The sequence below is a fragment of the Muntiacus reevesi genome, chromosome 17 (genome assembly GCF_963930625.1).
Source record: "Muntiacus reevesi chromosome 17, mMunRee1.1, whole genome shotgun sequence".
In the NCBI taxonomy this organism is placed as follows: domain Eukaryota; kingdom Metazoa; phylum Chordata; class Mammalia; order Artiodactyla; family Cervidae; genus Muntiacus; species Muntiacus reevesi.
Window position 1 is genome coordinate 47,746,638 of NC_089265.1, and position 53,824 is coordinate 47,800,461.

Consider the following 53,824-nt stretch of genomic DNA (forward strand, 5'->3'; position numbering starts at 1 on the left):
TTTTTTTAATTTATTTTTTTATTTTTCAGTGGGTTTTGTCATACATTGATATGAATCAGCCATAGAGCTACACGAATTCCCCATCCCGGTCTCCCATCCCACCTCCTTCTCCACCCGATTATGTATGTTGAGTAAGTTCTAAACGTAAATGTGGTCTACATTATCAGTCTTTTCTTTCATTGTCTATAGTTCATGCTTTTTTGTCTTAAGGTGTAGGCCTTTTCACCATCACCTCTGCTTCAAGACCACTCTACCTGATCCCAGCCAGCCTCTGCTTGGCCCAACTTGGATCTCTAGCTTTTTGTGAAAGGATTGTTAAATTCTTTGCAGTCGGTATGGTTGTTTTTTTCTAACTGATTTGGAAGAGCTTCTTTTATGTTCTAGAAAGCAATGTTCTTATGAGTAGTTATAAATATTATAAATATTTGCTCCCAGTATGTCTTGTATTTTTACTGTCTGATATCTTAATTTTAACATAGTCAAGTTTATCAATGTTAGGTTGTCTGGTTTACACATATTACTTGTTAAGAAGTCCTTTCCTGTTCCAAGTTCTAGACATTTTATGGTTTTATATTTTTGCTTCCATATTTAAATCTTTCATCCATGTGGAACTGATTTGTGTATACAGCAGTCAACATATATGGAAATCACATTTACTTGTCCACTACGTGCTTTCACATATTCACATAGAGGCATACATTAGAGATATTGCAGGTACCACTGCAATAAAGCTAATATCGCAATAAAGTGAGTCACACAAATATTTTGGTTTCCTAGGGCATATGAATGTTATGTTTACATTATACTGTCATCTATCTTTATCTATCATCTGTCTTTAAAAATGTGCATACCTTAAAATCAGTGTTTACCGAACACCACAGCAAAATAACAATAATAACGAAAAAGTCTGAACTACTGCAAGAATTACCAAAATGACACAAAGACATGAAGTGAGTAAAGACTGTTGGAAAAGTGATGCTGACAGACTTGCTAGACACAAGGGTTGTCACAAAACTTCAATTTGTAAAAAAAAAAAAAAAAAAAAAGCACTCTTTGCAAAGTGCAATAAAAGGACATATGCCTGTATAATATTAATATTTCACATATAGTACAGAGGACCTCATAAAAACCACTGAACTGCGTATCAATCCTCTTTCATAGATGAGGAAACAAACTCAATGCTTTGCCCAAGATCACAAATAATAATTCAGGAGAAATATCTAAGTGCCAGTTCAGCGCTCGTCATACTAATCACTGGTGCTGGAATTTTCTTCAATTCTTATTTGATTATATAACAAAACCAAAGACCAAGTTTAATTAGTACAAGGCCTAGCATACTCAGAGTTCAACTAATCATAATGACTTTCTAGAAGCATATAAAAGGCTAATTCCAGGGTCCAAATACATTGTTCTCAATTAATTAAGATTCCCATATATATGGTTATGCCATGTTAGATGGAAACAAGCAAGCAAATACAGTTTCATAGCAATTGTCAGATTTTAATATTCAAGAAAAATTAAGTCCATCATACACATTAAAAATATAGGAAATTTCATGCAGACATGAAGCTTCCAATTCAGCCTTTGTGGCAACTTTTAGAGTGAGTTACATATAAATACAGTACATTTTACAGTTCCCAAACTTAATAATTTTATACTGTGATTTATACAGCTTCTCTTCATATTTTACATATCTCATCTTGCTCACTTGATTAACATACCCTAGCCTGTACTGCTTCAGATTATGGAAATAAAAAAAAGAAACAAAAGCAAGCACAATGACCTATCTCCTCCCACTTTATGAAAATAAATGAAAAATCTGAGTATAGTTATTTAAGAAAAATGTTTTAAACTTTAAGGCTTACACATTTTGGTAGCTATTTCTACACATAATACAAAATTAAATCCTCCAGTGACACCTCTATTATTGACTGATACCACAATTTTCAAGTTTAGAATGTATTAACTACAAAAGCTGTAAGAGAAAAAAAGGGATGCAAATTTGTGTAGTATATTTTAAAAACAGCGTTCATAATATGGAGAAATCAAGAAACAAATGGAATACTGATTTCATAATTAACTAAAAGCTGTAATTTAGAAGTACAAATAACATTATTAAAGGATAAAACCTGATAGCAAAAATTGTAAGGAATAATGCCAACCCATTGGTGTCAACCTGTTTTTCCCTTTATGAGAAAACCAAAATCGTTTATTTTGATACAAGCTGTAAAAAAGTGAATACTTATCAGTGAATAAAAAGCATTTCTAAAGTACAAACAGCATGCATTCCTTTCAATGGCTTTTTAGAAATATTTATGCTCCTTTTAAGTTTCTTTAAAAGAAAATAAGTTCGTTTTTCCCTTGCAATTAATTTCAAGTTCATCCATGTGGTAGGTAAGAATTCCCACTAAATGAACATCTGCCAAGTACTCAGGAACACAAAATAAAGAGAAATAGTTTTTCAGAAACATTCAGTAGGTTACATACAGTGTCTATAACTTGACAAATCAACTTAATGGAATCCTTTATTGCATCATGGACATAAAGGCCACAGGCACTCCTGTAGTGTATGCAGAAAAGATCCTACTGGTAAGATGCCAAATCACACCAGGACTCCCCTCACCTAACTGACAATAAAGGTGTAAAGATTTATAAATAAGTTTTCCTATGAAAACATGACATTTATGTTACCAGCACATTACTGAGATTAAGTCTATTTAATTAAAATTGCCACAGAGGTCACTTAATGTCATCACAACCAACTATGAAAATATTCAATATTACTCCCTTTTCTCCAAGAAAAGGTTAAAACACATTAAATTAGTCATCTATTTATCAAGCTACTGGAAAACAGGGTAATAAACATTAAAAAATACAAAGGAAAACTCCCTCCAAAAAAGATCTGCTAGAGGTAGAAATTTAAAGCAGCATTATACTGTTTTAGCTATAGCTATCAGGGAACAAAATGGATACTAATCTGGAATTATACTAATGACTGCTGCTTACAATAGTAAATACACAGACCATGGGCAGTAATTTATCCCTAAATTTCATAATGAAAATTTCTCCACATTAATACTATCATGACAGTTTTTACTAGTATATAATTGTTTTAACGGAAAAAAAAAGTGCTTGCTTTTGTAATTCAGGTAATCTAAAGGAAAGACATTTTTGTAAACATCTAACTGACAAACTGTATTCATTTATAGTTTGAAATCATAATTTCAAATGGACAGATTTTATTCTTATTTTCCCAGTTTCCTAGCAGTACCTTTAATAAATACTTTTGTGCCTCACTTAGAATGCTGAGATCTCATATATTTCAGAGTGATCCATGATGAGTATGCTTTCAAAGTGTTCAACTTAGTGTGACCAAAAGGCTAATTTGATCCTATAAATTCAACATTTTGTAACTATAAGTCCAGCTGAGCTAGAAAATAAAATAATTGAATGATAAAAGGATATGCATTTTCTGTATAGATTCCTTAGGTTCAAAGTAAACAAAATCCCAATTCCAGATGTTGAAAGTGACGGAGGATCCTTAGACTCTTAACATGTATGATGCATACAAAACAACAAAAAGGGAGATTTTTATGGATTGCAATACTATAAGTTATTCATATGGCAGACTTAACGTACAGCTTCATGAAGACACTGGAAATAAAGTTTTTTCTACTGAAAGATAATTCTGGGCTTCAAGGAAAAAGTATACTTGAAGACATTTCCTCCATTTTTACTTGTGTAGTACAAATATGCATGGCATAGTATATTTCTGAAAAAGCGATAGACATATTAAGAAAATAGACACTATTTCTAAATTTTGTTAGGAATAAGAAGGCACCACTGATTTGAGGTTGTGTCCTGTCATTATGATAGTTGATTTTGAGTTGTTTATTTCAGCATTTAATATTAAACTTTTTTCTTGATGATAATCACTTGAGACTGTTATTGTGGTTTACGCACCACAAACAAAACACATTCATAGTAGTATTTCATCATGGATAGATCATTCACAGTATACGTTGACAAGACAGATTCTTTTTCCACCTGAAATGCAAACAGTAATTATAATGATGATGAAAACGACAACGACAGTGCTATTTTAAACATATTCTGTGTATTATTCATTTATTACACATAAGTACCCTCTAAGATTGGCACTATAAGTAATCTCAGTTTACAAACAGGTCACACTTACAGTAAGTAGTTAAACTGGAATTCACGCTCAAGAAGTCTTAATTCCAGAGCCTGAACTCAAAATTACTATATTGCTTCTTTTATCTTTAAGAACAAACCTGTTGTTTATCTTTTAAATAAATCAAATGCTTCTAAATAAACTAAAACAATAGTCAAAGTATCATGAAACGTTATAATCACATAAGGGAAGACCACACAGTACAAAAGTACATATAGTAAACAATATCCCTGCTACACCTGACCTCCCATCCCATCTACCTGTGATCTGTCTACAAATGCCAGTATTATGATAAAAGTCAGCTACCACTTATTGAAAGGTGATTACACTAGGTGTGACAGTTTTCCACTTACACACACATTATCCCAAATCCCTATAATTCTAAAAGCTAAGAAGTATTAATTTCACTTCATGGGTTAGAAAACAAAAGAGGTTAAGTAAAGCCAGTAACTGCCATGATATCACCATTCCTGTTTGAGTGCTCTGAAAGTTGACAATACTCATTCCATCCTTACCTCTAACTGGAATCCATACTGCAGAACAACATTTTTTATATCCTCATAGCTCAATTCTATGGAAAGTTCATTCGCCAAATTTTCAAAGTGGTACAGCAGAGGACCTATAATTTAAAGACATCATGACACTACTTTAATATAAACATGCACTACTAGCTGTTTAAACTGAACTCCAAGTTGAGTAATAAGTTGGGCAGAGGATGAAACATAAAAGGGAGAAGTAAAGAACTGTTACATTTGCCAAAGACAAGTATCCGTAAAACTTTGCCATTTGAGTGCTGGTCCTACATTCACAGGGATTGAGTCCCTCTTGTTTTATCAGCCTTGCACCGTGATTCTCCACATCATGGGCTTTACAGCGGTAACTCTGTAAGTTCCTGAAGGAGTGGCTGACTCACAGAATACCAAGTCCCCAAAATGCAAGGGTATACTGTAACTATAATTCCATAAGTATATGCAAAACTGCAGTTACAAACTATTTCATGAAAACAGAAAAGGGTCTTCAAGCCAGATGGCAGGAAAAAGTGTGGGGGTAAGGGGGGTTGGAGAGTTAGAGGCATGGCTTCCTAGAAGGAAAAGGTGATACTAGAGCAGACTTTTTTTTTTTTTTTGGCTGCGCTGCATGGCTTGTGGGATCTTAGTTCCTCAACTAGGGATCGAACCCAGACCACCACAGTACAAATGTTCCAAGTCCTAATCACTGGACCACCTAGAGCTGGCTGTTTAAAAGCACAGTTAATATTCCAGCTCTAACACCAACTAATTCTTCCCCATCTGTAGCATGACTTCAATGTGATATAACACACCAGGCATACAGAAGGTGCTAGGTTAACCACAGCTATTACAACTTTTTAAAATGACATTCCCCCTTTACTATTGTCTCACTCTAGATATGCAAGGAACTGATATCTGGCTCAAACCAGATATTACATTCTTTTAAATCTCACATTTTGCCCAATCTATCCACTTCATCCAGGTAACATTATCATTCCATAGTTATACTAAGGGACTAGACAATCTTCTCTTTACTTTCATTGGTTTAATTATAAATCCTGAGACCAACTCACCACCCCCACCCTACCCCACTCCTCTTACCATGTGTTAATAAGCACAAGAGATAAAAGCAACAAACAAGACAAAATTGCTATTCCCAAACTGCTCACCACTCCGTGGAACACACTTACTTAGGGTTAAAAGGTTTTCCTTTTTTTTTTTTTTTACTGTACATAAACCACTAGAATAAAATAACTATAATTTATATATTAGTGTTCTTTTCTCAAGACAGTAATGATTCCCCACCAAACTACTCCACCAAACTTAAGTTCCTGTTAAGTTTTATTAGTACTAGTAAAAATGGAACGTGCTACCATTTACTGAGCACCTGTTGTATCCAAGATCATCCCAAAGCTTTTGAAACATTCTTTGATTAAAGAATGCAGAGCCTCATTGCCAAGTATCTCCACTACTAAAGCATATGCTGTTTCTCGATTATTTGAAGAACCTCCAACAATACTGTTTTATTACATTTACATAAACACATTCCTATGCTTCTTATAGACTCAGACCATATTTTACTTCTACTCATGGTGTGTTTCATTACAAGCTACATGAACAAAGGAACATGTCTTACGTTTCTTTTTAATCCACTATAATGCCCAGCATAGCACTGAATGTAGTTAATCATCTGTAATTTTATCACCTGAAGACAGCCATTACAGTTGCTTTGTATTTTTCAGTCTCCTATTACAAATGGTATTTCAACAAACATATCTGTATATTTCAGAGAGATATTACAAAGACATGCCTTGAAGTGGAGTTTCTAGGTCAAAGATAGTAAACATTTTTACTAACTTGATTCAGACTGCCAAAATGCTTCCCAATAGAGACATAGTACTTTTCACTCACAATTGCAATTAAGTACTTGTTTTAACACCCTACTTAACAAGGGGTGGGAATGCAATGGTACAGTCACACTGGAAAACTGGTTGGCTGTTTGTTGTGAAGTTATACATGCATGTTCCACATATGACCCAGCAATTCCACCAGTAGGAATGAAAGCTTGTGGCTACACAAAGATTTGTACATGAGGGTTTATAGTAACTTTATTCATAACTGTAATAATTTGGGAACAACCCAAATGTCTATCAACCAGTCAAAGAATAAACAGAATGAAATACTACTCAGCTAAAAAGAAAAAAGTCACTGGTACATGCAACGAAATGAATTTCAAAAGCATTATGCTAAGTGAAGGATGCCAGACACAAAAAGCAACTTACTGTATGATTCTATTTATACAGTTTTCTGGCAAAGGGAGAACTATAATAACATAAAACAGCACTACCTGCCAGATACCGAAGATGAGAGAACTGACTACAAAGAGTCAGAAGAGGCCATTTTTGGGGAGTGATAGAAATATTCCCTATCTTGATAGATGTAATGGCTGCATGATTATCCAGCTTCCAAAATACTTCAAGTTAAACATTTTAAAAAAGTGAATTTATTATATGTCAACTATACCCCTCCTCAAAAAATCTAAAAAAGAAAAAACACACTATTTTTATTAAACTAAGTATTTGCTAATTTGGCAAGAGGAAAATAATAGGCCATACACAATTTCATCTGCATTTCCTTGAGGCTGAGCAGTTTTTCACATTTATTATGCTCATTCTTTACTATTTTTAAATTTTTATTTGTTAAATTTACTTTATGGCCATGCCACAAGTCATGCAAGATGACAGTTCACCAACCAGGAACTGAACCTGCGCCCGCTGCAGAGGAAGAACAAAGTCTTAACCACTGAACCACCAAGGAAGTCCCCAGCTCATTCTTTAAAGGAATATTTATCAAGCACCAAGCAAATACTTGGCACTGAATATATAAAGATGAATAAAACACTTTCACACTCCTGAAGGAGTTCTTTATTTTCTCAATTCTCATTGTCTCTTCACATTTTTAAAATTTTTTATTGAAGGATAATTGCTTTATAGAATTTTGCCATTTTCTGTCAAACCTCAGCATGAATCAGCCACAGGTATACATACATGCCCTCCCATTGAACCTCTCCCCATCTCCCTCCCCATCCCACCCCTCTAGGTTGATACAGCGTCCCTGTTTAAGTTTCCTGAGCCATACAGCAAATTCCCCTTGGCTGTCTATTTGACATATGACAAGAGAAGACCCTACACATGGACATCACCAGATGGTCAATACCGAAATCAGACTGATTATATTCTTTGCAGTCAAAAATGGAGAAGCTCATACAGTCAGCAAAAACAAGACCGGGAGCTGACTGTGGCTCAGGTCATGAACTCCTTACTGCCAAATTCAGACTTAAACTGAAGAAAGTAGGGAAAACCACTAGACCATTCAGGTATGACCTAAATTAAATCCCTTATGATTATACAGTGGAAGTAAGAAATAGATTTAAGGGACTAGATCTGATAGAGTGCCTGATGAACGATGGACAGAGGTTCATGACATTGTACAGGAGACAGGAATCAAGACCATCCCCATGGAAAACAAATGCAAAAAAAGCAAAATGGCTGTCTGAGGAGGCCTTACAAATAGCTGTAAAAAGAAGGGAAGTGAAAAGCAAAGGAGAAAAGATATGATATTCCCATTTGAATGCAGAGTTCCAAAGAATAATAAGGAGAGATAAGAAAGCCTTCCTCAGTGATCAATGCAAAGAAATAGAGAAAAACAAAAAAATGGGAACGACTAGAGATCTCTTCAAGAAAATTAGAGATACCAAGGGAACATTTCATGCAAAGATGGGCACCATAAAGGACAGAAATGGTAGGGACCTAACAGAAGCAGAAGATATTAAGAAGAGGTGACAAGAATACAGAAGAACTGTACAAAAAAGATCGTCATGACCCAGATAATCATGATGGTGTGATCACTCACCTAAAGCCAGACATCCTGGAATGTGAAGTCAAGTAGGCTTTAGAAAGCATTACTACAAACAAAGCTAGTGGAGGTGATGAAATTCCAGTTGAGCTATTTCAAATCCTGAAAGATGATGCTGTGAAAGTGCTGCACTCAATACGCCAGCAAAATTGGAAAACTCAGCAGTGGCCACAGGACTGGAAAAGGTCAGTTTTCATTCCAATTCCAAAGAAAGGCAATCCCAAAGAATGCTCAAACTACCGCACAATTGCACTTATCTCACACACTAGTAAAGTAATGCTTAAAATTCTCCAAGCCAGGCTTCAGCAATACGTGAACCGAGAACTTCCAGATGTTCAAGCTGGTTTTAGAAAAGGCAGAGGAACCACAGATCAAATTGCCAACATCTGCTGGATCATCGAAAAAGCAAGAGTTCCAGAAAAACATCTATTTCTGCTTTTTTGACTTTGCCAGAGCCTTTGACTGTGTGGATCACAATAAACTGTGGAAAATTCTGAAAGAGATGGGAATACCAGACCACCTGACCTGCCTCTTGAGAAACCTGTATGCAGGTCAGGAAGCAAGAGTTAGAACTGGACATGGAACAACAGACTGGTTCCAAATAGGAAAAGAAGTATGTCAAGGCTGTATATTGTCACCCTGCTTATTTAACTTATATGCAGAGTACATCATGAGAAATGCTGGGCTGAAGGAAGCACAAGCTGGAATCAAGATTGCCAGGAGGAACATCAATAACCTCAGATATGCAGATGACACCACCCTTATGGCAGAAAGTGAAGAGGAACTAAAAAGCCTCTTGATGAAAGTAGAAGAGGAGAGTGAAAAAGTTGGCTTAAAGCTCAACATTCAGAAAACAAGTTCATGGCATCTGGTCCCATCACTTCATGGCAAATAGATGGGGAAACAGTGCAAACAATGGCTGACTATTTTTTGGGGGGGGGGGGGGCTCCAAAATCACTGCAGATGGTGACTGCAGCCATGAAATTAAAAGACGCTTACTCCTTGGAAGGAAAGTTATGACCAACCTAGATAGCATATTAAAAAGCAGAGACATTATTTTGCCAACAAAGGTCTGTCTAGTCAAGGCTATGGTTTTTCCAGTAGTCATGTACGGATGTGAGAGTTGGGACTGTGAAGAAAGCTGAGCACCGAAGAATTGATGCTTTTGAACTGTGGTGTTGGAGAAGACTCTTGAGAGTCCCTTGGACTGCAAGGAGATCCAACCAGTCCATCCTAAAGGAGATCAGACCTGGGTGTTCATTGGAAGGACTGACGCTGAAGCTCCAACTCCAGTACGTTAGCCACCTCATGCAAACAGTTGACTCATTGGAAAAGACCCTGATGCTAGGAGGGATTGGGGCCAGGAGGAAAAAGGGGACGACAGAGGATGAGATGGCTGGATGGCATCACTGACTTGATGGACATGAGTTTGAGTAAACTCCGGGAGTTTGTGATGGACAGGGAGGCCTGGCGTGCTGCGATTCATGGGGTCGCAAAGAGTTGGACACGAATGAGCAACTGAACTGAACTAAGTTTCCATGTTTCTCTTTCCATACATCTCACCCTCTCCATGTCCATAAGTCTATTCTCTATGTCTTTTCTCCATTGCTGCCCTGTAAATAAACTCTTCAGAACTATTTTTCTAGATTCTGTATATGTGCATTAGAATACGATATTTATCTTTCTCTTTCTGACTCACTTCACTCTGTATGATAGGTTCTAGGTTCATCCACCTCATCAGAACTGACTCAAATGTGTTCTTTTTTATGGCTGAGTAATATTCCATTGTGCATATGTACCACAACTTCTTTATTCATTCATCTGTCAATGGGCATCTAGGTTGCTTCCATGTTCTAGCTATTGTAAATAGTGCTTCAATGAACAATGGGATGCATGTGTCTTTTTCAACCCTGGTTTCCTCAGGATATACTCCTAGGAGTGGGATTGCTGGGTCATATGGCAGTTTTACTCCTAGTTTTTTAAGGAATCTCCATACTGTCTTCCATAGTGGCTGTATCTGTTTACATCACCACCAACAGTGCAAGAGCGTTCCCTTTTCTCCACACCCTCTCCAGAATTTATTATTTGTGGAATTTGTGATGATGGCCATTCTGACTAGTGTGAGGTGATACCTCATTGTAGTTTTGATTTGCATTTCTCTAAGAATGAGTGATGTTGAGCATCTTTTCATGTGTTTGTTAGCCATCTGTATGTCTTCTTTGGAGAAATGTTGTTTAGGTCTTTTCCCCACTTTTTCACTGGGTTGTTTGTTTTCCTGGTATTGAGTTGTATGAGCTGCTTGTATATTTTAGAAATTAATCCTTTGTCAGTTATTTCATTTGCTATTATTTTCTCCCATTTCTAGGTTTGTCTTTTCACCTTTCTTATAGTTTCCTTTCCTGTGCAAAAGCTGTTAAGTTTAATCAGGTCCCACTTGTTTACTTTTGTTTTTATTTCCATTACCCTAGGAGGTGGATCATAGAGGATTTTGCTTTGGTTAATGTCATCGAGTGTTCTGTCTCTGTTTTTCTCTAAGAGTTTTATAGTTTCTGGTCTTACATTTAGGTCTTTAATCCATTTTGTCTTCACATTTTTTAATGGAAATACCAGAAGCAAAGAAATGTTTTTTTCCTTGATTGTAAGTATAATGTACGCTCAATAACAGAAAGCTAACATAACTTGAATAACATAAAATAAAATCAAACCCATGTCTAATCCTAATAAACACAGACAACCACTTGAAAACTGAATGTATCTCCCTGCAGTATCTCCTTTCCTTGATGCATCAGAATGAGATGTTACATGTACAGTTTTGCATCTGATAGCCCAGGGAAACAAACACTATAGCCAAGAACCAGCAGGAACAAGAGAAAGCAGAGGCTGACCTGCACACAGCGGAGGTGTCACAATTATCGCACCGAATACACTCCGTGTTTTCAGAGAAGTAAAAGACCATCAAGAAAATACATGCAGAGAACAGTACATTCTTAAATGACAAAGCCGACCAAACCCAAACAAACAAAATAACAAAAATAACCTCCCCCCCCCCCCACACACAAAGTCCCCACCAAATGGAAATGAAATAGATGTTAGATACAGTGAAAGAAAAAAATTGTGAATGGGAAGATAGGTCAGAATAAATTACCTAGAATGCAGGACAGAGAGACCAACACAAGAAAAAAAAATAGCAAGTAAAGCAAAGTGAAAGCTTTGTGAGTGAGAAGGTAGAGAGTACATTTGACTGCCTTTCCAGAAGAAGAGAAAAAGAATGTGGGAGAGGAGGTATACAAAGAAATAATAACTGTTATTATTTATGTTGATGTTACGCTTGTCTCATATTGGCAAGTGGAGACCTGTTTTAAGCTAAGATTTTTCAGGACTGATGAAAAAATTTACAGACTCAGGTAGCCCAACAAACTGTATAGTTTTTTTTTTTAAAGAATAATTCATACCTGCATATAATATTGAGCCTGAAAAAAACTACAAAGTGAAAATCTTAAAAAAAAAACCTGATTACTCAAAGAAACAACAATTAAAATAGCTGAATTCTAAACAGCAAAAATAGAAACTGCTGGAATGACATCTTAAATGTGCTGAAAGCTATGTGCCAACTTTGTACTCCATACCTAGAGTTATGGAACTAGAAGTATCAGCATAAACTCACAATCTATAAACATGAGCTCATGTTTATAGACACAGAAGGATACATACATATACTTATAAAGAGGCCTAGAAGCAATACCATGACGGTGGGAGAATCCAGAATTTCGTCTCTACATACCATTCCCCATTAAATGGAACCAGGAATCCTTGGAAAAACTGGCTGATCTCAGGCAGAAAAAGTGGAAGATGAGCCCAGAATACCTAGTTATGCCAGAAAGCAGATGCTCAGACAATGGCAGGGATATGTCAAAAGGACATAGGAGCCAGCTTGAAGGAGATCCCATTTTGTTGAATCTGGGATACGTTGATTTAAATCATTTATATCCTTAAGGTTCTAAAAGTTCCAGTTAAGAGACAGTGATTATTAGACTAGATGAAGTGAAGTGGAAGTTACTCAGATGTGTAAAACTCTTTGCAACCCCATAGACTATACAGTCCATGGAGTTTTCCAGGTCAGAATACTGGAGTGGGTAGCCATTCCCTTCTCCAGGGGATCTTCCCCAACCCAGGGACTGAACCCAGGTCTCCCTCATTGCAGGTGGATTCTTTACCAGCTGAGCCACCAGGGAAGCAAAATTTAACTATATGCTGTATATAAGAGATACATCTAAAACATAAAGATACAGAAAGGATTTAAGTATTGAAACATGTAAATTATGATATGTGAAACAAATCGCCAGTCCAGGTTGGATGCATGATATAGGGTGCTCAGGGCTGGTGCACTGGGATGACCCAGAGGGATGGGATGGGGAGGGACGTGGGTGAGGGATTCAGGATGGGGAACACATGTACACTCATGTCGGATTCATGTCAATGTGTGGCAAAACCAATAAAGAAAATAAATAAATAAAACTGGAAAAAGAGAAAAGAAAAAAGATCCACCATACAATTACTAAAAGCTCCGTAACTATATTAATATGCCCACTTAAATAAACATGGCTTGCATCCGTGCAAAACAGACAGCCGGCACCCAAACCCCAGCAAAAAGCTTTATAGGCAGGGTAGGGAGATGCTGCAGGTAGAAGTAGGGTGACTGGCGGTCACTGTCCAATCATTTTCCAATGCAGACTTTTGATTAATCCTCTTCTTTTCGGTCCTGCATTTCATCCTCACTCTTTATTACGCCATGCTTTAATAAATTCTGCTCCTTTTCCATTCAGTTTTTCCAGTGAATTAAATTTCTGGTCTCCTGGCTAAGCATGGTCTGGAAATGGGCATAAGGTGGGTGTCTTGGTTACATAAGAGGTCAGCTATTCCCTACATAGACTTTCAATTTATGTTTGTTTCATTTGGTGCCTCATTTTCTATGGTTATTCCAGGCCAACTGGCTATATTCACATTGGTTTCTTTGCAAAACTTATCCAGCTACTCCATCTTCTAAAATATTGTTACATTCTTTTGTCCCCTGATGACATCCTGCCATTCTTTATCCATGTTTATAACTTTTTATAAACTGTTAACATGATCTCAATGAGGAACTAATGTATGTGTCCAATCATCTATCTTTTATAGGCAATCTCTCATGTTTTTAAAAATTCTGTAGCTTTACAGTGCTCTAAACTCTGATAGGCTCCATTTCTCATTACACATTACAAAGATCCCCTTTGGTACTTTTAACCTGTTAATTCTTCCAGATGAAGGTAGATTCACTTTGGCAACTGCCTGCCTTCCACTTTCCAACTATGTATCAGGGCATGAGTGTACACAGACACACACACACACACACTCCTGCACCCCCACTTTTAAAACTAAGTTACATATAATGCATTTAAGGGGTACTAGTCACCATGAAAAACAGGATGCATAGGCATTTTCCTGCATTTTGCCAAATCAGAACCTTTCCCAAAGGATATATGCATACATAACAGTTCCCTTGAAAAGCTCACTAGTTTTCCCAAACCTGCAAAACATTCAAGTGAGTACCTTAAATACCTCTCAGAGCATTTTATAAGTTAATAATATTCCCAACTCTAATTTCATACACGATGGCAAATTTTTCATTATAATTTAACTTCCAGCATAACTTTTTAGTATTCCAGAATGGCTAGTGGGCACATTTCTCATTACATATGAATATATTGACATTCTGGTCTATATAAGCATCAGTTCAGTTGCATCCAACTCTTTGCGACCCCATGAACCGCAGCACGCCAGGCCTCCCTGTCCATCACCAACTCCCAGAGTTTATACAAACTCATGTCCATTGAGTCAGTGATACCATCCAACCATCTCATCCTCTGTCCGTCCCCTTCTCCTCCTGCCTTCAATCTTTCCCAGCATCAGGGTCTTTCAAATGAGTCAGTTCTTCACATCAGGTGGCCAAAGTATTTGAGTTTCAGCTTTAGCATCAGCCCTTCCCATGAATATTCAGGACTGATTTCCTTTAGGATGGACTGGTTGGATCTCCTTGCAGTCCAAGGGACTCTCAAGAGTCTTCTCCAACACCACAGTTCAAAAGCATCAATTCTTCAGCACTCAGCTTTCTTCACAGTCCAACTCTCACGTCCATACATGACTACTGGAAGGACCACAGCCTTGACTAGATGGACCTTTGTTGGCCAAGTAATGTCTTTGCTTTATAATATGTTGTCTAGGTCTGTCATAACTTTTCTTCCAAGGAGTAAGTGTCTTTTAATTTCAAGGCTACAGTCACCATCTGCAATGATTCTGAAGCCCCCAAAAATAAAGTCTGTCACTGTTTCCACTATTTCCCCATCTATTTGCCATGAAGTGATGGGACTGGATGCCCTGATCTTAGTTTTCTGAATGTTGAGCTTTAAGCCAACTTTTTCACTCTCCTCTGTCACTTTCATCAAGAGGTGCTTTAGTTCCTCTTCACTTTCTGCCATAGAGGTGGTGTCATCTGCATAAGTTAGAGTGAAATTGTCCCCAAGGGGCTGGGGACACATTCTCAGTTTACAGATGAAACTAACTTTCCAAGTCCACATGACTGAAGCCCAAAACACAGGAATGTTATGAATTTACCAATGTGAATGCCATTTTATCATCATGTCTCTTAGCAGCCAGTCAATCTTCTGTGGCATCTTACTCTGATCCTTATTTCAAATTCTAAAACAATACATCCATTTATACACATAACAGTTAACTCCAAGTGAGGAAGAAGCACTAGATTCCTGCCCTTGTAAAACTTAGAAACTAGTAGGGGAAACAAAATGATGAGTGACTACACCACAATGCATTAAATGCTGACAGACTTGTGAGAATATAAAAGAGAAATAACATAATATTTAACCCAATCTGAAAGGATCTCCTGAGCAGTGTTAAAGAGCACATAGGGAAGAGCCAAATGAAAATCAAGAGGAAACAGAAAGGGCTTTCTAGGTCAGAAGACTAGTACCTGAGGTAAGGACAAGGAAGGGCAGCAAAAACAAAACAAAACAAAAACATGAAGCTGGGACACAAGACAGAAGAGAGATCACAAAGGGCCCTGTACACACCCAGAAGGGTTTAGGTTACCAACAAAGCTAGACTTTCATGCAGGAGAGATCTGATAAGAATAGATTTGCACATTGGGAAGACCACTCTGGTGGTAAATGGAGAACTGAAAGGAGGGTAAAGCGTTGAAGATAACTTACAAGTACAGTGGTTGAGAAACCCTGGATTATAAAGAGATATAAGAGCTATTAAGGAGTTTTAGGAGGTAAAACTTATAGACTGACTAGATGCACAAGGAGAAGAGAGGTTAAACGCCTATACCAGTTTTCTGGTTGGGGAAATCTGAGTAGATGATGGAACACAAGAGGCAAAGGGGAAGCATGGGCATCATTTCCTCCAGGCACATGCATTAGGAAGCATCTGTGGTGCATCCAAGTTGGACACACTGGCTTGGAGCATAAGAGAAACTCCCTGGTAAGAAGAGTGGAAGCCCTCTTCTTAACTCATCTCATGTTAACAAACATGCTGCATTAACTGTGATGCCAATGACAGACCACAGGCCACACCTCAGCACATCTACTCTTATCAAACAGTTTACTTACCAAAGGCCACATGTATTTGCTCCAGGCAGTTGTAACTGTTGTTGTTATATAACTTAATAACATATTAATAAACCAATAAACGTTCAAAAAGAAAGTTTCTATGAAAGTTAAGTCAAATGGTCTGGAAATACACAGAACCTTACATAACTCAACAACTGGTATGAAAAATTTTAGACACAGAAACACACAGTCAGAATAAAGGTAAGTTATAGCCTGACCCAGTACGAGCCTGCAGAGGTAGCTGATTAGGCAGTCAAGGGGTTGGATCTGGGCTGTCAGCCCATCTGCTATATATAAGCTCCACAACTTTTCTGCTAGTTACTTAACCCAAGATGCAGTTTCTTCAACTATATAGTAAACCCCATTTCAACATATGGTTGTTCTGAGACTACACAGATATTTTGTAAGTGGCCAACATTATGCCTAACCACAAGGAAGCAAATACCCAGTTGGTAATGCTATCTTTTAGTCATTCCTTCAGAAAAGGAGTACTTCTCTTTTAAGGAAGACTCAAAAGTTTGAGATACTTGCTTCATATCATGGCTATATATTACACTGCTCTCATCTGTCCTGTGGACTTCTAAAAAGAAGTCTGGAAAAGACCTACTATGACCTGGAGGCTTAGACCTACTGACTACATCTCTGGTAAGCTAAATCATTAAAGAGAGCAAGTGACAGAACCTACCAACAGAACTACACAAATACTCAAGACCAAGAACTCAATATTTACTTGACTTTTATGTATATAGTCTTTCTTAATAAGGATTATCTATCTTACTAAAAAAGAAAAGTACATTTACCTTAATTATCATTATTTCCCCTTTATTTTAAAGGAACAGGATAAAATGGGTAATTTCCCTTAGGCTTCGGATGGAAAGGACCATGTGATACTCATCATTTGATTTCTAGCAACTAGCAATAAGATGCAGTAAAAAGGTTTTTGCATAAATGAAGTTATATTTCTACTCTTTCTTAAATTTAAAGGAGATACATAAGTTATCATACCTCCTCTTTCCCCATACATATATACACCGGGGAGGAGGATTTCATGGGAGAGATTAAGTGCTTCGCCTCCAATGTTTCATTACAGAAATTTTAAAAGACCACTCTCCTGAAAAGAAGTGCTGTTTCTCCATGGAGTGGAGAATTGGGAAGATGAGGGTATGATTATCATTGAATTAATAATTAGTACCTCTTTGGGCTTCCCTGTAGCTCAGTCAGTAAAGAATCAGCTTGCAATGCAGGGGACCTAGGTTCAATTTCTGAGTCAGGAAGATCCCCTGGAGAAGGAAATGGCAACCCACTCTAGTATTTTTGCCTGGAGAATCCCATGGACAGAGGAGCCTGGTGGGCTACAGTCCATGAGCTCGCAAGAGTTGGACACGACTTAGTAACTAAACCACCACCACCTCTTTGAAATTATGGCTGCTATGAGACTGACCTAGTATGGATATAACTTTTGGGGGTTCCACTGCTTTTGGAGGGACTAGCTATGATTGGAGGAACTGCACCACTAACTAGAATGCAGTGTAAAGTAAACTATGAAGGTTTTAAAACATGTACAACATTGCAAGAGAGTTCCCTTTTCTCCACACCCTTTCCAGCATTTATTGTTTGTAGATATTTTGGTGATGGCCATTCTGACCAGTGTGAAGTGATACTTCATTGTAGTTTTGATTTGCATTTCTAATAATGAGTGATGTTGAGCATCTTTTAACGTGTTTATTAGCCATCTGTATGTCTTCTTTGGAGAAATGCCTGCACTGTTGGTGGGATATAAATTGATACGGCTATTATAGAGAACCTTAGGGAGATTCCTTAAAAAAGCGAGGAATAAAAATATCATACAATGCAACAATCTCACCATGGTTCCAAAACCATCATTGGAAAAGACACATGTACCCCAATGCTCACTGCAGCACTGTTTATAAGAGCTAGGACATGGAGGCAACCTAGATGTCCATTGACAGATGAATGGATAAAGAAGTTGTGGTACATATATAATGGAAATGCAAAGTAAATTCTGATGAAGTAAATGAACCTAGAGCCTGTTATACAGAGTGAAGTATGTCAGAAAGAGGAAAACAAATACTGTATATTAACGCATGTATATGGAGTCTGGAAAGACAGTACTGATGAACCTATTTGCAGGGCTGCAGTGGAGACACAGACATAATGAGCAGCCCTGTGGACGCAGTGGAAGAGGGAGAGGGTGGGACGAATTAAGAGTAGCATGGAAAAATATACATTGCCACATGTAAAGTGGATAGCCAGAGACAATTTGCTGTACGATGAAGGAAACTCAAACCTGGTGCTCTGAGACAACAGAGAGGGGTGGAATGGGGTGGGAGATGGAAGAGAGGTTCAGGAGGAAGGGGGCATATGTGACATATGGCTGATTCATGTTGATGTATGGCAGAAACCAACATGATATTATATAGCAAATTATCCTCCAATTAAAAATATATTATGAAAAAAACCAAACGTAAAACATAATGACAACTTTCGTGAGTATTTAGTACTATGTGTGAAGTTACCAAATGCAGGACAGCTATAAGTACTCAGATTAATGTAGAAGTTCTAATAAATACTGAGGAACTTACCTAGATTTATCCAAATTCCACCTGGCTTGAGTATTTTCCATATTGTATCAATATAATCAATTACATTGTGAGCTGTGTCTATGAAGAAACAGGTAGCAATACAGTCCCAGGTATCTATTTAAGGAAAATCAAATTACTACATGTTATGCTATTTTGCCTTTCTTTTCATGAATTCTATAAATGAACCAGTTACCTCTTTACAGATATGAATATTTAACTGCAGAGGTATAGAAGCTAAACTCTTCCAATCAAATACTATAATCTAGGCAACCAAATAATCATTTACAAAATACACCGTCATTCATAAAAGCTTTTATTGCCAATTTGATAACGTAACCAATTTGGAAATCATTTTTGATAACCTGTATCACTATATCTTCACCAAATAATATTTATGAGTTTTTATTTATAATCTTTTCAATCTCTAGCTTTATTTAAATCAGTTATGATGACTCTAATAAAAATTTTAAGAATTAAAGATTTTTTTAAATTTAAAAATAAAACCAGTTGCAATGAAAGTAACAGTCATTTTAAGTTGTGATTTAAACCAGTGTTAACTACCAATTCTGGAAGGTTTCAAAAAAGACTGAATGCATCTGCTGCTACCTGAGAAATGAATGGTATCAAAATACACAAGCATCCACCAGTACTTGGGGGAAATGCCAGTTAAAAGGGGGGATGGGACAGTCAGCAGCAGAGGGTGAAAAGCCAACAGAGAACCGTTTGCCTTCTGGAGCTGGAGGCCATGGCTTGGCACAGAGACAGAGGAGACTGCGCTGAAAGTGGCTGTCTGTACAGATAAGGCCCTTCACCCAACCAGGGATCACCCTCCCCAGCTCCTCTTTCAAACCGTGCTCCAGAAGAGTCATTTTTACTTGCCAAAGCAATGTTTTTCATTATCTCACTTCTATTTTGAGACCCTGCTCCCTAACTTATCCTAACACCACGTCTCTCCTTGTACCTTCAGGGCAGGATCTCCAGTGCCAGCACTCAGGGAAAAACAGAAACTTCACCACCTTGTTACCCTCCTGCTCTCATCTCTCCAAGGCCTCCGGTTCCGCTTTGAGTACAATTTGAAGTCTTAGCTATGGCCTACAAGTCTGTCTCACCAAACCCTCTCTAACTGCACCTCCCATCACCCACCCACTGCTCACATCACAGCCAAACTGATCCTCTAGCTCTTCTTGAGCAGAACAAGTGTCCTTCACACCCCGGAATCCTCCTTCCTTTGCGTTTCCTCTGTCTGCAACACTTTCCCCCATATATCTGAATGACTTGCCTCTTCAGTCTTACAAGGTTCTCTGCTCAATTTTTAAGTCCCCCCTAAGAAAGACCTTGGTAATTCCATATAAAACAGCAGACCCTCCCCAGCCAATCATTATCCCCTTTATCTGCCTTATTTTCCTTCCTCACAATATTAATTTGTTATTGCCTCTCTCCAAACTAGAATATGGGTTCCCTGTGAACAGGACCTTTGTTTTCCTCATTGCTGTCTCTGCAGGACCTGGAATGTACCTCCTACTGCAGGTGCTCAACAAATTCCTGTTAAACAAACAAACCTGCTGACCCCTCAGCCTTCTTTTTTTCTTTTTATTGACAAGTCTCTCTCCTCTTTCCCCATTATCATCTCCCTTTCTCTAATGACTAGCTCAAATTTCTTCTACCTTTTGCCAGGCTCAAGTCCAAACTTCACAGTCTGATTGTAAAGGGCCTCCACACTCTGGAACCAACCTACTTCTCTAGCCTCATCGCCCATTAAATCCCACAAAGTCCTTTTTCCTTGTAGCCAGGCCGTTCCACCATCCCTGATTACCTACTCATTCATATCTTTGTACCTCTGAATGCCATTCCTCCCTATTCTTCAAGTCACTGTCCATGTTGTCTTATATTAATAAACCCAACAGAGTCTAAATTTCTCAACTGTAGATCCCATATTTCTTTATAGTTCCCATGACTGTCTTATAGATAACTCTGAAAATATTCTATTGATAAACTGTCACTGAACTATACCTTAAATTCTACCATCAAAATGAATAACAACTTTGGCTCAGTACAAAATTAGCTCATTAAATTTAGAATAAAGGATGTGATTTTTAAAATGCTTGCTTTGGACTTACTGCACTCTGAGTATATCTCCTGAAAATCTCCTGCTGTCATAGAAAAGTTAGAACCGGGAGGAAGACTGTGGGGGTCAACATCAGGGAAAAAGATGGGTCGAATCTGATCAGCTGACCTCCGGTTATTGCTAAACTGATGAATCCAGGGATAAAGCTTATATTTATTAATTTCAGAACATCTGTAAAATATGAGCATAAAATTCAGTGTTAACTAAATATTTTACCAAGAAAATCTACTTTAAATACCAAAATTTATAATCTGATCGAAGATTTACTTATATAACTAACAAAAGGGTTACCACTATACCCAATTATCTGAAACTCCACATATGCATGTAGATGAGTAACCAATCATGGATTAAAAGACAGAAACAAAATTAAGATAAATTCAGATATGCAAATGTGCTGTTCATTCAAATTTTTAAACACATACTGTTAAAACTTGAGCCCAAGTGAAAAACAGTCTAAGTATTTTTTTTTTCAAAAAATGGTATGTTTTGTTACCTAATTATTTTAATTTTTTTGTAACACTCTCCTTTTTACCTTTTCACTAACTTCTAACTCACACTGCTACCAAGACAACGTATTGTTTAAACAAGGCAGCTATTTATTTTTTCTCTAACATACCTCTTCTGGATTTAAAGACTATTTTCCACTACTTTATAAGTGAGGCCACAGAAGTTCTGAGAAATCTTTCCAACTCAGTTATGTGGAGTCATTTTATGAGAATTTGATTAAGTAAAAAAAATGTGATCACCACATTAAAATCTTATCCCACTGAAGAAACAAAGGGCTGAATAAGCTTAAGGAACAATAAGAAAACACTCCTTCCTGGACAATACTCAGCCCTAAATTCTGCAGAGAAATCATTTCAGTTTCATGAATACCCAATCACTTTTTAAAACATCCCTTACCCATCCTGTTCAACATTCTGTTAACTAGGCAACTAATTAAAGTAGTAACTGTGTAAGCAATTTAATTTTGATACAAGAAACACTTATATGATATATACCATAATTAGACACTATGCACTTCTCTTCAAATTCAGAATTTTTCAAAAATAGGGTAAGTCAATCCGATTCTGAGAAATTACTGTTTCTAGCAAAAAGTAAATTAAATACCTGTTGAGTACAAAGTTGGAAGAAAAAAGCATAAAAAAACTCCATTCATTTCCTTGACAAGCATAACCTAGCATAGCTATTTCCCAGGCCAGTCTTCCTAGTCCAGCACCAGGTACCAGAATATTTACTTTAGAAGGATCCCTGTAATGAAATAAGGCAATTATGTCCAAACTCCTCAAAGGAAAGGGGAGGGAAAAAAAAGACAAAATCCATATTAACAATTAAAAACTTAAGATATTTAATAAGAATAAGCTCACTCAATGCTCTGACTTCTTAAATTTGAGAAATACTTCTAAATATCAATGAGAAATAAGCATATAAGGAATTATCAAATGTTAGCAGACTAGGGTTTTATCCCCAAAGTATTATTTTTCAGAAGAAAAACTGTCTTCTTTAAGACTTATGAAGATACGCCTAGCTATCACCTGTCTTAGAAAGACAAATCATTCCAAAGGAATCTCTGTACATACAAAGAAACTGAACACAATTATTTCAGCAAATGAAACAGTAAAAACAAAACTTTATTTCTATATTCTGTTTCTAATACAATGGTTTATATAGCCAAATCAAGTACAAGCAGATTTTAATGTGTCAGGTCTCTCTTTACAATCTGATATATTTCAGTTGGCAGAAGAATCTGGAGCTGGGATATTCTCATAAGGAAGATAGGGAACTGCTTTCTAATTGAGCACTGCTGCCGTTGTGGTTAAGTTGCTCAGTTGTGTCCAACTCTCTGCAACCCCATGAACTGCGGCCCGCCAGGCTCCTCCGTCCGTGAGATTTCCCAGGCAAGGATACTAGAGTGGGTTGCCATTTCCTTCTTCACTAATTGAATATACATAATGGCAAAGACAGCACACCATGCCACAGGTTTGCAACCAAACTGTTCTCCACTTATGACCATGACCTTACCATCACAGATCTCCTTTGCTATTACATCTGCCATTCTACTTTCAGATCACTAAAAAGCCTTAGCAAAGCAAAGACCTTTCAGGACTTCTGGCTCAATATAATCTTAAGGAAACTAAAATGGTATTCTTGTGGAAAACCAAAGAAAAAAGTATATAATCAGCTGTTATCACGTCAATGAAAAAGGAATTTCACTATTGTCTGTATTCCCCAAATTTAGCTCATAAAACAAATCCAGTTTCCAAATCTACTCCCATGAACACTTCTTTATCTTTAAACTGTATGGTCTTTAAGTTTGATGTGCTCCAAACAGCAACAGGACTTTTTACTAGCAGCTCATATGATAACCTTTAGCATTCCCGACTTTGAAAACAAACAAACAGAACTATGGGGCTTTTGAAAGTTCAGTCTACAAATATAGTAACAAGAGGATTTGTCTAGGGTCTTTCAATCTTAGATATATATGGAACATATATTTGTATAAAAACCTCAACGAAGTCTATTTAGCCTCTTTCACAGCTGAATTTTATATATACAATAAGGCATACACTGAAATTTGTTAAAAAATGATTTCTGACAAATAGGCTTATTGTGATTAGTAAGATATTCTTTAATACTTGACATGGGCAAACTAAAACCAAGGTGCCTTATAAAAGTTTTCACTAAGATAAAATAGAATGTTGCCTTTTTTTTTTTTTTTTTTAGAATGTTGCCTTTTCATTCCATATTATATACAATATGTCCATGTGTATGAACACTTTGATTTTTAATAAAGAAAATGGGAACATCTCATTTGGTTCATGCCTACCTATATGGGTTATCTAACATGAACAAACATATTTTTAACACTAGATTTTGAAAACCTCCTATCTGTAGGACACCATGCTGGCCCTTGTATAAAGGACCCATCATCATCTTCTACTCCCTTCTAGACCCAGCAAAACATTTACTCTCTAGAACTACCTCTTATCTTTTCTCCGTTTCTATTTGTCCAATCAAAAACATGCATTTTCCCCAAGTGGCTCTGTTCAGCAATTTTTTTTAAAAAATCAAGGTAATACAACAGAAAATATAAAGGATCTGGAAGTAAATTCATAGAATATTTAAATCTTTATCCAAATAATCAATAATAATCAATTTCTAAGAAAGTAAAAAGACTACCATGCAGAAATTAGAAATCATGCCAACCTTAACTTAAAGGAAAGTTGTATTAATAACAGTACTAATATTGATTTTGTTCACTTAAAGTTAGTTTTTTGACAGCTATTATTAAGTACTCCCGAGCTAATCAAGCTTATAGAACTCTATTCCTACCTTGTGGCAGAAAGTTTCTATATAGAACTGCTATTAAAAGGCTGTCCTAAAGCCACAGAATAAAGAATATAGCAAGCCTTACCTTAAGAGTTAATAGAGATTACTATAGATCTACCAATTATTTGTATTAAGAAAAAAAAGATTTCAGTAGACATACTAAAGGAAACACATAAAACAAACTTAAGAACTGAAAAACTGATCAAGAATCAAGCAATGAATGGGAGAATTTTTTGCCAAACCTTTGCTCTTAGAATTTTTTTTTCCTATTGGGTCTTCATATAAGGGATATTAACAGCATACAAGAAAAAGTCTCTAATCACAATGTATATAACACAAAGGGTTTCTAAAAGGCATTTTCAACTGAGTCTTTATGAAGTCTAAGGCATTTTCTACAAAAATAAGAGAAATGTAAATCTAAGTTTAGACCTTTTCGGTGAGCTGACTTTAGAAGTCCAATGCGCTATCCATTGCGCAACAGAGCCGGTTGGTGAGCTGACTTTAAACTTAGAAAACCAGGAGCAATATAATTAATATGTGCCTCAGTAATCAAGTGTTGCCTGCTTGAGATTCTTAGCAAAAAACTGGCAAGTAAACAAGTGTATGTAGTTATCAGGCTGGACTATGGATGAGCAATCTTTTTTGCCTTCTCATACTGTTCATGGGGTTCTCAAGGCAAGAATACTGAAGTGGCTTGCCACTCCCTCCTCCAGTGATGCAGGGAAAGACTAAAGATGGGAGGAGAAGGGGACAACAGAGGATGAGATGTTTGGATGGCATCACGGACTCAATGCACATGAATTTGAGTAGGGTCTGGGAGTTGGTGAGGGACAGGGAAGCCTGGTATGCTGTAGTCCATGGGGTCGCAGAGTCGGACACAACTGAGCGATTGAACTGAACTGATGGATAAGCAATATATTTACTACAAATGTAACACCTCTGGTAATAGTGGGAAACTTCCAATGCTCTTCCAGACAAGCAAGAATAAAGAGTACAGAGAGCCCTTGTGGGTTTGAAGAGGCCATGGTTGCACCGTGGTTGGCCATGTTTATACCAGCCTTTGCTCTCCAGCTATTTTACCGTCAGTAAATGCTGTTCTTGGGAGAAGTTTCCTTTATTGTACACAGAATAATTTTTGCACAGTACCTGCAAATAACTGAATTCCAACACACAAAATACTTTTTCTTGGTGTGTCAGCATGATGACACTTAGCTGACCCCTGGTGGTAAGTGTTATGTACAACTTTCAAGGGTTTGGTTCTATTACAATCACAATTCACATGGTGGAAGTCACTACCCACATGTGGCTACTAAATACTTAAAATATGACTAGTTCTATTGAAATATGCTACAAGTATAAAATAAATGCCAATATTCAAAGACAGTATAAAGGACTGTAAAATATCTCATTAAAATCTTGTATACTGTAACATATGTTAATATGTTTTAGATATACTGGGTTATTAAAGTATATTATTAATCTCACCTGTTTCACTTTTCATGTGACTACTAGAAAATTTTAAATGTATTTCTATTGAACACTGCTAGTCCATACAGAGAACTCATAAACACATAATTTTGGGCAAAAAACAATTGTGAAATGACATCACAAACCATTATATGATCTTTTAAAACATACAGAACACAATGTGTTATTCATATATGTATATATAAACATGTAGCTAATGTAGAAAGCTAAGATTACAGTAACAAATTTATGCTAGTTGTTATCTCCAGAGAGAAGAATGTGCTCTGTATGGTCTGCAGAGCAGTTTCAACTGATAAACAACAACAAAGAGATCTAAAATAAATATGGCAAAATGTCAAGGTTTAATAGAGGTGGATGTTGAGACACTTTATTCAAACTAGAAAATGGTTTAGAAATCAGAATTAGTGCCTAGTCCCTTCAGAAGTATGGTCCCAACTTAGTTATCTACTTCCAACAAAGAACTTCGTACGTCACCAAGACAACTTCTAATCAATTCCAGAAAACACTTTCTCACCTTAATCTTGAGAGCTCCAACATACCTGCAGAAACTTAAATGATCACCTTATCTATAAAGTCTTTCTTTTGCCAAATATCCCAGGCAAAGCTTTAACTCACTTCTCAGCGCTTTCAGTGCTTCATTCATACCTTTCTTTATTATGCCCAGTGCATCACTTTGCTTCTTTCATTTAATACAGGGGTCAGCAACTCTAACCCACTAGCCAGTCACCTGTATTTGTAAAAAGGCTTTATTGGAACACAGCCATGCCCATTCATTTATGTATTGTCTATGGCAAAATTCTCATGACAACAGCTAAATAGTCAGTAGCCAGAGACCACAATGCCTACAAAGCCTAAAATATTTTCTAGCTGGCCCTTTAAGAAAAAGCTTACCAATTCCTGATTTAATACACCTTGAACTTCTTTCCCAATCAGTACACAGAGCTTTCTTAATCTGTTTTATGACTAAGTAGTCCATTTAATACTATAAAATAATGCATCAAAATAATAATGCTAATTAAGGACATTTAGATTGCTTCCAATATCTTGTTATATAACATTAAAGCTAATATCTTTGGCATAAATAATTTCCATATGCAGGAGTTTATCTGTAGAAAGCTTTCCCCAAACTGAATTGCAAGGATCAAAACTGAATTTTGTTCAATGTTACCAAATTGCCCTTCATTAAATTTTACTAATTTTACTAATTTATTTTTCCACCCGCAACATGTTTCCTCATACCTTCAGTAAGTTATATAATTTTCAAATTCTTGCAGTAGATTAAAATGGCATCTTAGTATGGTTTTTATATTTGCATTTTCCTATGAGATTAAGCATGTTATATTTCTTTTTCTGTTTACTATTTACACTATTTTTCTACTAGGTTATTGTCTTGAATTGTTTTTCCACTTTTTTTTTTAATACTTGAAAAAAATTTTTCAAGATTTTTAAGTACTTGAAATCCTGGACTGTAGGCACTTGGGATCTTGATCAGAAAGAAATCTGAAATATTTATTTGTCTCTCAGCTTTCTGGATTAAAGAGATATTATTAATTATCATATTTATTTTATCTTACTATCTCTTAAAATATTAAAGAGACTATTTTCAGCCTCTAAACTACCTTTGCATTACTTGGCAATCTTCATTTGCTCTTATAAAATGGTTTCTTTCAGCTGAAAATAATTCTTTTATAACTTACATTCTTTATTTTAATCTAAGTGGAAAAAGCCATCTTCAAAGGATTTTAAAAGTCTTCTTGAAGGGTTAGACATATTCTGAGAGGCAAAGACACAATAGATTTACCACCCACAAACAAAATAACACTTCAAATTCTTCTAAAATAGACTGGGTTAATGAAACTAAGATCTAAAAACTACAATCCAGTAGTTTTCAGGATTCATAAAAGAATATGATTCTACATGGTTGTGATTTCCCATTTCAAACAGGACTTGAACCTAAGAATCTCTCTTTCCTTAGCAACTATAAACTCATAGCACTAAATTTCTGAAATAATAATAACTGAGGTATCTGGCGTTCAGCATAACTAAAAAAGCATTTCATTAATTTACAAACAGGCCCCAATACACATGTCAGTCTGTCAGCTTCAAAGCTGCTTATACTTGTAAACTTAGACATTTAAAAATTCTCAACAGGAACAAATTGGACAAACTGATAAGACAAATATGCTTACATAGGAAAAAAGTATTTTAATGACCACAAGAATATTTAATTTATGCATATTTAAGTATATTATGTTTTGCAAACAGATCTGTTAGAAAAGGCCTTTATTGAAATTTCAAAAAGAAAAGAACACAATCAAAAGGCTAGCTGACATAAACATTACTGATATTCAGCCTGAGTATAACAATAGCAAATTCACAGGTGTTTGCTGTGGCACAAACAGGATCCTAAAAATTTTATCTGAGACCCAAACTTGACCAGAATTTACCTGAATTCTGAAGCGCTACAATCATGTCCCTTTTTCAGGACTTAAGAGTTTACCTTTTGTGGCAAAGTTATGACTTTAATATGGATAAAGACTTTGCTATGTTTTGTTAAGCTTATATTTAAGGATTTTTGAAAAACTCATCTTATGTGCTCTAAGGAAACCAACCTAAATTAAACAAGCAAAACAAATGACAGAGGAAGAAATATGTAAATTTTCCATTGGGTACCAGAATGACAAAAAAAAAAGTTTGATATTTTGATGCACTTGATTTAAAATTCATACATCCCTGCCTACTTTTATAATATTGATTACTATCAGAGAAGGGAAATGGGTAACTGGGGAGGAGACTTTATATCCTTTGAAACCTTTGAAATTTTGAATCCTGTAAAATATCTATTTAAAACATTTTTAAATTATTCTTTTATATTAAAATAACCTGTTAGAACATTAAAGTTAATTCATTCTTTTCTCACCAGTCTACATTTTATCTGTCAACAGTAATAAAAATACTACTACCAACAGGTAAAGAACAGTAAAATAATACTTGTGCTAGTTCATTAAGTGCCTTTAACTGTGAGATCCCCTTTTACCATAGCTAACATTGTTATGCTGACAGGATACTATGGTAATATACATGATTCAGTGATCACTAAGTATGAATGAAATCATATTTAAAGTGCTAGAAATTATGCTGACATATGCATTTGGCATTCAGCCTTCCCAAAATACCCAAACTTTGGTATATTCCAACTGTAAAGAGTCTTATCTCACAATCTACTTTTCATAAACAAAGATATTTTGAATACTGAGAAATACTTGGACTTTATGTTCACAAAGGCTAATAAAATATATGATCTATTATTTTATAGATAGTACATAGAGTATACCAACTAGAATCTTTAAGATTTTTGAAAGCAGCAATATTTATAAAAGTTACCTAAACTGAAAACATTTATTTATAAAAACTACGAAAAATAAGGAAATATGAGACTAGATTATGATTTTAACAGTTGTAGAATATTTAATGTAGGACCACTGATAAAAATTAACAAAATAACTTGTAGCACTTATTAGAGTAAACAAAGGTAGCCTTAAAGAATAAAAGAAAATTATTAATAGGAAAAAGAAAAAAAATGATCACTTCATTTGACATAGAAAAGGCATTTGACAAATGCCAACATCCTTTCATGACAAAAACTCTCAGGAAATAGAAAAGAGGGAAAATTTCTCAATATCAAAAAAGGGTATTCATAAAAAACCTAGAGTTAAAATTACACTCAAAAGTGAAAGACTGAAAGCTTTCCCTTTAAGACCAGAAACTAGATAAGGATGTACTTCCAGAGATATTTAAATGGGAAAGGAAGAGGCAAAAACTACCTTTATTCACAAACAAGATGATCTTTTATGTAGGAAATCCCAAAGAATCAACAAGAAAGCTACTAGAGCCAGTAAACAAATTAAGCAAAGTTGCAACACATAAAAATAAACACATTTAAAAAAAATCAGTTCTGTTTCTGTCCATCGGCAAAGAACAGTCAGAAGAGGAAATGAAGAAAACAGTTCCATTTATATAACATGAAAAAGAATGAAAAACTTAGAATTAAATCTAACCAAGGAGATGCTACACTGAAAACTTGTATACTGAAACTTAAAAAACAAGGCTGAAAATATATTAAAGAATACCTAAATAAATGGAAAGACATGCTATATTCATGAATTAGTGCTAGTGTTAAATCACTTCAGGTGTGTCCAACTCTTTGCAACCCTGTGGACTATAACCCACCAGGCTCCTCTGTCCATAGGATTCTCCAGGCAGGAATAAAGGAGTGGGTTGCTATGTGCTTCTCCAGGGGTCTTCCCACCCAGGGATCAAGCCTACACCTTTTACGTCTCCTACATTGGCAGGTGGGTTCTTTACCACTAGTACCACCTGGGAAACTTTACTCACTAGTAAGATATCAATACCACCAGAAACAATCTACATATTCAACACAATCCCTGGCGATATTCCAACAGCCTCTTTCAGAGAAATAGAGAAACTGATTCTGAAATTCATATAAAATTGCAAAGAGCCCCAAAGAACTAAAATAATCGTGAAAAAGAATAAAATGTACAAATCATACTTCTTGACTTCAAAACTTGCAAAGTTATAGAAATTAAAATAAGTATGGTACTGGCATAAGGACATATAGACCAATGGAATAGAACAGAGTCCAGAAATAAATACTTACATATGAAAAAAGTGAAAGTGTTGTTGCTCAGTCCTGTCTTGACTCTTTGCAACTCTTTGCAACCCTAGGGACGGTGGCCTGCCAGGTTCCTGTCCATTGAATTCTCCAGGCAAGAATACTGGAGTGGGTTGCCATTTCCTTCTCTAGGGGAATCTTCCCAAACCAGGAATCGAACCCAGGTCTCCTGCACTGCAGGCAGATTCTTTACCAACTGAGCAATGCCAATACATGTCACTCCTGTGATTGTGTTACATTATAAAACACTCAATGAAGTCTTATAATGTAACAGAGCCAGATTACTCTAGAGACTTTCTTGCTAGCTTGAGGAAGTCCAAGAAGCAATTGTGAAGGCCCCCAAGGGAGTGTGAGGGACCTTCAGGAGCTGAGATAGGCTTCTAGCCCTCAAGTCAGCAAGAAGCCAGGGCCTATAACCACCATGAAACAAATTCTGCCAACAATCTGCATGAGCTTGCAAGTCTATGCTTCTACAGTCAAGTCTCTGGATGAGAACAAAGTCCAGCAGATATCTTGTTTATAGCCTTGTAAGATCCTACACAGAGTGACACCATGCCCAGATCCCTACCCACACAGAAACTATATAGTATAAATGTGTGCTGTTTTAAGCAATTAAATTTATGGTATTTTGCTGCACCAATATACATCTACCTTTCAGATGCAGCAATCTCACATCTAAGAATTTACCCTAAAGATACATCTCCAGCAATCCAAAAATAAACATGCACAAGGTTATTAACTGTAGCATTATAATTGCAAAATACTGCCAACTTCTTTACTTAAATAACCAAGTATAGGAGATCGAAGTAGTCTGAAACTGTTAAAAAAAAAAAAAGGATCGACTAAGATCTCCATGAACTGATATACAGCTAATTTAGGATGTATCATTAACTGAAAAAAAACCAAAGTGCAAAATAAAATATATATTATGCTGTGGTTTGTGTATGACAAAAGGGGATACCTAGAGAGGGGGAAAAAAATACCTACTTACCTCCATAAAAAAGACAGAAAACACAAAGAAGAAGGATAAATGAAAAATCAATAATACTGATTTCCTACGCGGTAGAGTGGGGTAAAGAAAAGACAGAGGAATGAATGACATTTTTCCTGAATATCACTTTTTTTATATAGTTTTGTCAAGATGATAGTCCACAAATCAAAATATTAAAAAACCAACAGGAATGGGGGAGGAGGCAGGGACACACAATCCTAAAACTAAAAGCAAACAAAAGTAAACCTAAATATACTAGATTTCACATAAAAAATATAACCACACCTAAGGTGAGAAGGCTGAAAGGGAGCTAATTTGAGTAAACAGTGAAGAATATTTCTATTAAAAACCCTTAGAGGGGAGAATATTTCCTGGCAAATCCTGAACTCCTTTTGGTAGTTTTATTTTTCCTATAATATGGAGGTAACAATTCTGAAACTTTTGTGTGTATTGTACAAAAAGAAAGTGTTAGTTGCTCAGGAGTGTCCGACTCTTTGCGACCCCCCAGACTGTAGCCTGCCAGGCTCCTCTGTCCATGGACTTCTCCAGGCAATAATACTGGGGCAGGTAGTCAGTCCCTTCTCCAAGGGATCTTCTTCCCAACCCAGGGATTAAACCCAGGTCTCCCACATTACAGGCAGATTCTTTACCACCTGAGCTACCAGGGAAGCCCAAGTATTGTAGGACTGAGTGAGTAAGCAAATATACTGATGTCAGAAGCCAGGTTTTTCACTGTGGAAGAGACTGAGAGACAGAGAGAATGGGGGAAGCTACAGGAGGAATCCAACAGGGTTGGATTAGAATTGAAAGTACCAATATGAACTCATGATCTCTTGTGTTTGGGGTGTGTGTTTAAGTAAGCAATGACATCTTAGGGACAATGACATGCCTAGTGCCAGATCTTGGTCTCTACACTCCATTCTACATTAAAAGGAACCAGATCCTTGGGAAAATACCCACTCCAGGACTTAAGCAGGGAAGATACAAGATTGAACTGAAAAGTCTTTATATTATTCCAGAAAGTAAGGAAGTGCTCCAAAAACTAATTGAAGCATGCCATGCCAAAAGGACACAGGCACCAACCAACTGGGATCCTACTGGCCAAATCTGAGGAAATTTAAAGAAGAAAATTTAAAAAATGGTAGTGGATTATAACCTACTGAATAAATAGGAACCATGAGTCATCCCTGTAATAGATAGATAAGAATATTAACAGGATGCTGGTAACTGTAGAGTTAGAAAATCACCATTCCACAAACATCATAACAAGGTTACTTCATGCAAGATTCAATGGATGACAATTTTAGGAGGGAGAGGATTTGCAAAGGAGCAGGATACTAACTGCATGGTCTCAAAGTATCTCTTCAACAACTGCTTATTAGTTGCAGAAGAGAAACAGTAACTAAATAGTGGGAAGAACCAAATAACATCTTGATTAAAATCAATGAGGGACTAATAGACATTGCATATCTCTGAACGTAATATCGTGAAAAGGATACAACATCAACTCTGTATTATTTTGAGAGAGGACACACAATCTAGACCTAACCATGAAGAAACCTAAGACAATGTCAAACTGAAGAATATTCTATAAAATTACTTCCTCATATTCTTCAAAAATGTCAATGTCATGAAAGTTAACAAAAACAAGACCAAGGAACTCTTCCAGATTAAAGACTAAGACCTCAGAATTAAACCTAACATCCTTGACTGGATCCTAGACTGAAGAGAAAAATAAGTATCACAGAGGACATTATCAGGGTAATTTGTGAAGTTTAAATATAGACCATGATAAGAAGACAGTATTCAAATTTAAATTTCCTCAATCTGGTGACTACACTGGGTTTATGTAAGAGAATATCATTGTTCTTAAGAAAAAGCTCAAATAATAAGCAGTAAAAAACATGATATAATACAAACTGACGTCTCAAATAGTTTAAAATAATTGTGTATATGTACTGCCGTGGATAAAACACATAAAAGAGGGAAGAAAGAAGGGAAGTAGGAAAAGGAAACAAAAAAGCAAATGTAAAATGCTAAGAACTGGTGAATTTAGGTGAAAAATACACGGGAGCTCTCTATACAATTCATACAACTTGGGTAACTTTGAACTTATTTCAAAATAAAATGTTTTCAAAAAAGAGAAGGGACATACGCATATGTATTAAAATTTCTGAACAGATACATCTAAACTTAAAGATGTCAATCAACAAAGAGGGGAAGATGAGGAAAAGGAGGCCTTCTTTCCTCAAAGATCCTAGACTGAACTCCATCCATTGGTTCTCTTTAAACAGATAACCTCTGAGTCAGGTTCCTAACCTGGGATCCATGGACCAAAGAGGTCTATGGAAAGAATTCACTACACCTACAAGCGGGTGAAAAAAAAATTATATTTTAATTTCATTAGCCTTTAACTGATATGTTTCTATCAACTGTGAATGCAGCCAACAAACAATGGTAGCTTTAGAAGTACCCGTGATTTTATCACCAACAGAAATTATATATATTTTCACTTCATATTAGCTGTTGAGATTCTCAAAATAACATATAGTATTCAGGTATTTTCAAAATCTATTAAAATCTCCTTTTAAGACTTAGTTAATGTGATATATGATAAAAAAGCAGGTTATATCACAAGCTTGCTTAAGCATTTTGATAACCATATTGCAAAATAACTGGTTTCTTTGCAATCCTATGTATGTCACTTTACTCATTTAGAAATGTTTTACTGAAAAAGAAAATATGGGCTTCAGACTGTTCAAAGTTTTCATGGCATAAAGAAGTTAAGAATCTCTTCTCTGAGCTATAGATCGCTCATTTGCATACACATATGCCATAAAGAGAAAAATTAAAATAGTTTAGAGCTTTTCACTCTGCCATAAAGTAAATTATAAAAGGATAGACATCATTGATAACGAACATTCCATCTAACCATTATTTAATTTCTAGATAATTTCCCATAGTGCTAAGACAATAATTATTCAAAACATTAACTGCAATCTCACACAGATGAAGCACCCAAGAACAGCACATATAACAGCACATACCAACACATGAAAAAATACAGGCACAACAATTGTAAAAATGAATCAAGCCTGTGAAATTTCTCTCAGAGAAAGTCAGTGCTTACATAGCTTAAAGAAATTGGTTAAAAGCAAGATACTATTTACCATTTCTCTTTTGGAAAATTTTTTAAAATTTCTTTAATGATTGGTTGGTAGCAGGCATCCCTTTCTGCTTTCCCAGTTTCACTCCAGTCTCTCACAAACTGTTTCAATGTGGATTTTAACTTATCCATGTCAAACGTAGATGCTGGCATAATCTTTCCATTCCCCTGTTTAAAAAACAGAGATCAATTAGTTTTTCAGAAAGTAATCACTCTTGCATATGGTTACAGTTAAATAATCACGCTATAAAGATCCCTTATAGATGGTTTAGAGGGTAAATCACTAGCCTCTCAACTCAACCTGAGTTCAAGTGCAGCTTGAGATCCTAAATGAAAAGGTGGTCTCACTTGTACCCTCAGTAAATTGTGACCCATTAATCATGAAGCCACCATCTGACTAAGCAGCCTGTACTCAGGAGAGGATCGGAACTGGACTGCTATGGAGACCAAACTATAAGAGAAGGAAGAAAGTTCCTTCAGGTCACTCATGGGACAGCATGGACAGGCTCAAGTGGCCCAAATGCATCTACCCTGTGGGTACAAAAAGGACTTGAGCTCCTATTTCTGCCAGTCCCTGGAGAGTTATAAGTAAAAATTAATTTCTTTAAAGTAAAAGATGAATATCAATAGATATAAGATCCTGAAAATATCAAGGTGGATTAATTTTACATAGCTAGTAAAATTGTTTATAAAAAATGTAAGTCACCAACTCCACATGCTGTGATAGAACACTACGTGAAAAGTGTATCAAAATGCCAACAATTATCTTAGTATGTTGGGGGGGGGGGGAGAAATCTGCCAACAAATCCAGTTTCTGGTATACTGTGCTATCAAGCCTAATAAAAGGGACTGAACATAATAAGTGAAAATATTCTCCCAGTAGAGCAAATGAGCTGTGCAAAATTACAGAAACGAAATCCAGAAAGATCTCAAAATATAGAGATTAAATCCTAAAATAAAAACAAAGAGAACAAAATTTCACATACATCTTCTCCATATTCTTTATTTTCAAACATATGTATGCAATCATTCACAATGGTCAGTAGTATTTCTTGATTATGATCAACACATTTCCGGATCTTGTCCAAGTGAAGAAGAAACTGAGGAAGTAGTTTCTGTTGATTAGCTGGGAGTGATCGAAACTGTCTTTCTGTTCGGTGCACTCGCTCATGCATACTGGTGCTAAAACATAAAAGGTGTTTTTTTAATTGGCAAAAGAATTCTCACCAGAGGCCAATCTTAAAATATTTTAAGGTTGTCTTCCTGTACAGATTATTTCCCTAAAGTGTATACTGTCCAGCCATTTACAACCTTTCAGTTTTTTAAAGGATATTGACTTATGAAGTTTTCTATGTTGACATCGTATTACAAACTCTGTAAGCAACTAAACAAAAGACCAATAGTTTAAAACATCTGCATCAATTAGAAGGGAGGAAAAAAGCAAACATAAAGAGGATTAATGCACAATAAGTTTATTTTTATGATTTCAATTTCCAATAAAGGTTTTCAGCAAAACAGCTGAATGCTTTAGATTTATCCATCAAGTAGCAGAATGCTGCTCTAAAATCAGAATACACACAAACTGTGTTTTAAAATTATTGAGTCAACCAAGTTGAACTTTTAAAAAATATTGTAAATGATCTTACATGCCACAAAAGTAGTAAACAAATGAAAAACTGAAATTCTATAGCTTTTTATACAACAACATTCACAACAGTTTCCAGATAACTCTAAAGGTCATCTGAAGACAACCAATTTATAAAACCTAAAAAGAACATCATTTCTAAGTTAAATATTACACTCACAATGAAATATCATTTTACATCAGTCAGACAGATGGGCAAAATTTAAACGACTATATGAAATATTGGTAAAAATTTGGAAGATAGAATATTTATATTCTGATTGATGGTGGGTGCATAAATTAGTACAACCACTTCAGAAAATTTAGCATTACCTAGTAAAAATATGCACTCCCTATGACCTAACTATCATACACACCTTAGACACAAAATAAGAAACTCTTGCAAATGGGCACATGACACATGAATAAGTCTCATCACAGCACTGCAAGAAATAACAAGAAAAAAATCTGGAAACAACCCAGAAAGTCCATCTCCAATAGACTGAACAAAGAAAATACAATATAGTTGTACAACAGAATACAATCAATAAATACAGCTACACACAATAAAATGGATAAAACTCAGGAACAAAATATTTGTTGGAAAAAAGCAAGTTGCAGAAAAATACATAATGTACAAATTTCATCTTATATAAAAATAAGCAATATATTGTAGGGACTGAACATACGTAGAAAAACTACAAGGAAAGCAAGGAAATGAAAATTCAGAAAAATGTCCTTTGAGGGGAAAATGATAAGATATTGTTCTTTTTTTAAACTGGGTGATAGATGTTCACTACATCATTCTTTACATTTTACATATACAAATAAACAAATACATAAATGCATGATGTGTTTCTTTTAAACGTTCATGGCATTTACTCAGTACTAAATGGAAATGAAAAATATTCTTTTTCATTTGGTTGTGTGAATCCCTCTAGTCATCCAGATAATTCTCATTTTTATCTTCTTATGTCAAATCAGTGTCTAATCTCTGAACAGTCCCATCTAAGGAGATTCTGAAGAAACCCTTGACAAAACTTATGCAAAAACCTGGTCACATTTTTAGAAGACTGTGTGTGGTGGTATTCTGAGGGTGGTTAGGGATAATGTAAACTGGAGTTGGCAGTGGTTGCACCAATTGTTGCTGCTTTTTCTTTTTTTTAATAACCCCTGGAGACAGTCTAATAGTGACCTCTGGAGTCCCAACAGATCTGGACTGAAATCCAGGTTATGCTACCTATTTGCTATGTGACTCTTGGCAAGTTACTTCCTTTCTCTGTGCCTAAACTGCCTCATACCCATAAACAAGGAATATATAACAATGATGATAATGATAGAAGCTATGACTAATTGAGATTTAGTAAGTGTCAGGCACTAAACCAAATCACTATAAAACTCCATGAGGCAAATACCAGTATATCCCTCTGCCTACCTAACACACTTCACCAAAATGATAACAAAATAATGCATACTACACACTTAGCCCAGTGCCTAAAACATAGAGTTCAAATATAGGAGGTATATCTAATTTATAAAATTAATGTATACATAGTGAAAATATGAAAAATACAGAGCAGTAAAAGTACTCAGTGGGGGGTAAGTTCTTAATAATTCCTCTTCTAGAGGTAAGCACTTCTAACTCTTTGGCATATTTCTGCTTTATTGCTGTGGTTTAAGACAAAGTAACCTAATACCTTTCTAGTCAAAAATGCAGCATGTTACTTGGAAGTGGTTGGGGAAGTGGAGAATCACCGTCCCATGTGAGACCTACTGAAATGTAATCTGCCTTTTAACAAGATCATCAAATGACTCACATGGATATTAAAAGTTTTAGAAACACTTGAAATTCTTCATCCTTATCAAAATAATTTTCCCAGGGCAGAAAAAAGTTCTCAAACAATATGACAAACGACTAAAAGGACTGCTCATCATCCCATCTTACACAACGAAAATTTACTTAGCTATTTCCCAAATATTGGGCATCTAGATACTTTTACTTGACTACACAATGTACTTTTTGTATTCAAAATCTACCTATATTCTAGAGGGAAAAAAATTACCACAAATTCCCAAAAGAATTACCACATCAGAAAAGGTAAGAATGTGTAAAGTTCTTGATACAAACTGATTTTCAGAAAAACTGTATCAATTGACAATGCTATCAGTAGAGTATGACACCAAGGAACTACTTAAAGTCAGCAAACAGCAGAGCTGCAACCATTTATAATTTACTGTCAACAGGTTAAGGAGTCTCATAGTAACTCCTTCCTTGAATTCCTGGGCCCTGGATGCCCTTCAACCTCCCTCTGAGCACACCTCAAAACTCAACATTCCCACCCTGAACTTAGCACATGTCCCACCAAAGAAATGTGTACTTCTTCCTAAATGGCTGCTGTTGATCAATGGTACACCATACATCCACCAAGTCAGAAACTAACGAGTTATCCTAAAATGCTTCTACTCACAGCTCACACGATCAAGATGACTAGAATCCTTTTGTGCATGCAAGCATGTTAAGTCACTCAGTCGTGCCTGACTTTTTGTGACCCGCATAGACTGTAGCCTGCCAGGCTCCTCTGTCTGTGGGATTTTTTAACTGGGGCTAATTTAACTGGCTCTTCTGTAAATGCTTACATCACCGATGTGCTTAAGACAGCGGCAGATAAGTTATGACCTCCTGGCTACTTGCCTGCTTTTGTCAAGAGTTCTACTGGAACACAGCTATGCTCATTCCTTCACATCCTACCTGCGGTTGCTTTCACACAAGCACACAGGCCTACAGCTTTAACAAAGACCACCTAGCTCTCAGAGTTTAAAATATTCATTGCCTGGCTCTTTAAGAAAAGTTTGCCAACCCTGTTTTAAAGGAATGTTTTACAACCTTCAGACTCTCCTTGGTTCTGAACTGAGTCAGCATTAAGAGGCCACATCCTTGGGTACCTCAGAGGAGAAAGTAGGGTCAGTGGCTGTATTTCCTCAAGTGTATCCCTACCTCAAGCTCCCTCTACAAGGCAGTGACCCCAACTCTGACTCAGTCACCTTTTATAAGAGTGGGTCCAATGATAGATCTGGCCAAGAGTCACAGACCCATTCCTCCACTCCTGTTGAACTGTTCTAGAATTTCAAACAGGGAAACATCTATTCAGCAGAGTGTCTCAACCCATTTTAAATATTTATTAAATACCCAAAGTTGAAACTGTCTTACTAGCATCACTGCTTACTAATACAGGGTAAATTTTTAGTTAATGCTTTTAGATTTCAGGCCAGACTCTACCACAATTTGGTTGGACAACCCTGTGCAAGTTGCTTACTTCTTTACATGCCTATCCCCTCACCTGTAAAAATGAGCTCTGCTACTGCTGCTGCTGCTAAAGTCGCATCAGTCGTGGCCGACTCTGTGCGATCCCATAGACGGCAGCCCGCCAAGCTCCGCCGTCCCTGGGATTCTCCAGGCAAGGATACTGGAGTGGGCTGCCATTTCCTCCCCCATGAGCTCTGCATCTCAGTGTTTAAGATCCCACCTAACTGCTATTTCTAAAAGTAGGACATTTCTGACGAGACCTTTGATATTTCAAATGTAGCATATCCTATATCAGTCGGTATCTCCATTTATAACAAAAGTGGTAACTTAAGGCTAACATTTTTTGCTATTCAGTACAATGCTATAATCATTTTACCTTAGTGAGACTATGTCATCTAAGCAAAATCTGTAGGAAGTACAAAATTGAAAGCCACTGGAAAGAGAAAATATTAATCAAAAGACATTTCTTGCCTCACGACCTTTATCTAAATCTCCTATGTCCTGACGAAAAGACAGTGAGCAGTACAACCCAGTTCTCCAATATCTGGATGTACCTGCTAACACTCTAGAATAGGACTGTCCCTAAGAACTTACTACAATGATGGAAAGGCTTACATCTGCACTGTCCAAGACAGAGACAATAGCCACATGTGGCTACTGAGCACCTGAAAAATGGCTACCTAGACTGAAAAGACGAACTGTAAATCTTACTACATTTTAATTAATTTAAGCTTAAATTCAGCCAGATGTGATTAGTAGCTATTATATTGGGCAGAATAGGTCTATAAAATTATAAAATGTTGGAAAGTGTTTTCTGCAACACAATCCTTTCCATAATTCTAAACATATGTTTAACTGTATACTATTTTTAGTATAAGGGATTTCCATTTTTTTCTTTGAGTACATACAAATAAAAAGGATTGTTGTAAAAAATGAAATTTTCCTCGATCTCACACTGAACTACTACAGAAGAGGGAGAAGAGTGTAGGAAACAGTATCACAAGCACCTGAACACACACACACACTGTCCTTTTCTATATTATCACACTTGGGTCCTAGTTTCAGATCAAAATCCCTTGCCCTCCCCCACATAAAGGCCCAGCTGATACTTAATCATAAATATCAATTTTAAGTAGTCCTAATACATATTACGCCTAATATACAAACACATTTCAGCTGTGTCTACTACAGTCCCAGGACATTTCCCAATATTCTTTCTACATTTTTCAACATTAAAATATACCAGACTTTTCTGTACCTACCACTTTGAGCTACCTAATGTCAGCTTCTTCCTCTCCCTGTGTGGTTCTTCCAGACATAATACTTACAACAAATTCAATTCTCTGGTTGTCTGCCTTTCTCCCTCTGTTGATACTAATAAAATCCCCGTACTACTAATTCCCTTCAGAGCTCCGTAAGTAATGTGGTCCATGGTTCATATGCCTGGGTTTAATTAGTAAATTATTTCATCAAGATCTTTCAACCTCAAAAATTCATGCCACAAATATAACCAGAGTCTAAAAAAGCTTTTATTAAGCAAGTTTTGAAATCCATAATAGTAACAAACTAACCATCAGTTACAAACTTGACAAACTATCTGGGAATGACAAATGTACTTCTTTGCTACTACTCGTCCCGTTAAAAATAGAGTTCCAACAAAACGCCAGGCACTGGTGACACAAAAATAAATAAGGATCAGTCCCTGCCCTTGAGGAGGTCAGTCAAGCAATATTAAAAAATTTGCATAAAGCACAGCAGGAGCCCATCTAAGGGAACAGTTTTACTTGAGTAGGAGGTCACATCTATCTGATTCCAAATGCAGACTCAGAACACAGTAGTCGGTGGACTCATCCCTCATACGAATAAAAGTGCTTTCTTTACCTGAAAACCCAGTTGTTTCAAGTCCCTTTCAGATATTGTAATTACAAGTTTGTGACTAAGCTACTTGAAGATTTATTTATAAGAAAGTGCAAGTTAGGAAGTTTAAAAATCCTACCACGATGCCCAATCCAGTGAGAATTCGATACATATTTGCAGAAAAAATCATAAAGGCGGCTCCTACAGTGTTTTCTCATTTCCCTCCCTAAAAATTTGCAAATTTTAGAACATCCGGACTATCTGCGACCTTAATTTCACCCACCAGTTAAAGACACCGAGTGGCATCATTCACTGGCTCACCACAAAAGTGCCTGTGCGTTCACCGCGCCAAATGGGGGGTGGGGGTAGGGGACCACAAAAGTGCCTGTGCGCTCACAGCGCCGGGGGGCGAGGGAGGGGGTGCTGGGGCGGGGAGGGCCGGGGGATCTTAATGCTGCCCTCAACAAGGACTGGCAACAGTTTGGGGAAAAATGTCCTACAGCATCCCACGTGTAGGTGAACTTGGGCTCTCCGTCTGTTCAGTTTGGAGGACATCGACAACACAAACAAATCATGCCCAGCACTGGACGATTTTACCATCAACATCTTCTATCTGAAATTCTTACAGCACTTTTCCGGTCATCCCCACGGGCCTCAAAGCCAAACCTTTAACGAGGGATGGAAGGCAAGAGGGATAATCTGATCCTGAGGTCAGAAGACAAGAGGCTGAGCAGCAGACGGCGCGGCAGACACGCGGGTGTGCTGGGCCGGGAGGGGCTAAGGTGGTGCGAGATGACTCGGGGGCCCGGAGGTCAGCTCAGGCGGCCCGGTTCCGACGCCCCGGAGGCGTGGCGTCCGGCGGGTCCGCCGCAAGCGGCTGGCGCCCCGACGGGCTGAGCCGGGGTCCGCCACGGGCTCCTTACCCGTAGTAGCGGAAGGCATTTATGATCTTCCAGAAGTGCTCGCGCTCGAGCCTCTCCTCCTCTTCCTCCGTGCTGCGCGCGGCCGCCGGCGCCGAAACTGCCGCGGCGGAGCCCAAACGCCCGGCGGAGAACTGCACTTCCACCTCCTCGCTCCCGCCGCCTCCCCCACGGCCGCCGCCGCCTCCCCCGCAGCCCTCCGGCAGCTGAGAGGCCGGCGGCGGTGGGCGCCGCCGTCGCTGCATCGCCGCCGCGGCCCTCAGTCTGGCTCGCTTGCGTCTCGCCGCGACTGAAAGCGTGGTGGTGGCTGCTCGGCCTTCCTCTAGACGGCGCCCGCCGCGGACATGCCCCCCGCTCGCGGCGCGCTCCGCCCCCGCCGCCCTGAGGCCTCCATCCGCGCCGGGCTCCGCCAGGTCTTCAGAGCTCCCGGAACGACAGCGCCTGCGCATTCGAGAGCCCGACGAAGGACCGCAGCCACCTGCGCTCATTTGATGCCAGGCTTCTGCGACGGCGTGCTGACGTCACGGCGACACGTGAAGTAGGCGGGGCTAAGTGCCAGATGGGTGGGGCGAAGGAGATTGGTGGTGGGTTAGGGCTGGCCACTTATGGGAGCCGCGTGGTTCCGGCTTTTGAGCCTGCGAGTTCTGGATGGTGGAACAGACTTTTGCTTAAGGTTAACATATTGGAAAGAAAAGAAAATGCAGGAAAAAAGTTCAGCTTTGATGAATTTATTCTGCACTTTTATTTCAGAAAGTCTAGAAGGAAGGCCTTTCATTCACCCTAATTTAACTTTTAATTTCTTAAGTGAATTTCTGTTTTTAATTGCATAAAGAGAGAGGGATACTGTCATCTTTCCAGTGTCTGGGAACCAAGGAAAGTCCTAATCCCACCGTGGACTGGTCATGGCAGATCAGGAAAAATTCAGGACCCTATCTAGTACACGCGCTTTGGAAGACCGCCAAAGCTCTCAGGAGCCGTAGCGGTGCACGACTAATGGTACCCCATAGCAAGGTCAGAGTTAACCACTAACTCTTCGTTCACTTTTCTCTCCATTTCTCTATGAACTCAGGAATAAAACGGCTGCCCTACCTGCACTTAGTGTTATTCTTAGAAAATAACTCATTCCACTCAATTTAACCTACCATCGAGGAAATTAGTCTTTCAAAATGCGTGCCTTCTCAGTCGCATCTCCCACTTTGCGACCCCATAAACTACATAGCCCGCCAGGCTCCTCTGTCCCTGGGATTGTCCCAGCAAGAATACTGGAACTAGTTGCCATTTCCTTCTCCAGGGGATCTTACCTCCCAGGGATAGAACCAGCATCTCCCCCTCCCCCACCCCACCCCGCCCCCCCCCCCCCATCGTCTGCAATGCAAGCAGATTCTTTACCTCTGAACCATCAGGGAAGCACTTCAAAATAATGGTAAGACTGTTTCATTCTCAACAACAACAAACTTGCCCTGGGGCCACAAATTCTGTTAAAAAGATATTATCATGTTGAAAATGAAGTGGCTTAATTTTCATAATTTAGTAATTGAAAAAAAGGCAGTGAAAAGTACTGTGGTTATTCTCTGTTAATAACATATAGAAATGTTACATATTACATATAGAAATGTTGCATTTCTATATAATATATTTATAAAGTTTAAAGTCTATTTCTTTGAATAGCAATGCAGTAATACATGGTTCAAAATTAAAAAGGGAAATGCAAAGGTTACAAATGTGAAATTTCTTTACCCTGTCGCTAACCGCCCATATCCCGTTTCAGATAAATATATCGATTTCTTGGAGACTTCCCTGGTGGTGCAGTGGATAGGAACCCATCTGCCAAGGCAGGGGACATGGGTTCAGTCCCTGGTCAGGGAACTTTCCATATGCCAAGGAGCAACTGAGTCCCACACCTCTAGAGCCTGCTAGCCACAAGTTCAAAACCTGCAGCCTAGAGCCTGTGCTCTATAACTAGAGAAGCCATAGCATGAGAAGCCTGCACGTCAAAACTATAGAGTAGCCCCCATTCTCTGCAACCAGAGAAAGCCTGTGTGCAGCACGGAAGACTCAGTGCAGCCATAAATAAATAAAGAGATAAAGCAGTGGGTATATAAAAAAAAACTAACCACCCCATAATATATATATAAATGTGTGTGTGTGTGTGTATAAATTTCTTGCTTATTTTTCCAAATTTTCTATGCAGTATCATTTCTCTTAGGGTCTGGTGCTTGGAAGTTATGTATGCTGCTGCTGCTGCTAAGTCGCTTCAGTCGTGTCCGACTCTGTGCGTCCCCATAGACGGCAGCCCACCAGGCTTCTCTGTCCCTGGGATTCTCCAGGCAAGAACACTGGAGTGGGTTGCCATTTCCTTCTCCAATGCACAAAAGTGAAAAGTCGTGTCCGACTCTTTGTGACCCGTGGAGCCCACCAGGCTCCTCTGTCCGTGGAATTCTCCAAGCAAGACTACTAGAGTGGGTTGCCATGCCCTTCTCCAGCTGTTTTCATTTGTACACACAAATTATGCATATCAATTTGTTACTTGTATCACGCTACTGTCAACTTAAAAAATGCACAATGTGAGGATTTCACGTTAAGTTTTGTTTGGGGCAAAATGAGTATTGCAGCCCAGGAGACAGCACCTCATATTGCTCTGAGAAACTGTTCCAAAGAGGTAAGGGGAAGGGACAATATATATGTGATTTTGGTAAAGGCGGAGCGCATGCAATCAAACATATACTTTGGGTAGACCGTTTCTGTTAGTCTCATTTAGCTTCTGCTAGTCCTGAGAAACAGTTGTTACCATGAAGGATTTTGGTGCTCTTCTAGATATGAGGAAGTATAAGAATTGGGCTCATAAACCAACTCCTTAGAATATCTAACTATCTGAAATCTGTCCTGCCAGTGCTTCCCCGAGCACAGACAGAGTGCCTCCGTTTTCCTCTCCACCCTGAACTCCTTCAGGGACCGTTAAAGGTCAGCAGCTGCAGCAACACATGATTTAATCCTTGTAAGTGTTAGATAACAAACACCCATGGCAAGTGCCCATTTGTAGCTGACACTATCTAACATTTAATATTGTATATTTTGCTTTTCCCTATCGTAGCACCTTATTTGCTCCTTACCTCAATTCTGTGAAGGAAGTCTTGTTATCTTCCTTTAACAAATGAAGAGGGTTTCCCTATGGGTCCAGTGGTTAAGAATTTACCTGCTAATGCAGAGGACACAGGTTCGTTCAATCCCTGGTCTGAGAAAATCCCACATGCCTCGAAGCAGCTAAGCCCCTGCATTACATTACTGAATCCGCATGCCTAGAGCCCACCAAGAGCAACAGGAGAAGCTACCGCCATGAAAAGCCTGCCCACCAGAACTAGAAAGTGGCCCCCACTCGCCATAACTCGAGAAAGCCTGTGCAGCAACAAAGACCTAGTGCAGTCAAAACTAAATAAATGTTTTAAATAATTAACTTTAAAAAATGAAGACAGACTCAGAAAATTAATTGCATTATGCAGGGACACGTAAAGAGCAGAGCTGAAGTACATTTATTCATTCATTCTTTCCAACAAATGTGTTGTTCCCTCCTTTACCTCTTGCACTGAGCTAAAGGCAGCCAAAAGCTAATAGAAGCATGGACTTCTCCTTTTTTGCTCTGCCAGTTAGTAAGTGTGATCTGTTTAAAAAGCTACTTGAGGTTTAGACTGTATTATTTCTAAAATGGATATAATAGTACCCTTAATACAGGGCCATTGGGAGAAATAAATGAGATAAAGAGTGAAAATGTCTGGTATATTGGCTTAATAAATGTTTTCTCTCCTTTTAGCTCTTTATAATATCCTTTTTACCTTCTTTTAAAACACTTTTCTTAAGACTTCCTCTAACTTCTTTGCAATGAGTTTCTCTTACAGGAATCTCCCAAAAATCTTCCCAAATAAAATAGAGCCCTTTGGCTGAAAGTTTTGGAATGTTTTCATCCAGATGTCAATTAATATCTAAGAATTAATATCCAAAACACACTAATAATCACTTAGTTTTCCAGTTCTACCAACAAATTTACATGCATGTGTCCTCAGTCACTCTGTTGCATCTGACTCTTTTGCAACCCCATGGACTATAGCTCACCGGACTTCTCTGTGCATGGGATTTCCCAGAAAAGAATACTGGAGTGGGTTGCCATTTCCTCCTCCAGGGGGTCTTCTTCACCCAGGAACTGAACCTGCATCTCCTGCATTGGCACGTGAATTCTTTACCACTTCGCACCTTGGAAGACCACCAACAAAGTTATTCCTTCGATATTCTCAAGGTTGTTGTATAATGAATTTGTTGATGTTCAGTCACTAAGTCATGTCCAACTTTTTTCAGCCCCATGAACTACAGCACACCAGGCTTCTCTGTCCATCACTATCTTCCTGAGCTTGCTCAAACTCATGTCCATCCAGTCAGTGATGCCATTCAACCATCTTATCCTCTGTCCTCCCCTTCTCCTGCCTTTAATCTTTCCCAGCATCAGGGTCTTTTCCAATGAGTCAGTTCTTCACATCAGGTGGCCAAAGTATTAGAGCTTCAGCTTCAGCATCAGTCCTTCCAATGAATATTCAGGGTTGATTTCCTTTAGGATTGACTGGTTTGATCTCCTTGCTGCCCAAGGGACTATCAAGAGTCTTCTCGAGCACCACGATTGGAAAGTGTCAGTTCTTCAGTGCTCAGCCTTCTTTATGGTCCAACTCTCACATCCATACATGACTACTGGAAAAACCGTAGCTTTGACTATACAGACCTTTGTTGGAAAAGTGATGTCTCTGCTTTTTAATATACTATCTAGGTTTGTCATAGCTATTCTTCCAAAGAACAAGCGTTTTTTAATTTCATGGCTACAGTCACTGTCCGCATTGATTTTGGAGCCCAAGAAAATGAAATCTGACACTGTTTCCACATTTTCCCTGTCTATTTGCCATGAAGTGATAGGATCAGTTGCCATGATCTTAGTTTTTTTAATGTTGAGTCTATAATAAATAAATGTTTATAAATAAAGACTGAGAAATAAACAAGCCTATTCACCTATTAATCATAACCAGTCTGTCCTAAAGGAAATCAGTCCTGAATGGTCATTTGAAGAACTGATTTTGAAGCTGAAACTCCAATACTGTGGCCACTTCATTCGAAGAGCTGACTCATTGGAAAAGACCCTCATGCTGGGAAAGATTGAAGGGGGGAAGAGTGGGGGAAAACAGAGGATAAGATGGTTGGATGGCATCGACTCAATGGAAATGAGTTTGAGTAAACTCTGGGAGTTGGTGATGGACAGGGAGGCCTGGTGTGCTGCAGTCCATGCGGTCACAAAGAGTGAGACATGACTGAGCAACTGAATTGAATTGAACTGATATTTTTATGTGTCTCACATTCCCCAAGTGGATATTTCATTGAAAGTCTGTGCTTGTATATTATGTTGGTTTACCTTCTAACCAGATGCTTTCTCTATTAAGACTCTTAAGTTCTTTGAGGGTAAGAGGCATATGTGTTTTGTTCAAGCCCATATACCCAAACATCCAGCACAGTATTTGTCTCATGAAGGTTTTCTAAAACCAGTTTATGGAATGAATAAAAGAATTTACAAGTGCTAGGCACTGTGTTAAACACTACCTATGTCATTGCCTTTAACTTAGTACTTACAGTAGTATCATCATTCCTGGTTTTTTAACAGATGAAAACACTTAATTTAAAGACTTTAAGTAACACTATCAAAGTCATACAGCTCCTCAATGGTAAAGCCCAAATCTGAAAGGAAGTGAACAAAGCTAAAAAAAACTTTTAATCCCTGGATTTACCGTCTCAACTCAAGTTGATCTTATTTTTTCTAAATAAGTTTCATGAAGTCTCTTTTTTTTTAACTTTTGCAAATAACATTGCAAATACTTGCTTTAAAAAAAAAAAATTATTATTATCATTTTGCTCACAGCTTGTGAGACTTCAGTAACCCTAGATATGAATCACAGATTCTTAACCACTAGATCACCAGGGAAGTCCCACAAATAATTGTTTACAGCAATATGACATTCGAGGTGGGTAAGAAAAGATATGTATATGTTACTGATGAAACATGAGAGATTAGATTTTTCAAGAAATATGCTTATGCAGAGAAATTCTTTCCTACTTTTTATGTTTAAATATCTTGTTTTTATAAACAAAGATTCAAGCTGCTATTGATCTAAGGACCTCATGGAAAAAGGGGAAAGCAGATAGAGACTTCCTCAGCTTAATATCAGAGTCTACTTATAATCATCATCATTCTAGGATTTACAGTTTCTCCTTCTTGGAATCCCTCCAGTAAGTCCGCTCTTTATGAGTACTGTCTTCAACTCAGAACTAGCTAGTTTTGCTTTTGTTTTCTTAATAATACCTGGATTTAGGCTAAAGATACCATTATTTGCCTTTAAATAATGGAACTAAAGATATGACTACTGTAAATGATTTCTTTGTACTTTAAGTGAATCTTTATATTTTAATCACAAGAGCCACTTCCAGTTGCAGTCTTCATATACACATAGTTTAATGCTCTCAATAGTTAATTTCAAACTAACTCAAACTATTACTCAAAATAAGTCATAGATTATCCACCATACTGCTAGGAGTCATTATTTTTTCCCAGAAGCACTAAAATAGTCCCTATAAAGAAATTTTCTCATTCTCTAAGCTCTAAATCATTTATTTTTTGTCATTGTTGAGAACATTTCACGTTAAAAAAAATAATTGAATTGACATTACTCTGTGCTTCCCCATCCATAAATCTTGGTCCAAGTGACCTTATTGACATCCCCATGTATATATGTAGGGTACCAGTCAAGCAAATATACTCCTTTCAAAATTTAAGAAGAGCAATACACCTATTACTCCCTCCTCCCCCCAAAAAAAGAAACATGTCAAAGTAGTAATGATGGGGGGAGAATAAAAATTTGGGCTTCCTTACACTTATTTTACAGATTATTTTGGTGGTGGTAGTTTAGATTGCTTATGGTAGTGAAGGGGGGCGGCGGGGAGTACCACAGTATTTTCAGGCAAAAGGCCTATAAAATTCATCTGAAAGCCCTGCTAGTATCATGGGTTTGTGCTTTGTCTGAGCACCTGCTACAAATAAGAAAGACACGTTCTACTATTTCCCTTTTCTCTGTAGAGGTAGCCTCTAAAATCTTGTCCTGGTTTCACCACCTATATAGCCCTTTCCTTTTCTGAAATTAATAAGTAATATTATTGGACTAATCTCCCATGGTGCTGGTGGTAAAGAACCTGCCTGCCAATGCAGGAGATACAAGAGATGCAGATTCGATCTCTGGTTGGGAAGATCCCCTGGAGAAGGAAATGGCAGCCCACTCCACTATTCTTGCCTGAAAAATACTATGAACAGAGGAGCTTGGTGGGCTACAGTCCATAGGGTCACAAAGAGTTGGACAGGACTGAAGCGACTTAGCATAGTAGGCACTCACGCACATTGGACGAATCTATTTGAATTAGCAGTCACTGTTGTACCTCATTCTGATTCATGGCTCTCCCTTTAAAAATTCTATTAGTCACTTGGAAGTTTTCCATCTATTTAACCTTTAATGAAGTATAGCTGTGATCTACATTTACTCAAAGGTGTGAACCCTATTACAGCACTGTAGACAAATCCTAGGAGCTTCTTAGAAATGCAGTATTTCAGGCTTACCTATTGAATTTGCATTTAAGTAATATTCCCTGGTGTTTCATAGGTACATTAAAATTTGAAAAGCACTGCTTTAGAAACAACACAGAACATACACATATACACACATGAATGCTTTTACTTATGACAGATAAAAGTCTCTTGTATCTTTCTCTCTGAGAGCCTACATTAAGTGCCTACATTAGACTGCTCTCCGTGATATGAACAGAACACCCAACCGAAACTAGCTTAAGTAATAATGACATTTACTATCTAAAATAGCATGACGTTCCAATGGTACATCAGCTCCAGACTGAGTTAGCCACATTATCAACCCAGCTCTTTCTGTCCTGGGGCTCTGCTATTTCAACAGGCCAGCTTAATTCCTCACAATCATGAGATGGTTGCCACAGTTCCAGGCATCACACTCAGATGCTGCAAATTTAACAAAACCTGTTTCCTCCCCTAGATATGTCTTCTCTACAGTAGGGACACTTTCCCGCGAGCCACACAGCAGAATTCCCAAAGTGCCTCACATTCCCGTTTCTAAACTAATAATAGACAAAAGACATAGAATTACCTGGACAGATTTCAACTAATATTATCTTTATAATCCTGAAATATAATCAGGATTTTTGGTCTTGGCCTAAACCTATCAGGCCTCTCTTTTCTCTTATCAGTGAGAAAGTCTTATAGTCTAAGCTAGGTGGGGATGGGGGTAGTTTACTTCTAGGAAGGTAACTAATACTGAAACAGGAGGGAAGGGATCAGGGCTCAACTTTTGAAAGAAGAACATAGCCCAGGGACACAACATAAACCGATAAGAATCAAATGGGTCCCAGATGACAGACAAGTCAACTTCAGACTAAACCTTGATCCTCACTCAGCAAGCTAAATGACACACCCAGAGGCACTCTGACAGTTTCAAGGTCAACTGGAATTGGCCAAAAGACAAAAAGTGGGCCACGGCCCAACTCCTGGAAATCTCTACCCCTCCCCCAAAATAGAATAATCCTGCTACTCATTAGTCCTTGAAATTACCCAGCCCCTAAAAGCTATCAACGCCGCATTTCCGGGCTGCTGCACTCACCCTCTGCGATCGCTCACACTTAGTCTGTGGAGGGTGTTTCTCTCTAAATAAATCCACTTCCTACCTTCCATTTTGTTTCTCACTGAATTCTTTCTGCAATGAGACATCAGTACCTGCGTTCATTAGGTCCTGAAACCAGGTTTTGGTTGGGTTTTCGTCCCCCAACCACGTGGATTAGAGTCCCAAACTGGGTTTTGGCCAGGTTTGAGTCCCAGCCATGTGGGTTCAAGTCCCAATCTGAGATAAATGGTTTCAATACTACCTTTATCTTCATGTAAAGGTAGTGTAAGTATAACTTACACTCTTAAGTATAAATGTGTACATATAATTAATGTCTGGCTTTAGTTTCCTTTATGAACTCTATGCTGTATGCCATATGAATTCTGGTATGTACTTATTTGCCAATATATAGACTTACCTAAAAGTTATTTGGGGCTTGGCTTGGCCTAGGTCAAGAATTTAGTCTATTGCAACACTTCCCAATTTAATCTGCTAGCCTCCAGATTGCCCTCATATATGAGAGTGCCCAGATATATTAGCGACTTTAGATGATTCTTCTCTCAATAAATAGTTGTCTTCTTCAAAAGTGAATTGATTATGTTGCTCTTCTGATTCAAATTCCTCAGTGATGTTCCACTTCCTACTGAATAAAGTCTAACATGCTTCTCCTGTGGGCCACAGGCAGTCTTTCCAGACACGGCCCATGAGTCCCCACCCATCCTACACCTATCATCCTACAGAGAGTCACTCTTTCCCTTATGCTCTCCAAGCTCTCCTTCCGCTGTTACTAAGCACCTCCCACTTCTTTGTAATTAGTTGCTAAAAAAATATCTAGTTCCCTGGCAGAATATGAAGTGATTTAAGACACATACTTCTGTTCTAGTGCTGTGTCTGGCACAGTGAAGGCAATCTTGAAGCACATATACAGTAAGTGTCGACAAACTTCTGTGGAATCAGATAGTAAATATTTTCAGCTTTGCAGGTCATAGTCGTTCACTTGTTACTCAACTCCACTGTTACAGCATCCAGGCAACTACATAGAACATGTAAAGGAATAGGTCTGACTGTGTTCCAAAAAAACTTTATTTAAAAAAACTGATGACTGGCTGGATTTTCTATGTCAGGGTATACTTTTTTATTATGTTGTCACCAAAAAATACAGTACGTTCATTTTACTTAACAAACTTGTATGTGTGTAGTCAACTAATAAACCATCTACAGCAGTATTTTGAAAGTTGAATAGTTTAAAAAAGAGAGAATGATCTAGAGATAATATTTGAGGCCTACAAGGGTCTTAAGATGATGTGGAAAAATGGAGAAAGTAACTAATGGCAATATAGTTAGTACATTCTCCTCTTTCCAGCTTGGGTTCAGAACGATTGAGCAGTAAGACAAAATAGAGGCAGATGGCGGTCCATCTTCCCCCTTTTTACTGATTAAAGCCTACCTTGGAGAATACATCATTACTCAACGGTCAAATGGACACTCTAGCTCCATCCAGAATTAGTTAGACTTACTTGCATATAGTCATAGCAGTATTGGACCAGAACAGCTTTTCCAACTGGGAAGGATTTTATGCCATGAGTAACAGAAAAGAAACTGTGCTTACTATTTGCCTCTACTTTGTCTTATCTCATGGACAGAGAGGACTTGTAGGCTACAGTCTGTGGGGTCACAAGAGTCGGACATGACTTAGCAACTTAACCTTTACCACCCAGTGTAGGCACGGGGACTTCCCTGCTGGCTCGGTGATGAAGAATCCACCTGCCAATGCAGGGGATGCAGGCTCCATCCCCGGGTCGGGAAGATCTCCTGGGGAAGGAAATGACAACCCACTCCAGTATTCGTGCCTGAGAAATCCCATGGACAGAAAAGCCTGGTGGGCTACAGTCCATGGGGTCACAAAAATGTCAGACATGATTTAGCAACTGAACAATGTAGGCACACACCTCCAGAGCAAAAGAATGGGAATCAAGGCATTTGGAATCTATGCCTAGCTCACTGGGTGGCATTCGTCTGTACCTTAAATTCTGCAATTAGTAAAATACAATTGGGATGACATTTTTTGTTTGTTACATAACCATTATCAAAAAAAGGGGGCAGTTGAATCCTCAAAGGGCTCCATGAGAGAGGCTTACCCCAAGAATTCAGGTCAGTGGAGCTCAAGGCACTGCTCAGGGACAACTCCTTTCAAGGTGGGAGATCCCAGCAGTGGCCCCTGGGGCACTGGCCTTCTAGGGTGTAGTGGGTCCTCACCCATTCCTTATGTTCTGTATTCTTAATGCTGCCCCTCTCAAGGCTAGCTAATCATCCAATAGCTAACAACTCTCCTGAACCTTGCATATAGAAACTGACCAAGCCAGAACCCATTTCGCTCCTTCAACCACTTAAAAAAAAAAAAAATTTTTATTATGGAAAATTTCAAACATGCAAAATAATACAAGTAGTGTAATAACTGCCCATGAATCCATCAATTAGCTTCAAGAATTATCAACACGTGGCCAATCTCATCTCATCTACCTCATTCTCTCGACCCCTCTCCATTTTTCTTTTAACACAGTAGGTCCTTGATGGTTATTTACTTTAAATATAGCAGTGTGTACATATCAATCCCAAACTCCCTAACTCTCCCTCCCCCCAACACTTCCCCTTGGCAACCAAAAGTTTGTTCTCTAAGTCTATGAGTCTGTTTC

At 37.7% G+C, this 53,824-nt stretch overlaps 1 protein-coding gene across 1 annotated transcript; it reads right to left on the bottom strand.

Moving 5' to 3' along the window:
• Positions 1-1,474: 1,474 nt before the first annotated feature.
• Positions 1,475-42,629, bottom strand: CARNMT1 (carnosine N-methyltransferase 1). Its single transcript, XM_065908438.1, has 8 exons — positions 42,388-42,629; positions 35,666-35,861; positions 34,684-34,847; positions 22,122-22,262; positions 21,001-21,179; positions 18,884-18,997; positions 4,711-4,814; positions 1,475-4,047 (listed from the first exon to the last, which is right to left on the bottom strand). Exons 1-8 carry the CDS (start codon positions 42,627-42,629, stop codon positions 3,946-3,948), a joined length of 1,242 nt encoding a protein of 413 aa, XP_065764510.1. The 3' UTR covers positions 1,475-3,945.
• Positions 42,630-53,824: the final 11,195 nt, after the last annotated feature.

Bases quoted from the DNA above. Each gene is read 5' to 3' on its own strand.
- CARNMT1 (XM_065908438.1), bottom strand. From the start codon at position 42,629: ATGCAGCGACGGCGGCGCCCACCGCCGCCGGCCTCTCAGCTGCCGGAG. The intron at 34,848-35,665 runs GTATGTGAAATT...TTTTTTAAACAG, and splicing joins ATAAAGAATATGGAGAAGAT to GGGAATGGAAAGATTATGCC. The intron at 4,048-4,710 runs GTAAGGATGGAA...TTTGCATTTCAG, and splicing joins AGTATGGATTCCAGTTAGAG to GTGGAAAAAGAATCTGTCTT.